Raw genomic sequence first — 51,828 nt, 5'->3', positions numbered from 1 at the left:
GAGAGCTCCCGGGGTTAAGGGAGGATTGTGTGAATCCACCCGTGAAATTGCCTGTGTGCCGGAGGCCAGAGTCAGCACACTTTTCCTGTGAAGGGCCAGAGAGTAAATAGTTTAGGCTTTGTGGGTCACGCAGCCTCCTGTCACAGACGCTCCACTCTGTCGTTGCGGCACGAAAGTTGCCGCAGGCAAAACATCACTCTTGGCTGGGTTCCAATAAAACTTCACTTTGTGGACACTGAAATTTGAATTTCCTATCATTTTAACATCATAAAACATTCTTCTTTTGATTTTTTTCCAACCACTTAAAAATGTAAAAACCATTCTTAGTTTGTGGGCCACATAAAAATAAGCAGTAAGCTGGACTTGCCTCTTGGGCTACGGTTTGCTGACCCCTGTGGCAGACACAAAACAAATGTCTCTCCCTCCCCTTGTTCTTTATACACGTGCACACACACACACAGATGTGCACACACACACACCTGTGAGGACGCAGAGGCCCGGGTAGATTCTCCCACCCCCTGCTACCACCACGATACCAGCCTTCCTACATTTCACCCAATCCAGTCCAATTTGCACTTTTTGAGAAAAAAAGAAAACTAAACCAACTGTAATTTTTTAAATTAGTTTTTGATTTAGATGATGATTTGCTATTATTTGAACTGCCTCAGACTTTATTAGCCATGAAATTGAAGCATAATATTACCAATTGTTCCCAAATTGTTACCCAATGAAATATCATACATTCTTCAGGTTTCTGAAAAGAAATGTGATCAATACATTCCGTGCTCCATTTCCTCCCAGACTTTGTTGGAATCTTCTGCTTTGTTAACCTGGCATGATTATGAGGCTGGGCGTGCCTGTCTCGGTCTGAGCCAGTGGTTGGGTGATAATTCTCCCCAGCCCCCACCAGCTGCGGGCTCAGAAGCCCATTGCATCCTTAGAAATAACAGGATGCGCCCAACGAAAGAGAGAGGACAGCTGTGGGGTTGCTTGTCCCTCAGGACCCAGCCTGCCCCCAACTCTGCTCTTGTCCAGGTCAGGCCGAGAGGTTGGAGCTCAGGCTTCATGAATTTTGGAGTGTGAGCCCCACCCCCACCCCCACCCCGGGGGCCACAGCCCTTGGCGTGATTCACAGTGTGTGCTGGGTGAGAATTACATATTTACCATGTGCAGAGGAACGCAGCTCCCTCCCGGCGCTGCAGGGACACGGGTGCAGGCCCCGCCTGACAGCTGGGCCGTGTCAGATGAGGACAGACCAGGGTGTGCGCGTGTGCGTGCGTGTGTGTTTGCGCACGTGCACATGCATGTGCCTCTCCAGAAAGATAAGTGCCAGAAGGGATCCTAGGGGTCCACCGTCCAATCCCTTTGTTCTGCTAATGCGTCACTGAGGACACGACCTACTTAAATTCAATGCAGCCGAATTCCTTTTCTCCAGCTGGTAAGTGGATTCGGCCGCAAGGGAAGGAAAAAGTGGAACACTACTAGGCAAGCCGTCCCCGCGACTTTGCGGACCCATCTTCATTCCTTGATTTCTGTTTCCTAAACTTTGCCAGGTCCTCCTGGCAGGGTCGCTTCTGCCTGCCCTCCGCATCCATTTCCCGCCCTCCTCCATCCACACCGACGGCATCAATGGGCAAGCTGGGCTCTGGCTCTGCTCTGGCTCTGCTCTGGCTCTGCTCTGGCTCTGGCTCTGCTCTGGCTCTGGCTCTGCTCTGGCTCTGGCTCTGGCTCTGGCTCTGCTCTGGCTCTGGCTCTAGGTGAAGGGGAGGCATGAAGGAGAGTGAGGAGATGGACCGGGAGGCCCACTCCGACTCCTCCCTGCCAACTTTCCATGGCTTGGCTGTGTCCCACCAACTGAGGCCCAGCAGCTGTGGGGGGCCATCTCCATACAGATCTAGCCCCTTCTCCCTGCCGGTCAGCCTGGCAGATGGTAACAGCCCGCCAGGCCCACGAGGCCTGCCCTACGCCTGCTGGGCCACCCATGCGCCCTCTCCTGCCTGTTACACTTGTCCCCTGCGCCCTTCCTTACTGTCTTGCCTCCCACCCATTTCTCTGGCCTCTGAAGCCTTCTTGTCTTCAGCTGCTCCACAGAGAGGACTACCCTCCCTCTTTATGCAGGAGGAGTGTTTCCCCAAGGACGTCATGAGCACTTAAGTGACAGATTGCACATACTGACACAGTGTCTCCTGCGTGCTCTGCAGCATCCATTCACCTTTAGGGCATCAAACTCCTAGAAACTGGCAGCCCCACTTTAACACCCCTAATGGTTTCCAAGGTCGGGGCCACACAGAGCAAAGGAAGCGATTTTATCCAGTCACCTTCCATGTGTTGACATTGCCACGCAAGCCCTCCTCTAGGGAAACTATGGTAGATCCCTAACTGCATGGGGCAGGCTCAGAATCTGACAGAGCAGCCAGGCCCACCACCCCTAGGTGTGGTCTCCCTGGCTAGGATGTTATAACACGGAGCTTTGAGGGATGTTTGCTTAAATAACAGCCTCATCAGCAGAGAGCCATATCTGTCTTTCTGAGAAACACCCTTGGCCGTGACAGCTGGATGGACTGACTCCTCTCACCCCATCCCCTTGAGCCCGTGCCAGCTCTCTGCATTGCAGACCTGAGAGGCGAAGTTTCCACATCAGCAAAACACCCTTTGCAGTGGCAAGCTGCCTTGGGGTTTGCAGGATCCTAAATAGAAACTGGCAAATGCACAAACACCACCGAGAGAAAACACAGAATGCGTGTTTGTGTAAAAGCACCCACCCTGGACACATGAAGGTCATTTTCAAGCAGCCGCCCTAGGTCAGCACATCCATAGAACCACCTGTGGCCTTGAAACCTGTCATCTGCACTGTCCAATACGTTAGCCGATAGCCGGTGTGGCTATTGAACACTTGGCGTGTGGCTAGTGCAAGTGAGGAAATGCAACTTACATGTTATTTAACTTCAAATAGTTTAAATATGAAAAGCCACGTGCAGCTATGCTATTGGACACTACAGGCCTTGGTAGCTGTGTTCAAATAACTGATCTACCTCTTGTGAAATCAAAACTGGCCCGAGTCCCCTTGAGACACTTGCTCCTGGAATAAGCTGCTATAAAACCTGCTCGTCAGCGACCACTTCCCACCTGATAAACATGACAATACTTTGAGAGTGATTCAGTAAGTACATACTAACCTGGAGGAATCCCTATGAAAATCATTCGGTGTTGTGCTCCCGAGTTCAGAGCTTCAAGTTCAATTTTATTCTACATGCAACCTGACTCCTAAAATAACCACAGAAATACAACTCTTGGAGCCAGCAGATGGCAAATATTTGTAATAATTCAATATACTGTCTTTCTCAATATTGACCTGTTTGATACCAATATTTCCTGAATGCCTACAGAATGTCAGATTCTGTAAAGGTTACAAAAGGCATAAGTGACGGGATGTTTGCCTTGTCCTGGGATCTGCGTTCTGTGGTGGTTGAAGGAAAGTCAATTATCAACTGAAAATGTGAAGGTCACGCATTGAACAGCTCTGCCCAAAGCGTCTCCTGAGCCTTCCTGTCTTTCTCTTTGACTTGGACCCATTCAGGGACGGTGGTGGGAGACAGAATCACATGGTCAGGGAGCAAAGAATCATTATATAATAAACAAGAGTCTCGTTTTTAAGCAGGTGCATTGGCGATTTTTCCCATAAAATGAGCTCATAGGAACATGAAATAGTAATGAGTTTTTGAAATTTTGCATTTCAGTTCTACTCCAAAGAAAATAGACAGCCAATCCCCTCACTTTTGGGGTATCATCTTAGAAAAGATGACATTTTTTTTCAGGATCCTTCAAACCATGGTGATATTCGAACTATTTGACAGCCAGTAAGGCGTGAACGGCATGTGATCAGAAAAGATAGGGTATGGGCACTGGCCAATCAGAATAGACATTATATGGGCACCGACCAATCAGAATGGGCAGGATACCTGCCGCAGCCCCATGTGCCAGCAAACACCCCTTGAGATAGCTGCTGATTCATTGGAGGGGTGCATGGTAGGGGCCCAGTGTGATTTAACATCATAAAAGTATTTTATCAATCATAGTTGTTTATAGACTTGTCTACCATTTCATGGACCAGCAAGCAGGAGTGTGGAGTAATGAGAAACATTACCGTGATGAATTTGCATCTTTGACTTAGTAACGTGAAGAAATTCACTAAAATCTTAACCCATTTTAAAAGTCAAGTTCTACTTTGGCAACAGCATGGCAGGGCACAAGGGGTGCTCAGAGCAGTTGTTAAGTACCAGCCATCATGGAAATCTGTACCAACTAGTGCAGAGCCCAGCCAAGTAACAGTCCCACCTCTCGGTGAAACATAAAGACACTGAGAAGATCTACATGAAAACAAAATATATTTGGAGAAAGCAGCAATTTTAGTCTTGGTAACAACATTTATATTAACTTTAAATTAAACAATATTCAAAGACTAACATGAGGATGTGGTTTTGTTTTTATAGACATCTCCTGTTTTGTTTCTTTAAAAATGCTTGATTCTTGGGGATGGGATTGAGAACTACAAATTGCCAGTTACAGAAATAGTCACAAGGATGTAAAATACAGCATATTATAATATTGTAATAACCAAGTGTGGTGCCAGATCACAGGGTGATCATTTCATAAGGTAGGTATGTCATTGTCTGACCACTATGTTGTACACCTGAAACTAATACAATGTTGTATGTCAACTGTAATTGAAAAATAAAATAAAAGAGACTTAAGAGATATGGTAATTAAATACAATGTATGAACCCAGACTGGATCCTAAACCAAAAATATATATATTTTTAAAAAATAACAAGACAAGAGAAAATTATAGTACTGAATCACTATTTGATAATGTTAAATAATTTTTTTCAATTAAAAAAAAAGAAAGTGCTTGATTCCTAAACACTGTGATTCTGTAAACTACCACCTAAGTCAGGTGTGGGGAATCTTTTTTCTGCCAAGGGCCATTTGAATATTTATAACATCATTTGCAGGCCATACGAAATTATCAACTTAAAAATTAGCTACAGAAAAAACTCCTAGGTTTATTGAATTTCAAGTCCCGCTTGTGGTTGCCTTGGCAGAGTCAGACCAAATGATTTCTCTGGCTGTCTATGGCCCGCGGGCCGGACGTTCCCCACCCCTGAGCTAAGTAGTAAAGAGTTCAGAGAGGTAATACAAGCTCTTTGGTGTTTTCCCCTTTGCCTATTAAAGAACACATTTACCCATTTCCAGTTTCATCACGGCATTTGTGGTGAGTGAGCTACACCTCTTACAAAGCATAACCCACGTCCGAGTCATCTGAGGATGTGAGAGGAGCTGATAAGGGGGCCGATAAAAATGAATGTCTTCACGTAAATACCCTGCAATGGGATATTTCACTAGGTGGCATCAGCTTTAGAATTTAATCTTATTTTTAACCTGTGAGTTCTGAATTTCGGGGCAATTTTAGCCGTCTGGCAGATCCTAACTTTAACCTGTTTTCACTGATCCTGTTCAATAATGCCCACATATTACATTTCATATAAATATAATTCTACATTACATGAAGTTTATAATATAAACATAAACTTAAATATAAACTTCATATAACTTAGAATAATAAGACCGTGTTTAAAGTCATGGTAGGACATAGACTTACTGGATCAGCAAGCAGGAGTGTGCAGTGGTGAGAAACACTATCATGATCAACTTGCAGCTTTTACAGTTTGTAACTTTATGGAATTCCCTGAAATCTTGAAATGCATTAAAAGTTAAACTCTACTTTGGAAGTTGGGAAAACCGATTCCTTCTCTCACTGTGAGATGTCCGTTTCGATGATTCCAACATCGCTTTTTCCCGGTGACGCTGGCAGGGTGGGGCCTCAGGACAGCGTAGAGCAACCTTGACCTCCTCATGGTGAAGGTCGTCAGCTAAGCGCAGCGTCTGGACTACACTAACGTCACATTCCTGGTGATCCTAGGTCCGGCTATGTGAAAGGAGACGTGTGGGCGACTTGTGGGGCCCCGCTGATGGTGATCAGGTTCCTGGCAACAGAGGGGAAGGGGCTGGTTAAGGAGGTTGAGATCACCGTAAAGGCACATTTAAGAGGGAAGCTTCACTCGCCAGATAAGATAAAATGGGGGTGCAGAGAGGAACACAAATGCTAACACATGGCCTTCCTTTCCTGAAGTATTTTCGACAACACACACTCTAGAAGTTTCCCAAGTTCAGGACCTAAGGAGCAATCCAACTCAAAGAATCAATATTTGTTTCTATGAAGGCAAATTACTGCAAAGATGCACTGGTTTTTGGTTTTTGGTTTTGTTTTTGTGTGTGTGTGTGTCTCACCCAAAGACATTTTATCCATTGATTTTTAGAGAGAGTGGAAGGGAGGGAAGAAGTGGGGGGAGAGAGACAGAGACAGAGACAGAGAAACATCAATGAGAGAAAGACTCATCGATTGGCTGCCTCCCGCACGCGCCCCAACCAGAGCCAGAGATCAAACCTGCAACCCAGGTACGTGCCCTTGACCAGGAATCAAATCCGGGACCCTTCCGTGCTCAGGCCGACGCTCCAACCACTGAGCCACACCGGCCAGGGCAAAGATGCACTGTTTTGACTTTCAATTTTCCTATGGAAATGCTAGCTTTTGTATGAAAATATAAAATATTTCTAACCTTCATAACACACATTCCCTCTAAAGGACAGAGGTAAAATTGAAGTACTGACCTCACGTAGATCACCCACCAGGCTCCTACCAGGGAGCCTCTGGCATTCTCGCTCTGAAGTGTAACCCCAAGCAACCCACTCACTCCCCCAGAAGGGCCGAGGCCTGCCTGAGAGCATCGCCCCGTTGAACCAGGCGCTGCAGGCCCTCCTGCCAGTCCTGACATGCCAGCGCCGGTTCCAGGGCACCGTGGCCGCGCCTCGCATCGTAAATAATGTAACTGGGCCCCATGAATGATTTACGCGGCAGTGGAATGGCAGCAAGTCTCGAGGACAGAATCACCCCGGCTCCTGGCCTCAATTTATTGACTCCCGATCACACGGCACTGGGGGCGGGCGGGACTCCCTTGGCCACACGCTGAACGCGCCCGAGAGCCTGGCTGTCGTCTGCCCTGTCTTCACAGTCAGGCTGCGCAAGCGCGTTGCTGTTTTCTACACGTATCTAGAGTTTATTTATGTCGATCTCAATACAGAGAGACTAACAGGGAAGATTTGATCCAAGCTTCGAGTCATTCGTATGCTTATCCCCCAAAACTGACAGATGCAGCCGAGAAAGACCCAGAGTTGCCTAAAATAACCACAAAAATAAACCAACAGTGAATGGAGGCCTGGAAAGAAGAGAGGGGGGAGGAAAGGATTGTTTGTTTTAAACATCCATCAAGATGAAAAACGTTTCCAAACCCCGTGGCTTCGGATAAAAATAAAAGGTGCTTTACTTTCTCACCAACTGTAATTTTTTAGTAAGACTTTCTAATTGTATTCATTAGTTTTGTCCTAATGCACTTTGTGGGAGGTTTCACCTGAGTTTACTGTACGTCACAGAAACTCTTGTCTGGAGTATAATGTCAGTGTTACAATTGCAGATTCGGTCAGAATAGAGATAATCAGGGTAGAAAACTGTCATGTTTTGGTATGAGTCCATTTTGAAAATCAGTCTTTCTTTCCTTCTGAACCTTCCTACAATTTAATGCATGATCTGGGGTCTCAACAACCTGAAATCCTATTTTTTTTCATACATGCTGAACACAGTGGGCCTTAGGACCCATCTAAAACATACGAGGTTTGGCCCGGCCGGCATGGCTCAGGGGCTGAGCATTGACCTAGGATCCAGGAGATTACAGTTCGATTCCCGGTCAGGGCACATGCTCAGATTACCGGCTCGATCCCCAGTCGGGGGTGTGCAGGAGAGAGCTGATCAATGACTCTCATCACTGATGTTTCCATCTCTCTCTCTTCCTTCTTCTCTCTGAAATCAATAAAGACATATAAAAAAAACCCGAGGTTTGAAAAGTGTGCCCAGCTCCGTGGACTGTGTCAAGACCTTTCCTTTTGTCATTTGTCACAGCACCCCACGGGCACCACAATTTCTTCCTGAGCTGGGTGTCAAGCACAGGGCTGTGGGCTCGTGAGATCCAAGTCATTCCAAATGCACAGTTGTAAGAAAACCCCAGATCTACAAGATGGCTTTTCCCTGGAAACAATGCTATACACATCTGTCATGTTTTCACGCTGGGCCACAAAATATTTTCCTTCAGGCAGATCACCTGCGGGGCTCGTGGTAAAAATGCCCATTCTTTGACCCAATTTCCCAGAGAGTCCGGCTCAGAAAGTCCAGGAGAGGCCCAAGAGTTTGCACGTAAACAAGCCCCAACACAGTCTCCCTGCACCGAGACCAGTGCCACACCAATGGGACCCCCTGCTCAGAGACCACCACCGCACCAGCGGGACTCCCGGTGACCGTGTCCTGGGCATTAGGCACACCTCCCCGTGCAGGAAGCGTCCTTTGGGATCCCTATTTCTGCTGCTTGGTGGCGGGAGCAACGACTGCTCCCTCTGATGAACAATGGCACGTCCACGGGAGACCCCGCCGGGAAGGGAGCTGAGAGGTGAGGTGAGCAAGGGACAGACCTCCACGCAGCCAGCAGGTCCCTCTTCCCACGGTACAGGACTCGATGGGCCTGACCCACACCAGCCACTGACCCCTATAACTTCAGACCACGGTGTCTGCCTTCAAACTTCCAGCACTACTGACACTGTCCCCAGTGACCACTGTCCCAGAGACAGGCCCTCACCCTTCTGAAGTTTTCTAAGGACTGTCAGCACTGAGAACAGCAAGAGCTAACTAGGGATCCCGAAGCAAGAGGCTCCCCCCAATCCCATCTTGATCGCCCCCGTGGCAGCCTGGGCCTCCAGTGTTCTGGACCTTCCTCGAAACGATGTCGGAGGAGCAGACCCTACGGGAGGCTGGTGCGGGGCAAATGGGTTTCCTCGCCTCCCGGCTGCACTAAAACCCCAGCCTCCTGTTCCAGAAACTGTTGAGGGCAGGATGTAACTAAAACCATGCTTGGGGGTGCGTGCTGAGGCCGCATGGTGGAGGCTCCCGGCAGCCTGGAGGGGGGGACGCAGGCGTGGGGATGCTGGGGGAGGACGGGAAGGTGCGGCGCTGAGGGCAACGGGGGGGGGGGGGTCACCCAGAAACGCTGCCTGCCCCTCAGACACCTGCCCAGCGCTGAGATGGCGCAGGCCACGGGCCCGGGGCTCAGGGGAGGAGTCCACGCGAGTCCAGCAAGAGTCCAGGCACCGCCCGCCCCGGGGAGGGTGGGGTGCAATCCTCCCCCGCGTGCTCAGCACACGCGTCGTGAATGCGCCGGACTCGGCATGGCAATTACTGGGCGGTGAGACATTATAAAGTAGACGCGTTGATCTTTGGCAACGGCCCCCTCTGTCCCAGCAGCCCCCACCCTCACCTCGCTAGAGGGCCGCCAAGAACCCTTAAAGCCAGCGCCTGTCAGGACTAAAACACAGACGCCCAGGCTGCCGCCCACCTCTCCCGAGGGAGGTCATAGGCGGGACCAGGAATCGGAGCTCCCACCGGCCACCAAGACCACTCCTTTGGCAGCCCCTGGCCCGCCGGGTTTCCCCTTCCTTGGATCACGTTTGAACGGGAAACCCTTGAAGAAAACCAAAGTACCCAAGACCCCTAAGGAACAAAACGGCAGCTCCACACGGATGACGTACGTTTCGTCAGTGACCCGAAACCTAATGTTATTTTTACACCGCATATCCCTCTACGCCAGGCTAATATTTTTGTCACGACTGGACTGTGATTATCAGCAAAGGCACCCTGTCTCCGTGCACACACACTCCTTGCATCACCCTGCTCGTGACAGCATAGCCGGGCGTTGGGGACACTCTCCACTTTGGTGAATAACTATTCAGGGAGCGCCCAGCAGCACCGGGCTGGCCGAGGGTGGTCCGTGGCCACCGCTAGTTAAGACCTTCTGGAAAGGCCAAGGGCGAGTGAGACCAGCGGGCCAAGCAGGTAGGAGAGCTGGAGTGACGGCAGAACAAATGCAGGTACCGGGCAGTCACTGTGCTGATGACAAAACCAAGGTCACCTGCTCTGAGACCTGTCACCACAAAGTCGGAGCTGTAGTTGCTGTCACCACAGACAGGACATGCATCTCACCCAAGCAACTCCCCGGGACAAGACTGGGCCGCGCCTTTGCTGCAGACTGAGCCACAGCCCGAGATCTCTCGGTTCAACCTACAGACCTTTCAGGGCCCGATCCTACCGCACAGTTTCCGCAGAATTGTGTAATCTGTGGTCAACAACCCAGAACTCCAGCAACCAGCCTCTCGGGCAGGCGCCCCTCTGGGTGCATGGAAACACCCCCACCCAGCCAGCAGCAGTGCAGGCGGCAAAGTGGCAAATTGGAGTCACACGGAGGCACGCGGAGAGGAGGCCAGGATGAAAAGAAGGGGACGGGGCTTTGAAGAGCTCTCAGCTGCCTCTCCTGGCCCCTCAGGGAGCAAGGCTCACTGCAGAATGGGGAGAGGTTAAGAGAAAAGAAGGCGCAGATGGCGTTGTCCTGGCACGGTGGCCTTGTGACTTCTAAAGAAGGTCCTCGTCAGCCTGCGCAGAGCAAGGACAAGGCCACTTAGACCAGGGCTGCAGGCCTGGCCTCGGGAAGCTCTGGAAGGAACCTCTGTCCTAAGGTCACCTTGACCTGCTTCTACAAGCTGTGGCTTGGCCACCTGGAGGCTCTCCTGTGGCCAGCTGACCACGTGCAGGACCATGTACTCTTTGGGCCAAGGGCGCAGAAGGGAGCTACCAGGCCCCCAGGCCTGACCTTTACTTTCAGTGCCTCACAAGAAGCATAGCCCACGGTGCATCTCAAGTACAAGTTCTCCAAAGGGGCACCTGCACACAGTGCCTGGGCCCGTCCCTGCAAAGGTGCCCTTTGCTTAGTGATCAAAGATGGACCTCTTCAGAACCACTCGTCCCAAGTCCCCCCTCAAAGAAGAAAAATCCAGCTATTTCAAAACCCTTTGGGAGTTTCTAGCCCAGGCAGAAACAGTTCCTTGCACCCTGTTTGCTCCTTAAGGACCCAGAGCCCTAGGCTGAGGTGCACGACGCCCCTGGAAGCCTTACAAACACTTCAGGAAACACTGGGGGGTGTTCCCAGCCCTCTGGACCCAGCATCGTGGCCACTGTTCTGTTTCCACCATAGATTATTTAGCTGGTTACATGCTTAAGTAGCAGAAACTTCTTAAATTTCTCTCCCTGTGCATCTTCCAAACAACACTTGAAGCTTAAGAAGTGTCCACTCCGAGTTCTGAAACTCGGAATGGGCTGATAGGACCCCCCTCGGAACCTCCTCCCGCCTGCCCCCCCACCCCCAGACCCCAGCACATCAGCTGGTCTTGGGGAGAGCCGAGTGGCAGAGAAAGGTAACTACAGGAAAGCCACAGGGGTAATGGTTGGCTTGAACATGTTCTTGGGTGACCGTGCTTGGTGCTGGGTGGGAGAGAGCCCCTTCATCACCCCACGACCCCACTCAGGCTCAGTCATGGGGGGTGACAGGCAACATCCTGCACAGCCTGGCTGGCGATGGCTCGCTTTCCCCGCCACCTCTCAGTCAAGAGAACGGCCTTAGAAAGGGGACCTGTCGCGCCTCTGCAGCCATCCCTCCCGGCGCCGGATTAAATGCGCCAAGACAGAGCAGCTTGACGGGAGGCCCTGTGCCTCTCCATTTTCCTGACACGGCTGGAGAAGATGGCTCAAGCTCACAGTTTGTCACCGAGGCCATCTCCTTCTGTGCCGAGGACCCCTCGTATGTCTTCCTGCCCGACTACCGTGGCTGCCACGGGCGCATCAGCCAGGTCCTCCTGCTACACGGCTGAGCACCCGTCAGGGCTCCCGTGCCCCTGGGGCCGCGGGGCACCCAGCGCTGGCAAGACGTGTGGCCTGAGCTGAACCCCAAGGGCAGGGAGGAGGGTTACAGCCGGGGCTGCCTGGGAGCCCCGTGCAGTCTGCGCCGAGACAGCGATGGCTGCGGAGGCGCGGTCCCCCAGCAGGACCGAGGCTAAGGCGACCCCTCCAGGGAACAGGCCGGGCCATCCGAGCGCCTGCGAGGCCGGCTTTCCACCAGCCAGAAGGGAAGAGCGCCCATTCTTATTGGGGACACCATCGCGGGATCGTAAAAACATAATCGCATTTAAAATTGTATTTCTGCCCGGCCGGGCGTGGCTCAGTGGTTAAGCATTGGCCTAGGATCCAGGCGATCGGGGTTCGATTCCCGGTCAGGGCACATGCCCAGGTTGCAGGCTCGATCAATGACTCTCTCATCATTGACGTTTCTCCCTCTCTCTCTCTCCCTCTCCTTTCCTCTCTGAAATCAATAAAAATATATTTAAATAAATTAATTAATTAAAAAAATTGTATTTTTACAGGTCAGGAATTGGTGCTGGTGACATCTATTCTGCCCAGTATGATTTTGGATAAAAAGAATCCTATTTTCTGCATATAAACCCTAATTCGTTCATGTGTGGCAACCGGCGTTGACTCTGTGTCAGAAAATTAAATACTGTGTCCTCACGGTTCCTAAGTGGCTGTTTTCTTTAAGTGGACATCCTTTAGAGGGACAGCACCGTGCCCTCAGAATCGGCCTGACAACCAGCAACATGCACATGTGTGCCTCTCCCAGGAACTCCAGGCTTGCCCCCGCTGCACACTCGCCACCTCTGTGGGGGTGTCTAACAGACACCTCAGGATCTACAAGCCCCGGTTAAACTCCTAGTCTTTCCCCCCCAAAATCACTACAAAGGACAAGCGACACCACATGCCCGGGCCCCATTCCCTCCAGGGTGACCAGTGGACCTGGAGGTGAGCAGAGGCCACCTTCTCACATCATTCACCTAAAACCACAAGGCAAGGATTTTTAAATGGCTGATAAAGTCCAAAAAGGGGGGGACGATCTGAATCACCTGCTGAGGCTGCCTGGGGCTCTGCTGCTTGGGAACGCTGGGCTCGCAAGACTTCGGAGGGAGAGACTGGGTCTCTGCAACAGAAGAATGGCGTTAGAGTGACACATGACAAATCCAGGCTACACAGCCCAACGATTCTGATTCATAGAGAAACGCAGTTGTGTTTAATACGGTACCCCTGGCATAAAATAGTCCTTAACCATACACAGACTGTTTCTGAAGTTCCCTGGAGGTTACATACTTTTAGAACTTAAGTTTTCTAAAGAAATAAAAATATGGTGAACAGGCTCGAACTCAGCTCCTTTCCTGACACTCCTGTCTCAGCCAGAGACAAGGTGAATCCACAGCTTTAACTGTTCACTGAGGAAAATAACCCAGCACAGGGCAGATGGGGGAAGGAGCAGGGACGTTTGGGCTGTGATGCTGGTCAAGCTGCTAGATTTGCCCACAGGAAATGTTGCAAGAAGCTGAGGTCAGATTATCAAAGGAAGCAGCCGATGCTTTGTGGAGGTCCTTAAGATCGGAAGCATGCATTCGCAATGTCCAGGGAAAGCAGCCATGGCCAAAAGAAAAGAATGCAGCTGCTGAGAATTAAGTCCTAATTGTAGTGGGGGAAAAACTGTTTTTCACGCCTCTCAGCAAGACTTGATTAACTAAAAATCTTTTTGCGGGATTTGTTTTGCCAGACAATTTATGAGGGCCAGGTCTCCCTCCCCAACTGCAAAGGAGGAATTTGTCTGCCTCACAAAAGGATCTCGGTTCAAATCCTGCCCCTGCCTCTTACTGGTGACCCTGCCTTCGGAGAAGTGCCCCCATTCAGACTGCATCTCCTCAAGGTAAGACACTGAGATGCTCAACAAGGCTTTCAAAATTGGGCTGCATCTGTAAACATCCTCCCACGCCTGAAAAGACACTCACGTGTGGTTATCAGCTCACCCGAACTGAATCCATAGTTTTCATTTCCGCTTTTTAAGTCTGGCTCAAAAGTTTCTTTGTTTGTCTTCACATTTTCAGATTTCCTAGAATCAGACCATTTTAAAAAACCAAATGTTAGTCGGCGAGGGATGTTTAGTTCACGCTGCTCTGCCCAGAGCATTCTCACACATTGAACTTACCACAAGCCGCAGCTCAGTGGCTGGCTCTGGTGGGTGGCGAGCCTCAGGAGGGACACTCACAGCCACCCACATGGCTGTGGACAGCCTGTGTGCTCACACACTCCCATTATACGGAGAGATGAACTTCACCGTGAGGGGCGTGTGGACTCCACTCCCAAGTCAGTACTCAAGCCTTAAAACCAGCGACCAAATAAAGCAGGGTTGGCAAGCTGTAGCCCTCAAGCCAAATCTGGCCCACCATCTCTTTTTATAAATAAAGTTTTATTGAAACACAGTCACACCTGCCTGCTTCCATACTGTCTATGGCTGCTCTCCTGTTAAAACGGCAGAGTTGAGTAGCAGTGACAGAGAGCATGTGACCCACACAACCGAAAATATTTACTGTCTGGCCCTCTACAGAAAAAGTAGGCAACCTCTAAAATAAAGCAAAAATTGGCGCAGCTTCCCAGGGACAGGAAGTCTGGCAATGGATATCCAAAGATTTTTAAATATTCATGCTCCACCACTAAGAATTTATTATAGGGAGATAATCTAGGAGACCTGCAAAGATTTTCTTGAAAGAACATTCATTCATGAGCTAGTTACAGTAGCAAAAACCGCAAACAACCCAGGTGCCCAACCATAGGGGACTAGTAAAATAAACGGCCCTTCATCTCTGCAGTGGGATCCCAGGCCACCTGGAAAAGCGACCATGAGCAGCGGTGCGGGTTAGCCTCACTGCAGGAAGCTCAGGAGGCCCCGGTGAATGAGCAGACGCAATATGCCTTCATTGACATAAAGTTCCTATGAGCCTAATCTCCGGAGACGTGGGGCGAGATGTCGGAGGACTTTGCGGAGGCGCGGCCGTGATCGGGAGGCCTGGGGGGGTCGGGGTGCTGGCAGTGCCCTGGTTCTGCAGGTGGGCCGTCAGGCCCAGGCGCATATGCCGCGTGACAGTCATCAGACCGCATGCCCACGACTTGCGTACTTTGCTGCCCTTATTATATTTCAATTAGAAGCTTTTTTAAGCAAAGGAAACACAAATGTCCTAGGCTAGTATTTGTTCGCAGAAATCATCTTCAGAATATCGTCAGCTGAGAAGAGCAAGCTATAAGATAACACTTGTTATAATCCGAATTTCATAAAATGCATACGTGGGCACATCTGTGTGTATCTGTGTGAAGCTCCCCGTGTAAGGATAGGCAGACTTAAATAACAAGAATTGCTTCTGGACGATAGGATTGTGAGTAATTTTAAAACCATTTCTTATACCTCTGTTTTGGAATTTTTCTATAATAAACACACACTGATTCTATAGAAAAATATAGGAGTTTTTTTCTGTGAAGCCCACTAGCAGCTGGCGTGAGCGCTATTGGCCAGGGGGAGGGGAAAGCAGGCAGGAGACGGGGTCCCAGTGAGCCGCCCCGAATTCCTCCCCTGGCCTAACACACTCAGGTCCAAGTGCAAGAGCTGCGCGTGGACGGCCTGGTTCACGTTCTGACCCGTCCGCTCCCTACACAGGAGATCCCGGGCGCAGTCCTTAACCTGTCTGTACCCTCAGTTTCCTCATCTCCAAAATGGGAAACCGGCCTCCTAAAATCACTGTGAGCATTAAGCGAGGGGAAGCCCCTCCCCGGGGCAGCGCAGTGCCCGGCACGAACGCCAGGCGCTCAGAGCACAGGGCTGTTTGATCATCACGACGGTTGTCCTGCTTATTGCTGTCGCCGTCGTGATGGTCACGCCCTGCGGGGCTGCTGACCGCTGCGCTGTGTTTTGCAATCACCTGAGATCTCAGGGACTAGACGTGAGAGGCGGTACCCAGTCAGATGGTGAACGGAGGAATGCGGGCCCCGTCCCGCCAGGGACGGTCACCGAGGGGATGCCAGAGCGATCATCGGCCATGTGTCCATCCTGTCCGCCTGCCCTACGTCAGGCCCCAAAGAGGTGCATTTTCAGATTGTTGTTTTGTGGTGTCCTCAGAGGGCGGGCCACTGCCTCTCTCAAGCGCACCCTTACCAGGGAGCGAGTGGGGCCAGGGCGGGGACGGGACATTGCCACACACAATCAGACACGTCTTCATTCGCCACGTGTAGCCCAGAGTTGCTTTCAAATTGCAGCCGTTGAAAAATCATCTAATAAAATACTGACGGCTTTTTCATAACACCCGCGACAAATCCGCTGCTGGAAGTCCCTCCCCTTTAGTGCATTTATGACTATGTAAATACTGCAGGCCTTTAAACGGCCTCTTGTAGTATTGTGAAGTCCCTGATGGTTACCTTCCAGGGCCTTGCGGCTGCTTCCGGACAGCTGTAGGCATGGCAGGAACTTTTCAGTCCCCTCCCCTCTCCGGCATACAAGCAGCCACCCTGCCTCACTTGTCTGCCGGTCAGTCTCCTGCGCCCCGACCCACCCGGCTCCTCTCACTGTTTTCCGCCGCCCCGGGAATTCCAGCAGGACCGCAGCCTGGCTCTCAGGGCCTCACAATGGTCCTGAGTCCCGGCCTTGACTCAGAGCACGAGGGACAACAGTCATGGTGCACAGTGTCCTCTTGTGGAAAGAGCTGCAAATGCCAGACACCACGTCGAAAACATCAGATTTCCTAAGTGAGCCAGGAAAAGTCCCACGGAGACAGCAGCAACCCACCTCGTGTATTCTACAATTAATGCTGGCTGCCACGTGCGTTTGTGATGGCATAGGGGTTTTTCAGAGCTGTCCCTTTTCAGGACTTAATTTTGAGTGACATAACCCTAAAATCCTTCAGGTATGTGGGGTGTGTGTGTGTGTGTGTGTGTGTGTGTGTGTGTGTGTGGAGGTGGTGCTGTTTGGTTGATTTTCATTTGTTTTTGTTTTCAGAAATAGATGTGGTTTTCAAACTCACATGATTTCTCTTTGAAAACTGGATTCTGAAAAAAAAAACAAATACAAAATTACATTAGCAAAATAAGGACAGTTACTCTGAACATAAAATCATCCATTTTTATAGACTCCCCTGATTTTAATACGTTACTGAGTATTGGTGACCCAGTGGGTATTAAGTTCCCCCACACAGAATTTTCAAATGCCTTCGGAACATAAGGAAAGTAGAAGTCATTTACTATCATAAATAGAAATAACCCCTGAGTGCCTGAAATATGGTAGGCACCTAATAAGTGCTTAGTGAATACTGCGTTTGACTAGCGAGGTTATAAAGACACCATTCGCCCGGAAGGGGGCGCTCTGCATTCCCATGCCTGCTGTCACTCAGTCAGGACTTGCCATGTGCCTGCACCACGCCAGCACTGTGCAAGGTATTATCTCATTTAACCATCACAACAACCCAAGGGGTAGGTGTTAGTGTGATCGTATTTCTAACAGGCTAGACACCATTATATTGGCATTACCATATTTTTAACAGATAAGGAATTATACTGCTTAAGCACTGTATTTCTGTAATTCTAAGATACATGTTCGATTAACATGTACCAATGGTATCAATTCAGGCAGTTATGCTCACCTCCCCACCCCAAAGGTTCTTTAAATAACTAATGTGTTTTTTAATTTATCTTTATTATTGAAAGTATTACAGATTTCCCCTTTTTTCCTCTATTCAATGGGTTCTTGGACTGGAAGAAATACAGAAATTGAAAATGGGGAGTAACCCGGCCCCACTCCAGTCCCCAGTCATCTGTCCCTGAGGCCGTGTTCTTTACAACCCTGCCTCCCTGTCTAGGCCTCTGTTCATGATGTTTTATGAGACAAAAAGCATTCATTTTCCTCATTTTTCAGATAATGTTCTCACTTATTTTCACTTCTAATAACGTCTGCTGATTTACACCCTAAATTGAACCTCAGAAGCAATCTTATTTGAAGGAGAGAGATGGTCTGGAATAGGGGGTGTCACTGTGTTCCCTAAGGGACAGGGCACAGGAAACAGGGCTCCCAGTCCCTCTGCTCCCTGCAATCCCAAGGCTCCCGGGCAGCCAAGTGGGGTCCTTGGCTGTCCTCAGACAGCCCCCAGATGACCAGTCAGGACACCGGGAATTCTCCAGGCCCCAGCAAAGCAGGATGTCAGAAACAGCTTTTGAAAAAACTTGATGTTTACTATTTATAAGCATGGAACTAACTGCCGTGGGGAAGTCCGGGACTTGACTGGATCGCTTACGTTCACGTCAAGGGGAAAGGTTGTGTCCCTTGTGAGTCACACCTGGTGGGGGCAGACCTTGTAAGTAGGTTGTCACAGGCCCTCCCCTGGACCTGCTCCAAACCAGGGGAATAAAAACAGCTCGCTCTTACACGGGTTTATCATCTCAAAGTTCAATAAAAGACAAATTCTAAGTTTATGTAGAAATGGATCACAGAAGTGTTTAATATATTAGTTTCTTTAATTCTCAAGGCCAACCTACAGATCATACTTGTTCCCATGTTGTAAATGAGGAAGCTGAGAACAAGACCCGTGGTTCTGCATATCCTCCTGGGGCCACCAGCACCCCAAACCTTCTGCCTAGGCCTGCGTGGAGCGGACAAAAGCCTATAAGAAGCAGAATCCAGCAACCGGGATGTTCCCAGCTCTGTCACATCGGCTAGTGTGGACAGAGTCACCTGACCGCACCAAGTACTCCCAGTCACTTCTGAATTAAAATATAAGTCACCCAACAGTTTCCATTTAATTCCACTCTATTTTTTTTTTTGTATTTACATAGGTAATGAGATTTTATTTATTATTATTTTTAATTTATCTTTGCTGTTGGAAGTTTTGCAAATGCCCCCTTCCCCTCCCCCACTCTGACCCCCTCCACCTTCTTCCCGCCCCCTCCCCAGGCCTTCCAGTCTATTTTATTTGAAAATTCTTCTGTGACAAAGAGGGTAACTCCCAGCTAAAAACAAACTCCCATCAAATCTGGGCCAACAGGAGTCACAACTTTTCATTTTCTGCCTCCCAGGGAATAAAGTTGTATCACAGAATCAATGCCCCCATCACCAACCCCACGCAAGAGGGGAGGCTAGACGTCAGCCTAGTTAAGGCTCGACCACGCTCCGCACATGGAATATGCGGTGCCTGGCACGCACGCAAAAGGCGCTCATTGAACGGCAGCTAGTGATCATAAAATTAAAAGTGCAATCAAACTAACACGCAGCCTAACATCAAAATTCTGATTTTAAGGAAAATGACCTTATTAGAGAAAATACTCAAATAAAAGTAGGTGAAGGTGTTACGAGACAAAGATAAGACGGACACCCACTCAGCTCCTGGAAAGTCCCGAGCTGCCCACACGCCAAAGATTCTATGATTGCTGATGCCACAAACTGCCAAACTCTACAAGCCCACCCCACTGTGGAGCCCCACACAAGGCCACTGCTTTCCTGTATCTTGAAATATCTCAAAAAACCCCATTCAGAAGAAATGTATAATTATTTTTATTAATTATATTTGTAGTATTTCTGTTAACAGGAGGCCTTTTTTTCTTTCTACCACTATGTTGACATTCAATGTCAAAGGAAGATTTGGAATTCTATGAAATAGAAAACATTTTAATGTGCTGGGATAGATAGGTATTATTCTAGGGAAAAAATAGCATCTAAATGACACATCACAGTGGCCTTATATCCTTGCAAATAAGCACAAAAATCACAGTGTCTTTGGTGAGAAAGGCACCGCCTCATGAGCTTCTCAGAAGTGTGAAGACCTGTCCCCCTGCATCAGGCCCCAAAGGAATGGCTTCCTTTCTTCAGAAAGTTCTTTCCCCCTCTGCGAATGTCACACATTTCCCTTCAAGGACTCCGAGAGCCAATGTACCTTTGCAAAGAGCTGAGGAGCTCATGAACTTCAACTGCGTGTACCAGAAGTTAAAAATACATACAAATCCATATGAACCAAAAAAAAAAATTACCTGTTTTCTCTCTCCGGGAGACACAATGGCAGCCGAATATTATAATCAGAACGACGGTCAGGATGAAAAGCAATGAAAATGACACTGCAAGTAGGACTATGGCCCAGGTAGGCAGCGAGGAACCTGGTTTATCAACACTGCCTATAAGGTCGAGAGAGAAAAAAGAACATTTTAGTGATGCTGGCGAGCGCCTGGGGAGTGTCGTCCCTGCCGCACTGCAAGTCAGCTCATGCTTTTCAGAGCTCAGAGCCGTGCGGCCTGCCACAGCGAGGTGTCCTGGGCCCCCGGCCCTCGGGGTGCCTCGGTATCCAGCCCCTGGCCAGTGAACACCTGCTTAGCAGCAGCCCGAGCTCTCGGCTGTCACCTCTCCTGTGCCTGAGACCTGGATGACACAGCCCTGGGCTGGAGTAGCCCTCCCCATGCTCGGCAGCCTTTATTTAGCCAAGAAAGTCTTACTGGGCAGCTACTGCTGGACAGGACTGGAAGGTGGGCCTTGGTGCTAGCTTCCATGTCCCCACCTGTCGAGAGTCCAGAGCCCAAAGGAAATGAGGACTGGCTAGGAAAGGGACACTCTGGGAGGAACTTGGTGCCCGGCCTTCACTCCGGGGCCACCCAGTCCCCACCCACGAATTCATTTCCCACGTAGCAACCGCTCTGCGTGGCTCTTCAGGAGCCACCTTCCTCAGTCCCCTTGCCCTCTTGCTTTGTCCAGGCCTCGTGGGGCTGAGGGAGAAAGGCCAGGGGAGGCAGGCAGGCAGGAAAAGGAGGGGGGAGAGGAGAAGAGAAAAGCCAGTCTGATTTATTCCAGCCATGCCTGAGTCAGAGCTCTCCAACACGCGTCATGTGGCTATCTAAATTCCAATTTTTTTCTTATTTTATTTTTTAAAATAAGTTTTTATTGATTTCAGAGAGAGGAAGGGAGAGGGAGAGAGAGAGAAACATCAATGATGAGAGAGTCATTGAGCGGCTGCCTCCTGCACGCCCCCTACTGGGGATCGAGCCCACAGCCCCTGCATGTGCCCTGACCGGGAATCGAACCGCGACCTCCTGGGTCGATGCTCCACCACTGAGTCACACTGGCCGGGCTAAACTGAAATTTAAATTTAAATTATATACAATGAAATGCTCAGTGCCTCAGTCGCACTGGCCACGTTTCAAGCGTCCAAGTGCCTCGGATGGGAAGGCAGCCTTGAGCACGGGAAGCCCTGTGGGAAGGACTGTGCCGCCTCGCCATGCACCGGGGGGCCGCACGGATGCTCCGGGGAGCCCTGCCACTTTCCTACCGACGGGTGAAGTCAAGTCACATTGAAGCCCATCTGTTTAAACGTGAACTGCTACTCAGGAAAGGCTGCCAGTCAGCCCTGAGTGCCTGGGGGCATCCCAGTGTAAACGCCTACTGTTTCATTAGCTGCGAGTCATTAGAAAATATTAAAACAACAGCCTTCAATGAAGGAAGCTAAGTTTTGCTTTTAAATCAATGAAGCTTCGATATGGTGGTCTTTGGGCTTCATTTCAGTGGAACCACTGGACTCTCAGGGCCACTGTCTACTTGTGTTCCCTTTGGCCTCTGGCTCACTCATCTGTAGCAAGTCTTGTGTCACCAGGCTGGTCAGAGACTCAAGAGATGCACGGGAAGGTGCTGAGGACACTGAGGTATGGCCCATATGTTCGAGGTGGCTGTGGTCATCCTAAACTCAGTCTGATGGACTGATCACAAACTGAAGCTTGAAAATATTAGGCACTCCCATAGTAAGGGAGCCAGCTGAGGTTAAACATTAAGGTCTGGCTTAAGATTCAGGAGATAGGCTTCAAACCCATACTGGAAAAAGTCAACACACATGTTGACTTGCTGGAATGCTCCTCCCAGCTGGAGAAAACTGTCAACCTGCCAAGCGTCTGTCAGCCCAGTCTGGACATGATCACCTTTGTCCTGACATGATCTAGCACAGAGATGGCTTATCCTCAGGGAGAGCCTGTTTAAAGAAAGGGAAGGGTCACCTCACTGGGGATGGCGACTGAATCGAGGAAGACAGCAGGTGGTATTACAACCTCGCTCCCTCTCTTGTCCCATGATTCAACCACCAGGTTCAGCCAAGTGAGGCCTGCACTCCCCTAAAAGCCCAAACTCTCACCAGAGTGGCAGCTGGTACCCACGGCTCATTCTTTCACTCCCTATTTCGTGACCACACTCCATTGGGGGTCAAATCTCCCCCTGAGCTGCACACCTAGGGGAGACTTATGCTTTCCCTCTACTCCAGTGGAGCCCAAGGAGCGTGGTGTATGAGCCTCGAGGAGGTGTGATTTGTACCAGAGCATCGCAGAAGAGCCTTTCTGATTTTAATAATAATTTTTAATTTATCAGATATGACAAATATATGTATACACATATGCCTATATATCATGGATTTTTTCTTAGTAGGAAGCTATTTTTTTAAATGAGTACACTTGCAGTGGATTAAAAGAAAAATAAATACTAGTCCTATATTGATAAATCAAACACTGTGACAGTGGACCAAAAACACCGAATCCTGGAGAGATCTCATCCTTAGCCCAGCCCCGGGACAAAAAGGGGCCAGGTAAGCAGGTCAAGGCGCTCAGGCGGGAAAACCCAGGGCCTCGCTCCTGTCCTTCCATTCTGTCACACAGCATGTCCGGCATGGACTAGCCCTTCTGGGGAAGATACAGCCTGGGTCTCATGGGCAATAGGGAGTCCAAGTGGACACTGCCCCTGACAAGGGCCTTTAGTGACATGTGGGTGTGATGACTCAGGTGAATGGCAGCCTCAGCCTTGCTGGTCAGGATGAGTCTACTACACCTGCATGACCCACAAATAGTGACTAAGGGAGATTATCTCCAAGTTCATCACAGCTTGCCTTCCTCCCTCCCAGACGCTCTCACAGAGATGCTCTGAGTTCGAAAGGGCACAAACAACTTCTTGAGACCAACTGGATTGACACAATGTCACCACCAGCATGTGCAGAGCATGCTCTTGTGCTGACCAGAAGGGACACAAGAGATCTCTGGATCAGTGACATCAAAGGTGACGACTGCTCAGTCTGCTGTCCTGTGAGCTCGAAGGCAGGGAGTGTCCCATAAGTGTTGTAACCCACTTACTTCTAAGAATAATAACAACCATATAGGCAGGTATTATCATCTCAGTTTCACAGACGACAAAACTGAAGCACAGAGAAGTTAAGTCACATGCCCAAAGTCACGGAGCAAGGAAGTGGGCCAGCTGGCATCTGAGTCCAGGCTGTCTGGGGTCCCAGTCTGGGTGGACAGTAGCACCTGAGAGGCTGGGTTGGGAAGAGGGGCTTTCAGGATTTTCCAGTTCCGTGGTCCCCAATCATGACTGCCCAGTAACGTAATTTGGGGGCTTTTTAAAAAATGCCAATTCCCAGGCTCCATGCAGACCAATTAGATCAGAGCCTCTGGGGTGGGTCCTTGTGCATTAAAGCTCCCCCAAGACTGACAGGCTGCCAGGAGAGAGAACTTCTGCCCTGTTCTCCTGCTCGGTTTACAGCCGAGAAAACTGAGCCCAAAGGTCAGAGACTTGCCCAAAGTCACACAGTTAGTGCCAGAGCTATGACTCAGGACTGTCACTCTCTCCACTCTTCTTGCCTTCCCTTGAAATTGCCACTTTTCACAAAGCTAAGGTTATAACCAGGAGTCACTACATTCTACAGGGTGCTCGTGTGTCCTGCCAAGATAGCTCTGTTTTAACATTTCACAGCCCACACACTAAAGCAAGAGAAAACCATCCAGATGGGCAGACAGGGGTTGAAGGTGCTTATCTCCAGGAGGGCATGGGAGGGCTGTCGGTTGTATGTACATCTGCAGTGCTTAAAGCTCTTATTACTTCTGGAATCAAGAAAATCGATTTTTTTTTTTGCCCAGCTGGGTGTGGCTCAGCTGTTGAGTGTCGACCTGGGATCTAGGCGATCAGGGTTCGATTCCCAGTCAGGGCACATGCCCGGGTTGCCAGAAGGGGAAAAAAGAGAGCAAGAAATTGAAAACCTATTTGAAAAAATAATTACAGAAAACGTCCCCTACCTGGGGAAAGAAATAGACTTACAAGTCCAGGAAGCACAGAGGTCCCAAACAAGAGGAACCCAAAGAGGCCCAGAGCAACACATCATAATTAAAATGCCAAAGGTTAAAGACAAAGAGAGAATCTTAAAAGCAGCAAGAGAAAAGCAGTTAGTTACTTACAAGGGAGCACCCATACGACTGTCAGCTGATTTCTCAATAGGAACTTTGCAGGCCAGAAGGCAGTGGCAAGAAATATTCAAAGTGATGAAAAACATGGAACTACAACCAAGATTGCTCTACCCAGCAAAGCTATCCTTTAGAACTGAAGGTCAGATAAAGAGCTTCACAGATAAGAAAAAGCTAAAGGAGTTCACCACCACCAGACCAGCACTACAGGAAAAGTTGAAGGGTCTTCTTTAAGAAGAAGCTAATGAACAAAAGAATCTGATGAACTAAATAGATCCAGAGACACTGATGCATGCAACAGACGATCCTATTTCAGAGGAAAGAGGGAAGTGGAGTGGAGGAGGGTGGGAAGAGATTAACCAAAGAAGTTATATGCATATATGCATAACCCATGGGCACAGTCAATAATGGGGTGAAGGCCTGAGGAGGGGGTGGGAGTGAGGTAGAGGGGGTCAATTGGGGGGGAAAAAGGGGACACCTGTAATACTTTCAACAATAAAGATAAATTTCAAAAAATAAAAATTTTAAAAAATCAATACGTGCTTCATGCAACTTTTTGCTTGAAAGAATTAGACTTCCTAAACTGCTACTGGCATCCTCAAAGGCATTATTCTGGAAATGAACACAAATTCCAGGCATGCTTAGGAAATATGTGTCAGGACTGATGCTTATCCGATTCCTGAAGGAGCCGGATAGGCGCAGCCTCTTTCCTTCTGGGCCCTCGTGTGCTCCTTGAGCCTCCTGGTCTCCAGCTCCGCCAGCCCAGCAGAGGCGGCAACGAGGTCTTCAGCTACTAGAACTTACATAAAACACACAACACGCAGCCAGCCACCAGCTGCTCTGGAACTTGATGAATAATTTAGAAACAAATTACCCTTTTCCAAATGAGTCCAATAAAGTAAGACTCATTGCCACGCTTGCCACGCACCCACTGCGCTCTCCTCTGTGCGGCAGGCGGGACTCCAGCTGCCATAATGAAGGCTGCTCACTTCACTAGTCCTGGTCTAAGGAGAATTCAGCTGAATTAAACCCGCTCGAGGGAAACTGACTGCCCTTCCCCTACCAAAGAAAACCTGTGCAGGCAAGCTCATCTCCCAAATCCATTTCCATGGGCATCAGCAATCAGACTGGAGCTCTTTGCTGCAGGACATAGAAAATACAGACATGCAGTAGTAATTTGCTTTACATAAAGTAAAAAGTCTTCACTTACCCACATGAGTCGGAACCACAGTAAGATACACAGTGTAAGAATCGTGGACTTGCAGCCCCTTCACGTTAGCCACACAAGTCAAAGTCCCACTGCCCTTTGGCGTCAGAGCCAGGATGCTCAGGACACTTTGAAGGTCGTCAGGCTCAGGAACAGAGTAATAGCTTGAATGGCTCACGGAAGCATTGATCTCCCAGGAAAGATCCGGGAGCGGGGTCCAGCCCACAGCACGGCAAGTCACATTACAAGGCTCATCCTCAATGACTACAAGACTGTCACTGTGAATGAGCAACTTCCCTATAACTAAAGAAGAAAAGAGAAACATTCTGAAGGAACGGCCACGTCTCTCAGTTCCAGGCTTTCTTTCATTTTTCTTTCCAATTACATCACATGGATACTACCTCCCCGAACCCAGGATGGCTGAGTCTGCAGTGGGAAACCTGTCTTTATTTCTACTTTCCAGGTCCACCAAGGAAAGTGAGATTGCTCACCAGGAAACATATAATTCTAGAGAAATGAATAAAAATCAGGATCCAGGGAAGTATAAATTATATGAGAAAGAGAAGGCAGAAGTGCCTGCCATGGGGGCTACATAGTCACTAAAGTTGTCCTGAGCTGCCTGGGAGCAAAGCAAAAAGGGAAATAACCTTTACCTTCTTTTCATTGTCAGGTGGGCACATCTCAGTCTCATGGGAAATTCCCTTGGTCAGTCGGATTCTCTCTTTTTTTGGGGGGGGATTGTTACATATTTTTAAACATAACTTCCTATGATATGCCTTTAAATGTTTTTCTAGCTAAAAATTAAATCAAAATCAAATCCAACAGAATTAAAGAAATAACTACCCTCAATCACGTATCAGAATATACTGCTCAGATAATTCTTTAAAGGTTTTTATTGAGGACCTACTGGTATGTGCCAGTGTTGACACTGGAAATAACCCCTCTGAAAATAGCACTGATGCGTGCCAATGTCACTAAAATCACCTGAGGCTTGGCCCTGGTAAAGACAGCCTTCCTGAAACACAAATACATTGAAATGTTCCAGTTAAAATATCCCAAACTCCCAGCTGCGTCATATAATGGGAAGAGCACTGGACTGAGAATCAAAACCTCTGCCCCTGATTCTGGCTTTGCCATATAACCTTGGGCAAGTCCCTAAAACTTTCAGCCTATTTCCTACCTGTCGAATGAGATGATTTGACTCAATTAGTAGTTATTGATCCTTACGGTTTCCATCCCTTTTACATTCTTACAGACCACTGAGGACCCCAAAGGCCTTTTGTTTATGTGGGTTACAGCTATCAAGACTTACCATGTTTGAAATTAGACTCAAATATTTGTTTATTTCTAAATATTCAAAAATAACAATAATAACCTATGACATGTTAACATAGGTTAATAAACTTTTGTGAAAAATACCTACATCTTAAATGGAAATAAATTAAGAAGAAGAGTGACATTATTTTGTATTTATGCAAATCTCTTTCATCCAGAGATTGCAAAGAGCCAGGAGCTGTTCTGAACTGATCTCACAGTCAAGCCGGAACCTGAGCCCGGCAGTCAGCCTCCCGAGTCTGCCCTATTAACCGCTAGACCACTCTGGCTTGGGAGGCTTCAAACCGTCCTCAGTCATGTCATCATTGATCCTCACGGCAAACCTGCGAAGTGGGCAGAGGAAGCTTGTCCCAATTTTAGAGATGAGGAAACTGAGCCAACGCAGGGTCCCCAAGGTGGGAAACTGATGAAAGGAAAACCAGAACTCATATCTTCGATTCCTTTTCCAGTGTTCTTTCCCTTATGCCACTAATCACTATAATAAGAATCTGGTCATGCACTATAGGCCAGGAATCCAGGTAGCCTCACAAAATCACTTAATATCACAAAATCACAAAGTATCATTATTCCCCTAAGTAAACCACATAAAAGTAAAGACACAATGATTTGGCTAAATTAAAAAATGCAAGTAGAGATAGGTAGACATGTATCTGCACCAAATGTTATCCAATTAGATTTGATAGCAGCATGAGCACAGACCAAATCTCTGGGAATTTCTCCTAGACAAGCAAATAAATATACATAAAAAAAATTTCAAAGACGCAATGTGGTCTGCTGTAAAAAATGCTGCCGCAGAAAGCAGGCGCTCTGCTAGCTCTGGCGCATCTGGAAATAGGGTAACTGCATCTTGAAGGACCTCAAAGGGATTCAACCTTGAAAAAGATGTTCTCAGTCCTTGTAAATGATCCTTCTTATTTTTTTCACTATGTAGCATGATCTTCAGCACCTAAAAATTAACTTTTGAAAATAAAAAGTCAGCTATCCATTATCCTAAATTTTGTTTACTTCTTTCTTTTCCCTAAAACCCTAGACACACCTTTGTCTGTAAGAACCATGGGGGGTGGGAAGAGTAATAAACTGGGGAAATTAAGCTGGAAAAGGGGAAAAGTAAAGCATGATTCAAAGCTGATAAAGGTGTCAAAGTGGTGTAAAATCAAAAATAACCGAAGGCGAAGAAGTAGAGTGGAGCGTGTGAACGAATGGGGGCAGGGCAGGACTGTCATCGACTCTTGCTGCCGCACAGAGGAGTGTGGGCAGCTGGCCCCAGAAGCTTCCAGGATGAAATTCCGGGGAAGCCAGTAGGCACCGCAGTGGATGAGGTGGGAAAGGGAGAGCCCGGCTTTAAGGGCCTGAACCACGGAAACGGACAGAAAAGCTGGAAGGAGAAAGGGGGAGAAACGGAGAAGAAGCAGAAAGAGAGTCAATGAAAAAGACAGGAGAGGGAGAAACAAGCAACAAACCAGCAAACGCGCATCAGTGCAGAATAGCTGCCAGCACATGAAAGAAAGGAGGCGGGGAGGGGCTGACAAATCCCACAGAACACTCATGGGCTCAGAATAACTCTAAGTGTAACACCAACTGAGGGTGTCCCATAGGCCATCCTATATGGCAGGAACTTCAGAAGGTCCCTTCCATTCCTCTGACACAACCCAATGGGCTCCGAATGCTCCCCTTCAGAGTTACCCGCATACGCACCTTGGACTGAAAGGAAAGCAGATCTCTGGTGGTCACTGTTCTCCAGGCTGCACTTGACATGCCCCGCGTCGCTGGGTTGCACGTCATAGATGATCAGCTCAGAGATGAAGTTACCGCCCTCCTCGTAACTCTTGGAGAAAAAGCGCTTATCGGGAATGATGAGCTGTGTGGTCGTGACGATCAGGACCACAGTGTCGTTCAGAGACCACATGATGAGCTTCCAGCCCCTGGAGATGGTGCAGTTGAAGTGGGCCTCCTGGCCCACCAGCACCGTTGCATTCTTGGGTCCTTCTATGATTTGGCTGGATCCAGAAGCTAAAAGACAACCAGTTTTTCAAGTAAGTGAATGAATCTATGTAGGTCCATGGTAGAGTTGAACCCTCCTGCATACAAGTTGTGACATCTGAGTGATTGTCCTATGACTCAGACTCCATGTCTTACTGGTCCCAACACCAGGCCTCCCCAGAAGAGCATCCAGTGGACAGGAAGGCACTCCATTCCTCCTTTCCACACCCCTCCCCTCACTCCACAGTCCTCAGCATCCCAGCTGGATTGGCAATGAGGGAACAGTGCTCCTCTCCACTTCCTACGGGCTGTTACCTTAAGTATATGACCTCAGTGTGGCCCAGAGAGCCACCACTAGCCAAGCTCTGTCACAGTAGGGAAGCTTTTCAGCCTCACTATGAAATGAGCATGTTTTTTCTCCCAGTGAAATGAGGACAACCTTCTCCCGGGGCTCGGAGGGGGCAGTGGAGTACCTTGTCTTCACAAAGGCTGGGGACCCCGGGGTGCTGTGATCATAGCCCTTCCTGCCCCCTGCAGCCTGAGAGCCCCCACATGGGGTGCTTAGGACAGTGTCTGTGGCTGGGGAATGAACAAGGTTGCGGGAGAAGAAATATAGCTGGAGAGAGATGAAAGTTGGGTCCCGAGTATACCGTCATGGAGCTATGGGAAAGTCAGTCTCAAAGTATCAAGAAGACGGTACTGTCATTGGTGCCACAGCCCTCCTCCTGAGGACTAGCCAAGGCAGAGGGAGGGATAATGGGTAGAAGGACATAGGGAGTTAGATCCATTCCTGAGAATGCTCAAGGGACGCATTTGGCAGCTCCCTAGAAAGTCTCACCACATCTAGTTGAGTTTAAAACTCAACACTCCAGAGTGTAAGTAAGACCATGGACTCCAGAATGAGTGTCCTGACTCACCCAACAAGTCATCTCCACTTCTCCATGCCCCACTCCCCTCAGCTGCAAAACAGGGACACTAGTGCCACAGCAACGTGTTTCAAGAACCAACCAGGATAACCAAGTAAAGCCCTTCACAGGACCCTCAGGTACTCAGAGAACAGTCACTATCACAAGACCCGCAAGGAGGACCATGTTGACCAATAAGACCAGCCAAGAAAATCCTACATTAAAGTGGCATTGCTTCACCCTTTTCACAAATCCTGCCCTTCGCTCACCAGGTGCTCTGTGACACTGGTTTTAACCAGGATGACAATTCTGACTGGTCTTCCCCATGGGATGCACCGGGGCTCCCCAGTTCACGTGAACTCTCTCATGATCACCTGGCACAAGAGTGCTCTGCACTGAAGAACTCAGGGAATCTTTGGGTCATTTAGGACTGATCTTCTTTTCACCCTAGAAGAGCGAATAGGCGCCCAGAGTTTTCCTAGACTTTCCCATGTTTGTAATAATAACTTAAAGCATGGCAATGGCTAGTCTTCAAGGTCACTTGTTCCCATCTTCCATCACCGGTGTTCTAACGCTGAGAAAACGAAGACCAGCAACATCCCAGGACTTGTGATCACAGCCGGGATCCTCAGACCTTCCCGCTCTGAATTCCCCTCCTTTCCACTCTTTCCCCTCTGATCACACTCAGGGTTTATAGCAAAAAGGCGCCCTGGCAGACCACACACCTGCACATCAGCAAGACTGTGAGGGAGTCCTGTTACCTCGTGGAGTTGTGTGATCCCTGCAGGTGGACCAGGCAGCCCCCCATATACACTGAGTGCCATCAGATAACTGCAGCCTCCCTCTCCCCTTCCAACCTGATAAGGTCAAGTTGCAAGGCAGGTTCTAAAAGAAATCTCATTACGGCTAAAGATTTCTGGGAAGAAAGCGCACAGCTGGACATATTAACACAGCAACACTTCTAAGTACCCAGGATGCAGTGTGGAAACGCACCGCAGGAATAGGCGAAGGGCAGGAAATGGACCACTGCACGGATGGGGTCCGAGGCCAGCAGGACCGGGCGGAGGGGCAGCCTGGGTCAAGGAGGGGCCTGCAAAGAGGCAGGACTGAGAGCAGGCCAGAGGTGACCAAGGCTACTCCCGGGTTGGGTAGACGTGACCGCTAATCTCTATTCTTTACTTACCTCTGGGCATGAGAGAGAAAAGAGAGAAAGTGTGACTTAAATAACAGCTCAGGTTGGATCCTCTCCTTCAGCCCTGGGCAAGTCGCTCTATCCAGGATAAGAGGATAGAGGGTCCTGAGGAAGGGAAGTCAGAAGTAGTCTCCCGGGGAAGCCGCAGCTGCTGTGCCAACTGGGCCCTTTCCCGGAGCCCTGAACTGCACCTTCAGAGGAGGGACAGAAGAAAAGCAGCAGCCAGTCCTGCCCCCGGGGGAGCGACAGGCAGATGTCCCTCACGCTCCACAGCGCCAGAACAACGCTCCCCCCTCCGACTCAGGTCAGTGGGACTGGGCAGGAGCCCGCGGGGCTGGGTGCGGGGCTGCAGGGATGCGGGGACCCCGGCTTGCCACTGCAGCAGAGTAAGCCACAGAGGGACCATCTGGGAGTGTGGCCCCTTCGCGGCCTGGTGCGAGGTTGGTTATGTCACTCCAGACACTGCGCACCCCACGCCTGTCTTTAATGCCCTGCGGACTGCATGTGTGACCAACACAACACAAAGCGACAAAGCTGGCTTTGCAGCTGGGGAGGTGAGAGGGCGGGACCCGTGCCAAATGGAAACTCTTTGAGTTTGTACTTGACCTTTAACTTCAACAGGAGGCACCAACCCTACGCACTAAGTCGCCGGACAGTGCAGCCCCCAGTCTCTGCTCCTCCTGGTGACTCAGAGGCTGCCTTTCCTGAAACGTGGGTCCTGGAACCTGGGACCTCATTCCTCCCTCTCCCGTCCCGTCGCTGGTGCTGTGCGTGACACCGTCCCACCCAGAACAAACGCGAGCAAACTGTAAATAAGACCTTTAGTCATAGTCACCTGCCTCAGCACAGAGCCTCCCTTTCCCCTTTGCTCCCCCTTCCCTTTGTAGAGCAAAAAGGCACACGCGGGGTGAGCCATGGGAAAGATCCAAGTGCCCCTCCCGGGAGCCTCCCGGGCCACCAGCTACAGTGCTCCCCCAACACCAGGCCCCCCCAGGAGGGGGTTATCCACCTGCAAGATACTTATTCATGCCAACAATCTCCGATTCTCAAACGCACATCTGCAGCCTGCCCCCCGGTTCCTCTCCTGCCCCACGATCCACCGCATCAGGCACCTCCGAATAGAGGACGGGCTGCCTCCCAGGGTTGAAAAGCTTCCCTTCTACTTGCCACATCCTGCCATCGGCAAACTGAAGCCACTCAGACAGCAGCACATCTGCAGCGTCCGTGGCTCCCGCCTGTCCCCCACAAACTGATCCTGAACATAAGTCCTACGACGGCTTTTTCTCAGCTCCTCAAAATAGCAGCCAGTTGCCTCTATTCCTCTGCTCCCCTCTTCCCTGGCCCCTCACCTTCTCCCACCTCTTGCTTAACATTAGAAATGAGTAGAGAAGCAGACAATTAAAAGCCAGAAGGAAGAAGGAAACAGTGTGGACGGCAGGAGGAGAGAACTGCTCCGAGGCAGCTCTGAAAGAGAAAGGGGGGGTTCAAACGCCTCAGGGGCTGGGATTGCAGGGAGGAAAGTGAGAAGTGAGGGAGCGGGTCCCCAGATGGGCCTGAGCTTCCTGCTGGCAGCGGCAAGAAGCGAGAGCATCATTGCTGTGCCACCACCACCACCGAAAACTGCTCTCCGCGTGGCAGTTAGAGGGGTCTTCTCAGCACACCAGTATGATCAGGAACCCTCCCTTACCCCCACCTCCACACACGATTTTGTTTAAATAGTTCCATCATTTACAGTCAAGACCAGATAATCCTTACCATTACCATATCCTGACACCCTACTTAGTCTCACATCAACTTCCCTTTGCCCCAAACTCTGCCCTTCTCACCAACTCTTTTTTACCAACTCTTTCTGGCCCCAGGCCCTTTGCACAGGCAGTGACCAGCCTGGCACACTAGTGTTGCTCCTCAGCTCCCAGCCAAGTGGAGGGCTGGCAGAGTCCAATGGATGCCCTCAGCTACTCATAGCCAAGTCTGCAAACCAAGGTGTCCCTACCCCAAGAAGCATCCAAGGGGCTCAGTCTTTTGCTATGTACCCCATCCCCCAGACAGCTCTAGAATTAGCCCATAATACTCACCCCTCCTGGAAGATCCATCTCCAGGCCTCAACCAAAGCCATCCCTGCCTTCAAAACAGAGCTCCGGGAGAAATGTCTGTGAAAAACCATGGACCCAGAGTTCATCAGTTTCCCACTAAGCTTCTGGAAGAAATATTTTGCAACCGTGTCCGAAATAGCCTAGTTGGAGCCACATCCCTTAACTGTGTGCTGAGCCGGGTTTGCCAGCCACACAAGTCCCCAAGCCCCGCACAGCAGGCGTGGTGTTTTCCTCTCCGCTCCACAGACGAGTTTTATCAGCACCTACTCAACACCGGGCACTGCGTCCTATCAAGCAGGGACTTTCAAACACCTTTGCCTCAAATACAGGTTAACACCACAGCCTGGTGCCCACAGACTTCACGTGTAAATAACCCCAAATCAGAATGTATAAAACAGTCCTCACTGCATGGAGCACACACCGATGGCCCCGCTTCTGGTATGCTCCATCGGCCAGAGTTTTAAAAAACATTATCTAGCCATCGGGAACAGAGTTCACTATAAAGCACAAACCCAGTAGAACATATCTGCGCAGTTAGAAGTCAGAACAATGGTCACTTTGGGGAGGCGAGGGGAGGGTGAAGGAAGCACCCGCGGAGGGTTCCCGGCCTCTTGCTGTTACATGAATGTGTTCAGCCTGTGCTAGCGCGTCAGGCCGGGCCTTTGTGGCTGCACTTTTCTGTATGGAGATCATTCTTCGTCACCAAGCCTCAAGACCATAGTGGGAAGGAACACAGGATGACTGCCCTGAGAGGTTGCCATCCAGCCGGGAAAGCAAGACAAGACACCTGAGCAATGACACATGGACAAGATGGAGTCAAACCCAAGCGGGGGGTACAAACTCTAGCTACCCTAAGGACCCCGAGGTCTGCACGCTTCATCTCTACAAAGCTGGGTCTGACCGGGGGACCCTGGCCTGGGACACCCCGGGGGCCATTCTGACAGACACTCTGGGAGCGGTCCAGATTAAGGAAACAGATTATAAAAACAGATTATCACTCCGAAAACAGCAAGGACAGGAAGGCTGCATGGAGGAGGCAACACCTGAGTCAGCCTTCCCTGAAGACCAGATAGAAACAGAAGAGGGACAGGACGTTTCACCAGGAGCAATGACTTGTGAAGAGGTACTGAAGGCAAGTGGCCAGGAGGCACGAACCCCCAGGAAGAGAACTGGGAGGTCAGCTGCTTCTGCAGCACTGCCCCGGAGCTGAGTCAATGCAGCAGGAAACGGACCCCACCGAAGAGGCCCCTCGGTCGGAAGGGCTGGGGAGCAACCGTCTGGCAGCCGTGAGCACCAGCCCCCTCCCAGGCTTCCCCTCCGCCCACTCCAAGTGGAAGCCCCGGAACGTTGCCCCGAGCTCACCTGCTAGGCCAGCCACGACGACCAGCGCAGCCAGGATACCTCTCCAGCTGCCCTCCATCTCCGCATGTTCCTCCTCACCCTGGGAAGACAAGGCCAGCAGTTAGCCTATCGCTGATGCGTGTTTACCACGCAGAGCTTAGCGGAGCCCGACTGGCCCCTGTGTGTCAGAGGACGGGCGACTCAGTGCTTCTGAGTGGCCAGTGGCACCGGCCTCACCTGGGAACTTGTTAGAAAACTAGATGCTTGGGCCCACCCCAGACCTGCTGGAAAAGAGACTCCAGAGGTGAGCCCGGCCACCAGTCTAAACCATGTCCAATTCTGGCACGTGCTCACGTCTGAGGATCACCGTATTACATGACCTTGCTCCCAAGCCTGTGTATAAATTAGGGGATGCCCACGGTACCCCTTCACCACTGAACTACTGACCACGACGCAGCAGCCTGGACTTACAGCTGGTCACTGCAATCATGATGCTTTAATCACCGAGAAAAGAAAATCCTGCGTACAACACGTTTACACTATCAAAAGGGAAACAGGCAACAAAGGGAAGAAATAGATCATAAGCCTATTAGAAGGCAGCAAGAGCTGTGGGAAAATATAGGACAAGGGAATGTGTGTGTGGGGGGGTGCTGAGGGTGGGGGGCTGGCTATCACCTCAAACAGGGAGGCCAGAGGAAGGCTACCCTAGAAGGTGTTCTCTGAACAGTGAAGGGGGGGAGGTGACACCATGTGGATACTTGCAGAAGAGCTTCCCAGGCAGAGAAGCAGCAGGTGCAAAGGCCCTGGGGTGGGATGGTGACTGGCACATTTGAGGAACTGCAGCAAGGGCTCCGGGGCTGGGGTAGAGGGAGGGGTGAGTGGAAGGGGGAGAAGCCAGAGGTAGAGGAGGTTAGGAGTAGGCAGAGTAAGGTCTTATCAGCCCCGGGCAGCACACAGGGACCCTGTCATGTACACCTCCCGGCCCTCCCTTTCAACCCCTTTGCTCTGATAACCCTCTCGCTCAACCTCCATCCCCGATTTTTTTTCGGTTTACCTTTCTCTCCTCCCAAAGACGGGCCTATCCAAGGCGATCACCAACACTGCTTGGGCTCACGGAAGCACTTAGGGCTAAATCATCCACTGATGTATCACAAACTGTCTACAAAACACACACACAAAACAGCTCCTCCTTAACCTTAAGAAAGGGTCTCTATTTGAAATGCTCTTCAACAACCCACATATGGACCACAGTGACCCAGGAGTGGCTTTCCCTTTGTCTCTGGCATCACCCAGATTTCACAGCTGTGGGGGGGAAACCAAGCATCCCTCCAGAACACGGGGTTCCCGGTTCCATCAGAGCCCCGTGTCAGGGTTTTTGCAGTGTGCTGATGCCCCTGTCCAGGGATCCGCCCCTTTCCTCTCTTACAGGCCATAGGGGACAGAGCCATCGGCAGAAATACAAGCCCTGACATGGGCACCGGGAAATACCTGCCACGCTGAGGTCTGCGGACCACGCCTCCCACAGACACAGGGTAAAACTGGGGCAGTGCCGGATCGCAGCGATGCTCAGGCCGCCACCCCGTGTTACATGTGAGTGTGCCACTGGGGACTCACAGCCCATGAGGAGGAACGTGGGTTTCCACACCCGTTTCCTGGCATCTCTGGAAAGCAGACGTCAGCATGTGCACTAAACTAACTACTCGCGTCCAGGCGTGAGGCTCAGAGCGTCTGCACTGGAGGACCTTTCCGTGCGGAGCCCTGGCCCTCGCCATACTCTGAACTAGACTCGGCAAACCCCAAAAACACTGTGTGCCTCAGCAGCAGCTGTGCACACACCCGACTGAAATCACAGACGTCTGAGATTTGTTCAAGATCCCCAATTAAATCACTGACCTCTTTTCGAGGTTCAGCGAACACAACTCCATATGTCAATCACTGCTAATCATCCAGAATGCCAGAGCCCAGCAGGGAATGTAGGAGAAACTGAGCCCTGGGGGTCATAAAAGGTGACACATTTTACCAAAAGCAATAAATGAGCAGTAGGCACCCAGCGTCATGGAAACCTGGGCAACAACTAAAGGTCATTAGAAAACACCCGGAGTCACTGATAAGCAATCAGGCTGCAGACGAAGAACTAATAACAACTTATAAAACACTGCTTCGCCACGGTCCTCGCACACCATCTCTCCCGTGTGCTCTGTAGGAGACCCCGCTTCTAAGGAGCAGGGCAGGGCCCAGCGTGGGTGGCGTAGGGTCAGGCCACGAGCCACAGACGTGGGCTGGCGAGGTGTCGGGATTGGAAGGGTGTGTGCAGGAAGGAACTGTCACAAAGCTGATTCCAAGTCTGAGCTGAAATCAGACAAGCGGCTCTAATTACATGAGGACCCGTGCCAGGTAATTCACAAGTTACTTTCTCTGTGGAGTAGTTTGACCGGTCCCTGAATTTTAACTTCTCATTCATTTCACTGTGGAAGACTTGAATTACCTGCTTTTAGTTGAAAAACTCCAAAGTCGTCTTAAAAATCTGAAGTCTTATTAAATTGTACTAAATAGACAGACGTTGACCCCCAACCAATTCCTTAAAACCCCGAGAAGTCCAAAGCCCTCGGATCGTCTCGACTCACCAAGCTAGCCATCTCCGGAAGAAAACTGCAGAATCGGTCGTCTCTCTCAATTACCCCCCCACACAAACGATCATTTCTGGGTTCTTGGAAAGAGCTTGATATCAGAACATCCAAAGGAGCCCGCCCATCCTGCCTTAGGCAGCAGGAACCTCACGCCCCAGACGAAAGGGCTGCTTCGCGTGGTGCGTGAGAACGAGCCGGCTCGTGCCACGCCTACGAGCGGGCGCCCACGCCCCGACGCTCTCAGCACCCCGCCTGCGTGTGCCCTGCACTGGGCGTGCCCTGGTACCGCCAGCCCGACTCAGGGCAGCCTTGGGACTGCCAGAGACTCCAGAGCAATTCCCCTGTCTCTCTGGGCATTTAATCAAACGCCAGGTAAAAGCCTGTCTGAGGAGCAGCGTGAGTCGTGGTAATTTTCCGGCGCTCGAGCCTGGCCTCCCACATTCCAGCCCCGCCTCGGCTTTCGGCGCATCCCCCAGAGCAGCTCCCTGCGAAAGGGACACCCTCTTGATTAGAAATCGTCTCAAATTCCTACACTCTCAGAGCAGCCGCCCTTTTAATGCCTAACTCTGTGGACGTCGGGAAGCAGAAGACGTTCTGACCGTCCGGCACTTACCCGGGAGGACAGCTAGAGAGCCCCGCGCCCGGGGGAGACTGTCCCTGTGGACGGACCCACCACGCCTGGAGCCGGCTTACCGTCGGCAGGTAGATCTTCTCCTCAGGGCTTCGGGGAGGTTCTGTTTCCAGAAGCCTTCTTGGCCTCCGCCCTCCCTCCGCACAAACACAGGAACAATTCAATCAGGCCACCGGAGCGTCCTGACCCGAGCAGGGCAGTGCACAGGAAGTCCCTCACCGAGTGCTTCCCTCACGTCACGGCCAGGCTCTGAACACAGAGGTGGCCTTTGCCAGCCACAGGCCTCACTCCCCGAAGGTGTGTGCGTTCCAGCAGATTTCCTGTTAATCATTAGCCAGCTCCGAACAGCAGCCCCAGAAGGCGGCCGAGCCTGGGAATGCCAAGGCCTCGGGGCCAGCGGGAGCTCCGGCCGGGCCTCGGGTCCCTGCGCCTCCTCTGGCCCTTCCTCAAGTCTTTTTCCAATATCTGCCTCGTCACCCCTGTTATATTTTAATGGCATGCGGGGCCACAACCGTCGGGGCCCAGCCGTCCTCTTGTTGGGGGCAGAAATGTGAACCGTGCTCTGTTGACAGGGACTGTCCTGATCTGATCAGAGAAAGCGCATTCTAACCGGGCTGAGAGTCGTGCGCCCCGGGACATGAGACTTCACCTTGGAATGAGGTCTGGTCTCATTTTCCAAGAACTGTCTGTCATCATGGAAAGATTAACAACCTCTGCCAAAACAGCGGAGTCCTGGGGGCACCCGCCCTTAGAGACCCCCGGCCGCGTTGCCTGAGACCTGTTAGCACCACGCCTCGCCGACGTCCCCACGCCTGTAGTTCCCACTTCCCCGTGTGATCTCTGTCCTTCTACCCAATATAAGCAGCTGGATCACGGGGAGGGGGTGGAGCAGATTTTCGTGGATGACCTGCTGCTCCCCCACACTGCCGGCATTACTGGAATAAAAGTTCACGTACGATTCAACCCCGTCTCTGCTTAATTGGCTCCAGTAGTGACAGGCAGCCGGGACCACTCATTGCCCGGCTCACTCTCCCACCAGCTGCAGGCTGGCAGGCCCTTCCTCCCTGAGGGCGGCAGCCGGCCAACCTCACTGCCTCTGGCCTCTGGCACAGGCCCCGGGGGCTGGTGAAGCTGGTTCCTCCTCCCTGCCAGGCACCTCCACATCCACAAGAACAGGTTCTTTGTAAAAGAAAAGCAAGAGTCCTTGGGGTGCAGAGCTCTGGACTGTGGCCACCTTGAGAAGTGAATCACAGTTTTCTGTGCAGTTTTGGCTCAGAACTGTTACGTTAAGAGGTTTTCTGCGGGCCTCCTGTGACCCACACCCAGCCCCTCAGACATAAACAAAGGAACTTGGCTTTTCCAAGGGTTGTTGACAATTTCTGGGGGGGGGAGTCTCCCCAAATCCTGGTGCTCCATGCCATATTAAGCTGTCCACCCTTATATGGTTATCTATCAATATCTGCTCATCTCCGCCGTTACATTTTAATCTTGTCAGGGGACTCAGGGTCAAGGGCGTCTACACAGATACAGGTACCAACAGAAAATGAGGATTGTGTATTTAGAGTAAGACCCTGAAGTATAAGTGGGGAAATGCTGTTCCTTCCGGTTGAGGGGATCCGAATATGCCACTCCAAAACAGTCACTTTGGCATAAAGATTATTTTAAGCTGAAGACATTTGAGATTCAACAGATGAAGGGGGGGAAAACACCTCAGAGCAGCAATTTTGGGAAATAGGGCTGCCATAAACTATTCTTCAGGGCGGATCTACTCCCAGAAGGGAGCACACTAGTAACACCTACTCCAGCTCCCTTCTCAAGGGAGTTTATGACCCTGAAGATGGAAAGACCACTCACACCTGTGTAGACAAACACCCCCACTTTCTTATCTCCTGTCCAGTCTCCTGAAAATCTATTTACCTTTCCTAAAGACACCTATTTGTTCGTCCCATAAGAAGCTTGTTCTCCCCCACCCCCCGCCCTTTCCCTGCTAAATTATAAGACTTTATATAAGACTTTAACCACTTAACGAGCCAAATTACTTCTTTTGTTGGCTCCTAAATGCACGCAAAATAAGCCTTTTCCTCCTGCTAACCTGGCTTTGTAATTCACAAGCCCCAGCCACTGAAGATAAGAGGATAGAGGGAAGGATTTTTTTCTTTCCCTTTTTACCAAGCCTTCTGTTAGGAGCTAGTCAGAAAAATGGCAAGTCAAACAGATACCAACCAAAGAATATCATTCGAGCTTCCAGAAATTGTTGTTATACTAACAGTGAGGATGTTGGGGAGAAAAAAAAATAAACTTTTCCTCTACTCTCCTCAGTTTTGTGGCTTGGGCCTTGAACATTAAACTGACAAAAGACAAACTAACAAGACAAACACCAAAGATTAATAAGAGTTTATTAACAGCTGCAGCACTCTCATACAGGGGAGAAAATCAGTGTGGAGTAACTCCAAGGGGTGGTTAGAGCTTGGGCTTATCTAGTTAGTATCTTAAACAATGCATCTGTAGAGAAGAAGCAGGACAAAGGAAAAGCGGCTCAGGCTTCGAGGGCCGCGAGCCGTGGGGAGCTGAGCCGTGGGGAGGTCAGTGGGAGATAAGGCCGCCTGGGAAAGGCTTGCTGCGGAGGTTCTGGGGAGAGTCTCCAGGGGAATGTTCTTTTTGCCCTTCCTGGTACAAAAGAGGAGAAGGCAGAGAGTTTCTTTGGTGTCTGCTGCTTCTCAATTATCTTCAGTTTAAAATAATCCTTATGCCAAAGTGGCATGTTTTGGGGCAGCATATTCTGACCCCCTACAAGTGCCCTTCCCCACGAGACATATCTAATGATGATAACCACTCTCAGAAGTTCTGTAGCAAGGGCAGGGACTCCCCACCCTGGACCCCACCCCCACCCCCACCCTCACCCACGTCGGGCCCGGGAAACTCCCGTCCACCACTGACTGAGGGGACAGCCCAGGCGAGTGGAAAGAGTGGAAATGTGGCTCTGAGACTGTGCCATCCTCAGCATTTTTTTTTTTTAATTTGGGAGATCTGCATTATTTCAAAGTTTGAGCGTGAAGAGTGATTTGACTAATATGTTTGGCCTGTGCTATTTTAAAATCACAAAGTTCAAATTTAAATGAAACATATTCACTGTAATCTGAGTTGCGATAAAGGCTCTAAAGGAAGCTTTGAACGAGGGGTGGGGGTGGGGTGAGATTTCCTGAGGAAACTGGGTGTGAGCTCAGGTGCGGGGTGGGCACGTTAGGACTGAGCTGAGTAGGAAGGCTCATGGCATTAGATGAGACTCACTTGGATAATCTCCCTTTTGCCCCATAATCTAACATAATCACGGGTCCCACCCACACTGGGGGTAAATTAAGATGGGGGTCATTGGTGGTCATTTGAGAATTCTTCCTGCAGTCACTGCACCACGTCCTATTGGCCAAACAGTCACGGAGTCCAGATTCAGGGAGAGTGGACTCAGGCCCTGCCATGGAGAAATGCTGAAGAATTTGGGGTCATGTTGTTTTTTTTCTAAGTTTTTTGTAAATTTTTAAGTTTTTCTAATTTTTTTTTAGAGAGAGAGAGAGATGGGGAGAGAGAGAAAAAAATATATCGATGTGGGAGAGAAACATTGATTGGTTGCCTCCTACACACACGCTGTCCAGGGACCGAACCGGAAACCTAGGTATGTGCCCTGACCAGGAATCGAACCCACAACCTTTCAGTGTACAGGATCACGCTCCAACCAACTGAGCCACACCGGCCAGGTCTGGGACCGTGTTTTAAAACCGCCACATCCTCAGAAAGGGGATCCCTAGTGCACTCCTTGTGGGAATGCAGACTGGGGCAGCCACTATGGAAAACAGTATGGAGGCTCCTCAAAAAATTAAAAATGGAGCTGCCTTTTGACTCAGTGATTCCACTACTAGGAATATATCCTAAGAATTCTGAAGCACTAATCAGAAAAGATATATGCACCCCGATGTTCATAGCAGCACAGTTTACAATAGCTAAGCTCTGGAAACAGCCCAAGTCCCCGTCAGTGGATGAGTGGATAAAAAAGCTGTGGGACAGTCACACCATGGAATACTACGCAGCTGTAAAAAGGAAGGGACTCTTACCCTTTGGGATAGCATGGAGGGACCTGGAGAGTATTACGCTGAGTGAAATAAGCCAGTCGGAGAAAGACAAACATCACATAATCTCACTTATATGCAGAATCTAAAGAACTTAATAAACTGATGAACAGAATAGATTCAATGACATGGAAGCACAGATGAGACTGACGAATGTCAGAGGGAGGGAGGAGGGCAGGTGGGTGGAGGGGGAGAGAGTAGCCAAAGAACTTATACACATATATGCACAACCCAAGGACTCAGACAGTGGTGGGGAGAGGGACTGGGGAGGGGGTGGGACGGGGTGGAGTGGGTCATTGGGGAGAAAAAGGGACATCTGTCATATTTTAAACAAAAATAAAATTTAAAATATAATAATAAATCAATCAATCAATCAATCAATCCACCACATCCTCAATCATTTGGGCTGTGAGGAGAGGACAGGAGGAGTGGAAGGAGACGGCCCAAGCTCACACGGGCGTCCTCGACAAGCAGCTTCCTGGCCCTGGGCCTCGGCGCTCAGGTGTCAGCTGTCCTCCAGGTGACAAGAGGCCTTGGAAGGACAAACTGGTTTTGTCACTGGGCAAAGAATGGTGTTTGCTGATGGGTGACAGGGCTTTAAAATGTGCCAAAGTTTTTTTAAATGGCCATTAAATGAGGGGGCTCTCTGTTGGTACCCTGGCCCTACGCCAGGGGTCCCCACTTAATTACCGGCCTGTTCACACGCTAATTCAGGTTACACGCTAATGGCTGGACAAAAAGCAAAACAAAAGTGGCCCTTTGGAAGTGAACTTAGATTTTAAAAGACAAATAAAAATCCTTTTGAAAATGAGTTCCAAAGCACAGGAAAGAATAAATTGCCTTTGGAACATGAGCATCTATCTTCTAGGCTATTTTTACCGCAGAGTTCTCATTTCAGGCTGTCAAACGGCTTGACACAGCCCAGGTGCGCGTGGCGGAGACGGCGCCACTGTCCTTTTTTGGCTCTGAGCGCCCCGCAGAGCGCGGCTGCCTGGCAAGTGACACTCCTCAGACGGGAACGTTGGCTCCGGCGGTGGGATCTTTCTCGCTTCTGAGGATGAGACTTCGATTTACTTTGACTTCGCACAGGAACATCCCTCAAGCAAACCTTCATGGGTTGGACTGCATCTCCCAAAAAAGGTATGTGGAAGCCCACACCTGCGGGGCCTCCAAATGTGACCTTATTTGGAGATAGGGTCAAGGTGAAATGAGGTCATGCGGGTGGGCGCTAATCCAATATGACCGGTGTCCTTATAAGAAGGGGAAATTTAGCCCTGACTGGTGTGGCTCTGTCGGCTGGGCATCAGTCTGTGCACCGAAAGGTTGCTGGGCACGCTGGCGCAGGCTGGGCCTCGGCCTCGACCCCTGTAGGGGGCATGCAGGAGGCAGCCGATTGAGGTTCTACTCCCACGTCGATGTTTCCCTCTCTCTCCCGCTCCCTTCCTCTCTAAAAAAAAATCAATAAAGATATTTTTAAAAAATAAGACGGAGAAATTTAGACACGGTGACAGACGTAGAGGAAAGACAGCCTGAAAAGACAGAGGGGCCAGGTCACATGAAGGTGCGCGCGGAGATTGGAATCAGGCTGCCACAAACCGGGGACCCTCTGGGCCACCAGAAGCTGGACGAGGCCGGGCGAACCCTCTCCTGCAGGTTTGGGAGGGTGCGTCACCCCGCTGACACCTGATCTCTTACTCTGGCCCCCAGGACCGTGCGACAATACACTTCCTAAGCTGCTCAGTTTGTGGTTCTTTGTTCCACAGCCCCAAGACCCAGGACACCAGCGTTTGCTGACGCGCTGCTTTTCCCAGTCGCTTCCCACCGGTCGCCGAGGATGCTGCTGTCCGGTTACCTCTCACTGGCCCCGGGTCTCTCGTGTCCCCGCTCTGCTATGCTCCCCTGGTGTGTTTCCTCTGAAACTGAAGTCAGAGTCAGTGGGTTCTTTGGGGTTTTTTATAATATGCCGGGGAGACCTTCATTTCAAGTCCTGAACTGGCTTAATGTTACTTTCACATCCCCCCTTTATTTATTTATTTTGTGGGTTCTTATGCCCAGAACCTGCTGGCTGTTTATACTGGGGTATCTACACCCCTCATTACTGAACCCTTGTCATTCCACGGACCACACTGGCTATCTCTACCTGCTAATGAAACTTTACCTTTGGGGTCCCCCTCTTCTGAACTCAGAGACAACAATGTGTTTATCTTTCCATTCCCAGCAAGGCTTGACGCACTGCCACACGAGGGGTGCCCATGAATAGCAACTGGCATGCCCCAATATCCATGTTCCCACCTTCTGTGGCCACAGAATCCTACTCTTTAGCTGGGCACAAATGCAGATGGCATCACCCATTCCCCCCACCCCAAAACCAAGCATGGCTGTGGGCCTAAGTTGTGATCAGTGCGGCCTGGGTAGGTTCTGCCCCTAAGAAGAAGTCGGTTCTCCTCTCTCCCTCTCCACCTTCCTGCTGGCTGGAGAGTGGAGGTGGGAATGAGCCACTGAAAGCCACACCCAGAGATGGCAGAGCAAGGAGAAAGTAGGAGGAATCTGAGCCCTAGAAGCTTCTCTAAAGAGGAGTAGCCCATATCTAGGCTCCTGTAGAGAGAATAAATTCCTACTTTGTTTAAGCCACTGCTGTTTTGGTCTCTATAGCAGCCAACCCTACATACTAACTAACATATTTGGAGACATAGATAAAAGCTAGATACCATTAGGGAAATTCAAGATTTACTAGGGAGTTAGAAAGAACGTGGATTTGGGATCACAAATGGCACGAGTTACTTCACCTCTACCGACTCAGCTTCTCTTCCGTACAATAGTGACACTAACGTCTACCACATGGGGTTGCACTGGATCAAATCTGATGTTCGTAAAGTACCAGCACAGAATAGTGGTCAGCAAGTGGTATAATTTCAGTGAAATATTTCACAAAGAAGAAGAGTTAATTCAGAAATCTAAGTCTCGCCCAGCTGAGTGTGGCTCAGTGGTTGAGCGTCGACCTAAGATCCAGGAGATCAAGGTTCGATTCCCGGTCAGGGCACATGCCCGGGTTGCGGGCTCAGTCCCCAGCAGGGGGCCTGCAGGAGGCAGCTGATCGAGGACCCTCTCATCGTTGATGTTTCAACTCTCTCTCTCCCTCTCCCTTCCTCCCTCTGAAATCAATAAAAACATGTACTTTTAAAAAAAATATATATATATATATATATATAAGTCTCACTTCGACACTAGTATGCCTCTCCTTACACAGCAGAGCAGCTGCTTAGCCGGGGTTTCTAAAGAAGACCCTGACAAAAAGGATTAGTGAGCAAGGAGTTTACCTGGGAGGTGATCCCAGGGAGCAGAAAAGAGAAACCAAAACCCTGCTGTGTGTCCTTAGGCAAGTGACTTCACCTCTCTGAACCCCCAGTATTCCCTGCCTCCTAGTATTTTGTGTAATCTCCTCCCCTTGAAGGAAAGCGGGACTTATGAGTGGCTTCTGACCTGAGATTACAGAAAAAGTGATGTCGCTCTTGTAATGACATAAGGTAATAACTCCCATCTTGCTGGCAGATACTCTCTTTTGCCTTCTCAGCTGGCAGCTTTGAGGCAACAAGGAGACATGCTGGAGAGGACCATGTGGCCAGGGACTGTGACCGAGTGTAGACTCCAGTCAACAGCCTGCAAGGAACTGAATCCTGCCAGCAACCATGTGAGCTCGCAAGTGGATCCTTCCCCCATCCAGCCTTCAGATGAGGCCCCAGCCCTGACACCTTGATTACAGTCTGGTGGGGCCCTGAACTGAGGACCCAGCAAGTCGTGTCTGGACTCCTGACCCAGAGCAACTCAGAAATAATAAATGTGTGCTCTTTTAAGCTGCAGGGCCCATGGAGAAATCCTGCTCAGAAGGAAGATGGCCCTGTGCCCTTCTCCTGGGACCAACCGGGAGAAGTAGCATCACCGATGGGCCCCTACAAGAGTCAAAGGACCTCTGGAGACAAGCAGATTCAGAAGTCACATAAGTCAGAGAATAGGAGCTCCCATCTGTCGGCTGACAAGCCACGGTGAAGTGGCTCATGGTCACCAGAGATCAGTCGTGCGGGGACACACCTGAGCTTCATTCTTAGCAAGAGTTGGTTCCAAAAGCCAGTTATGTCCTTACTACCTGCATGATCTGAAGTTATTTAACCTCTCCAAGATAAGGTTGCCAGATTTAGGGAAAACAAAAACAAAAATAGTCCATCGAGTATAAATATTTCTCATATATTGCATGGGATATACTTATACTAAAAATTATTCATTGCTTATCTGAACATTTGGGACATACTTATACTAAAAGAATTAGCTGTTGGTTATCTGAAATTAACTGAACGCCCTATATTTTACCTGGAAAACCCTCAAGACCATGTCTTCATCAATAAAAAGAAGATTATACTAAATTTATCTTTCATTTGTTTACTGTGTTGGTTTTACAAAATAATGTACGGAAAGCATTGGTGCATCATAAATGCTCAATATAATTATGACTCTTGTATCTAGTGCAGGTTTGCCTTTGACAGCCTCACTTTATGCCTGTTGTTCCTGGAAAATATTAACAGTTTTCCTTTTTACTGTCCAAACTACTTAAGTTTGGATAATATATTCCATTATCATCCCAGGTACCTGGATGCAATATTTCTGTTACAATTATCTGTGTGTGAAATGAAATGGTTTCCTTCTTGTCAACCACCAGATGGCACTGCAGGGAAATAAACTGAACGAGAAAGCATCACACAAAATTTTAATAACATCCCAAAGTTGGTTCCCTCCCCACCCACAACAGACAGACACACACGCACACACACACACACACACACACGCACACACACTTCATTTTATTCAGTGATACTGGATGACTCAGTAATTCCATGAATGCTCACCCTAAAGTTGGGGTGGGGGGAAGACTACAAATCATACTGATTACAAAACCTATGAGTGATTATTCACAGATTCTCTTCTTGAATAAAATAAAAGTCTTTTTCTACTTTCATAATTCAGGCTAAACTTAGCCAGAATGTTGTTTATACTGTACAGGAGCAGGGATCTATTTTCTTATTTGCTTACAATGTGTCTTTAGTCTCTAGGACAACACCAAGCGCTCAGTGGAGAATGAGTCCATCGGCGAGTGGGCCGGTTTATTAAGACGATCACTACGTGGACCGCCGGTAGCTTAGACCAAAACTTTATGGAAGTTGGAACGACGCGGCCCAGTTAAAAACAAGCGCACGTATTTATTTACATTTATAAAGAGGCCTTTTTCAGGAATTATCAACTACATGTCTTAAAAGACAGGATCAAACGCTATTCTTGGGGGAAAGGCGTCAATGCAATCAAAAAGCTAACATTTTCACCAGCTCCATTTCTGCCCACCCTCAACATGGAAACTAAGGGCTTTCTTTTCCCTTCTAGTGGAGGAAAAGCACACTGGAGGCGGCTCTAGGGCCCAGCGTCCAGGGATGGCATGCACCAAGCAGCAAACGGCCAAGATAAAGATATTTGCCAGGCCAGTGCCCCGAGAAAAACATCAAATCATTTATTTTTCAGTTCTATGGATAAGACACACCAAAAAGCACCTCAAAAAATGCCCATCAGCAGAACAGAAGAGAAGAAGCATTTCAAACACTGAGTCCTATCTGTTTTTTGAAATTTAACAAACCCTGGCCGGGTAGCTCAGCTGGTCAGAGCATCATCCCGATGCGCCAGGTTGTGGGTTCGATCCCCGGTCAGGGCACATAGAGGAATCAACTGGCGACGCCTAGATAAGTGGAGCAACAAATCCATGTTCCTCAAAAATAAAAAATTTTAGAAATTTCACAAAAAAGAAAATTTTGCATGGTACCCAAATGTGTGTATTGTTTGTTTAGTACAAAATAAGCTTGCGGCCATACAGGGACATCCACGATTACTTCCCCGGGCAGCTGAAAGGCGGAAAGGAGATGAAACTCACACTTTAAATGTCCGTGGTCGACACCGATGCTGCTGATACTGACTCCCAAAGCACAGTCTTTGCAAGAAAAATGTAAAATCTAGATTTATCATCAAAACGGAAAGTTTCATGAGAAAGGATTGTTCAGGTGTAGTGACACCTTCTGCCCATCTGAATCTGTCCCTTTTAAGAAACCTTGCCTCAGACCCCCCCCCCCCCGCCCCAGCCTCTCAGCAATGTCTTCAACAACACCGAGTCTAAGTGAACACACAACACTGGGAAGTCAGGACCGCAAGGTGCGCGGGAGCAGGGCTAGCTCGCTCGGCCCACGTGCCCAAGGCCCGCAAACCGCAGAGCGCACACCGCGGAGCCAGGCTCCGGACTGCATCGCATCGGACCAGCTTGGCTTCTTTGGCTGCAAATAGCATCTAACCCTGGGTCAGCAGCAGTGTGGGGGGACGTCCAGCAGCTCAAAGAGTGGATAGAGCTGAGACCTGGGTTTGAAAGCAGGGCCAGACCCTGGTGTCTGCACAGTAGGACTTCCCAGCCCTCTGGTTCAGGCCCTCTCCGTGGAACACATGTGCTCCCACCACTTTTTCCCTCTGTGGACGATTTCCCTCAAGGTCAAAGTCCCAGAGAGAGTCTGCATGGGTTGTGTGTATGTCCCTTGGCTCGAGCTGGCAGAACACCTTGACTGGCTGGCCCCCCAAACTACACACATGGGGAGAAGTACTTTTCCAGAAGGAGGTTCTGTGTTTTACAAAGTAGGAAAGGCCTGGCCAGCGTGGCTCAGTGGTTGAGAGTCGCCCCATGAACCAGGGGGTCACAGTTCGATTTCCAGTCAGGGCACATGCCCAGGTTGCAGGATCAATCCCCAGTAGGGGGCGCGCAGGAGGCAGCCGATTAATGACTCTCATCACTGATATTTCTTTCTCTCTCCCTCTCCCTTCCTCTCTCTGAAATCAATAAAAACATGTGATCTCCTGGATCATAGGTTGATGCTCAACAGCTGAGCTACACCGGCTGGACTCAAAAAAAACATTTTTAAAAATTATTTTAAAAAGAAGAAGAAATAGTAGGAATGGATGCTGGGTAACCAAACCAACAAATGCACAGCTGCGGTGAATTGGGGGACCCGTCTCTTTCCCGAGGCTGCCTGCTCAGGGAGGAGACAGTGCTGGCCTGGTGGGAGTCAGGGATCTAGGCAGGGGAGTGGGGGAGGGACCCCTGCGCGACCCTCCCTGCGCGACCCTGCCCCCTCAGGCTGCCTCATCCCAGGGCACCGGTGCACTCCGCACATTCCTGCCCTCCCTGGGGGGAGCTCGCCTAGATCGGGGCTCAGGCCGGGCCTGGGGCCTCTGGACTCTTTCTTGGGAAGTGGGTCTGGGCTTTGGGACTGACAGGACATTGGCAGAGCAGGCTCCTTTCTGAGGCTGGCCGAGCCTGTGATGCTTTGCGCACATGGCTCCTCTCCACGGCAGGCCCCGGACTGAGGCACCCTCCCTTGATCTAGCTTGAAGGCAATGCAGGGCCCTCACCTTGCAAAAAATAATAATAATAATAATAATGTGCCCCCCACCCTCTTCCCAGGATCGACTCCAAACTCATCAAGCCAACAGCCTGGGTTAACTTTCAATGTAACCCAGCAGAGGAAGAGCTGGGTTGGCTCAGAAAGGGGACTCTACCTGCTGACGCTGCAGGACCCTCTCACATGCACCTGCCGGAGCCAGGAAAGTATGTGTGGGACTTGGATCGGTGAGGGTAGAACATAAGTGAGATCTGGGAGATGCTGCTGACGTGGAGACGCCGTCCTGTGGGACAGAATTCAACACCCTGGCGAGGCCTCCGGGGACGGGCCGCTGGGCTGGAAGATCAAGAGACGGGGAGGGTCGAGCGTCTAGGAGAAGCGCCCTCAGCAGAGCACAGGGACCACTCAAGTCCCGACAAGTGACCCGCTCAGCTGAGGTCTCCGGGGCTGCCCGGAGGACACTACTTACAGTTTGGTGAAGAATTCCCAGGTGAGAGGCCACCAGCTCTGTTAGGAAGCCACGTGGCGGCTGACAGTAGGGAGGACTGGGCAGGACCCTGGGCGGGGCGGGGCGGGGCGGGGCCCCCCGACAGCAGTGGGAGGAGAGAGTCCGCAAACTGCGGAGGCCAGGCGGCATTTCCCGCAGCAGCCAGAGGGACACGGTAATCGTGAGGGGCGGCAAGAGTGGAGGGCCAGCTAGAGGAGCCTGCCCCTCGGAAGGCCCTGGAGGTGGGTTCTAGAACGTGTTCCTTTCTGAGGAGCAGGACAGGTGGCAGCCAATAGTGCATTGCTCTGTCTCTAGTCAACCAAAGTCAAGGGTGGGTGATGGGGACGCGGTGGGCAGCCGCTTCAATGACAAGTCACAACCCTTGCCCAGTTTCTGTACCTGAGCCAGTTCTCAGGGCTGAAGCCATTGACTGAAGGAGACACTAGGTTCTCAGGAGGAAGGACCCTCAACACCACAGCAAATGTACCAGGTAATTATTCCCCAGTCAGTCCCCAAAGGGACCCCCAGCCACTTACGTGGGTGACTGCACAGGGAGGAAAGGGGACACTCAGTTGTCGACACTCAGGGATTCAAAGCGTCACCAGGGTGCTCCTGTTGGAGGACACACCGGGGGCAGATCATAAGGGCAGACTTGGCCCAAGTCTAGCAGGTCCACAGACACACCCAGTGGTCAAGTCCCGGTCCTCCGTGTGTAGCTGGAAGGAACAGACGTGGGAGCTGGCAGAACCCACATGTATGGTGTTTCCTTCAAATTTCTTAGTATCTCAGAATGTGACCTTGTTTGGAAATGGGGTTGCTGCAAATGTAATTAGTTAGAATGAGGTCACTAGGATGGGCCCTAATTTAATATGACTGTTGTCCTTATAAAAAAGAGAAATTTGGACACAGAGACAGGTAGGGAGAAGGCCATGTGATGATGAAGGCAGAGATCAGGGAGAAGCTTCCACAGCCAAGGAACCTAAAGGTGGCCAGCAACCACCAGAAGCTGGGAGACAGAACGGGCCAGATCTCCCTCGCAGCCTCAGAAGGAACCAGCCCTCCTGAGACCTTGATCTTGGACTCCTGGCCTCCAGGACTGTGAGACAACAGATTCTGTTCCTTAAACCCCCAACTGTGGTTCTGTGTTATGGCGGCCCCAGGACACTGACACACCGACACGTGGATTCCTTGGCCTGTGGGCAAGAACTATCACTGTAGGGAAGGCCAAGCGAGACTTTTGAACTTGAATTCTGATCAAGACAGTAAAGACAAAAACAATATATATTTCCCAGGAGAAAGGACAGGTCTTCAAGGGCCGCTGTGGGGGTGGTAGATTCTCTGGTCTTCCCGGTTTCATTCACTAATGGGGCCCCTTCCGAGTCACAGAGGTTTGGGGAAGGAAAAGTGAGCTCTTGCAAACTCAACCATGTAGTAACCCCGAATACAGCTGTTGTGCCAGATGCGGTCTCTTTTGCAGAGCCAATTAGCATAGATATGGCATATGGCCATTGATTTGATGGATGCATTATTGATGATCTCTATCAGGAAGGAAGATGAAGCAGTTTACATTCACATGGGATGGATAACAGTATTTATTTATAGCGCTGCCCAGGCTACAGTAATTCCCCTGCCCTCTATTCTAATATAATCTGAAAAGACTGAACCATCTGGATGTTGCTCGGAACATCACATTGGTCCACTCACTATATAGACGACATGCTAAGCAGGCTGAATGAACAAAAGTGGCAAGCATGTTGGAGGTCTTTGTAGGACATGTGTGCTCCAGAAGGTGGGAGGAAAATACTATGGGGATGCAGAGCAGCAATAAAATTTTAAGGACCGGTGGTCTGGGTCTTGCCGGGACAGCCCCTCTGAAGTGAAGGATGAATTCATGCATCTTAGGCCTCCTGCCTCTAAAAAAGAAGCACAGGCCCAGAAGACCACTCCGGGTTCTGGAGGTAGCATATTCCAGACTTGGGAGCATTGTTCAACACATTTACTATGTGACATGGCAGGTGCCATCTCTCAGTGAAGCCCAGAGAAGGAAAGGGCGCTGCAGTAGGTCCAGGCTGTGGGGCAAGTGTGCCTGTTGCTTGGCCCATACTAGCTGGTAGATCGCCATCAATCCATGGTGGGCATTACACCGTGAGCCACCATGAGACAAGCCCCAGCAGTGGGGTCACAATGCAGACCCCTAGGATTCTAGAGCAAGAGCGTTCCAACAGACCCAGAGAAATATAGGCTATTTGACATACAATGTTTGTTCTG

The 51,828-nt window shown here is 50.1% G+C and overlaps 1 protein-coding gene across 1 annotated transcript; it reads right to left on the bottom strand.

The window, feature by feature from the left end:
• Positions 1-5,164: 5,164 nt before the first annotated feature.
• IGSF5 (immunoglobulin superfamily member 5) lies at positions 5,165-34,324 on the bottom strand. Its single transcript, XM_087817932.1, has 8 exons — positions 34,250-34,324; positions 28,413-28,727; positions 25,386-25,685; positions 19,958-20,098; positions 16,969-16,993; positions 13,915-14,015; positions 12,997-13,070; positions 5,165-6,044 (listed from the first exon to the last, which is right to left on the bottom strand). The coding sequence occupies exons 1-8, from the start codon at positions 34,305-34,307 to the stop codon at positions 5,949-5,951; spliced, it is 1,110 nt and encodes a 369-aa protein (XP_087674058.1). The 5' UTR covers positions 34,308-34,324; the 3' UTR covers positions 5,165-5,948.
• Positions 34,325-51,828: the final 17,504 nt, after the last annotated feature.

The sequence above is a fragment of the Miniopterus natalensis genome, chromosome 6 (genome assembly GCF_054644295.1).
Source record: "Miniopterus natalensis isolate mMinNat1 chromosome 6, mMinNat1.hap1, whole genome shotgun sequence".
In the NCBI taxonomy this organism is placed as follows: Eukaryota; Metazoa; Chordata; class Mammalia; order Chiroptera; family Miniopteridae; genus Miniopterus; species Miniopterus natalensis.
Note: the sequence above shows the minus strand (reverse complement) of the source record. Positions and strands in the feature narration are given on the sequence as shown.

Excerpts from the sequence above, each read along its gene's own strand:
- IGSF5 (XM_087817932.1), bottom strand. The coding sequence starts at position 34,307 with ATGGAGGGCAGCTGGAGAGGTATCCTGGCTGCGCTGGTCGTCGTGGCT. Across the intron at positions 28,728-34,249 it reads CGTCGTGGCTGGCCTAGCAG|CTTCTGGATCCAGCCAAATC; the intron begins GTGAGCTCGGGG and ends GTTGTCTTTTAG. Across the intron at positions 16,994-19,957 it reads CTCCCGGAGAGAGAAAACAG|AATCCAGTTTTCAAAGAGAA; the intron begins GTAATTTTTTTT and ends TTTTTTTTTCAG.